The 65871-nt window shown below is 37.9% G+C and overlaps 2 protein-coding genes across 5 annotated transcripts; one reads left to right on the forward strand and one right to left on the reverse strand.

Moving 5' to 3' along the window:
* Window positions 1-2396: 2396 nt before the first annotated feature.
* Window positions 2397-34999, forward strand: LOC115917979 (sodium/potassium-transporting ATPase subunit alpha-3-like). Of its 3 annotated transcripts, none has more exons than XM_030978476.1 (20): window positions 2398-2526; window positions 15354-15491; window positions 17604-17663; window positions 18619-18822; window positions 19548-19661; window positions 20997-21131; window positions 22094-22211; window positions 22572-22840; window positions 23592-23790; window positions 24064-24175; window positions 24329-24461; window positions 24831-25017; window positions 26813-26988; window positions 27918-28054; window positions 28997-29316; window positions 30130-30284; window positions 31023-31146; window positions 31727-31872; window positions 32406-32536; window positions 33531-34999. In XM_030978476.1, the coding sequence occupies exons 1-20, from the start codon at window positions 2422-2424 to the stop codon at window positions 33751-33753; spliced, it is 3186 nt and encodes a 1061-aa protein (XP_030834336.1). In that variant the 5' UTR covers window positions 2398-2421; the 3' UTR covers window positions 33754-34999. The 3 variants fall into 3 exon arrangements, with proteins under 3 accessions (XP_030834338.1, XP_030834336.1, XP_030834337.1); XM_030978477.1 differs by lacking the exon at window positions 2398-2526 and adding an exon at window positions 8976-9103; XM_030978478.1 differs by lacking the exons at window positions 32406-32536; window positions 33531-34999 and having other exon boundaries at window positions 2397-2526; window positions 31658-31767.
* Window positions 35000-38060: 3061 nt separating this feature from the next.
* Window positions 38061-60476, reverse strand: LOC100890149 (tubulin-specific chaperone cofactor E-like protein). Of its 2 annotated transcripts, XM_030978480.1 has the most exons (6): window positions 60388-60476; window positions 49536-49687; window positions 48007-48155; window positions 46641-46840; window positions 40815-41315; window positions 38061-39238 (listed from the first exon to the last, which is right to left on the reverse strand). In XM_030978480.1, exons 2-6 carry the CDS (start codon window positions 49675-49677, stop codon window positions 38920-38922), a joined length of 1311 nt encoding a protein of 436 aa, XP_030834340.1. In that variant the 5' UTR covers window positions 49678-49687; window positions 60388-60476; the 3' UTR covers window positions 38061-38919. The 2 variants fall into 2 exon arrangements, with proteins under 2 accessions (XP_030834340.1, XP_030834339.1); XM_030978479.1 differs by lacking the exons at window positions 49536-49687; window positions 60388-60476 and adding an exon at window positions 48653-48799.
* Window positions 60477-65871: the final 5395 nt, after the last annotated feature.

Consider the following 65871-nt stretch of genomic DNA (forward strand, 5'->3'; position numbering starts at 1 on the left):
TTTTTACCTTTTTTGTGCTCACTACCCCCCCCCCCCCCCTCTTCGAGTTAAGACGATAATTTAAGAGCTTCATCTCTTCAGCTCTAAATTTGTTTCCTGTACATCACTTACAATCACAAGTACATCTCACGTGAATCATTTCTACATTTCAATTCGGAGCTCTTTCACCCCCGGCCCCCTCCCCACTCCGTGATCGGAGGGATAACATGCGTGTTGCCAAAATGTCCGGTAAAAGGGGGACTTTTCACGCACCAAGGTCCGGCTCGTAGTACACAAAAGCCCGTTTTACACACCGGACTTAGGGGGTGTTTTCAAAAGGAGGGAACATACATATGCGTACCCTAAATAACACTGGGTGGGGGGGGGGGCGGGCGGGCTTTCACCTCACCTGGGTAATATCTTCATACATATTAAACATAATTTCTCTGCTATTTACCCAGGGAACACTCCAAAATCTCGCTTGTGCTAGCTGAGTAACTTCTCGCCAGGTACCTTAAAAGGGTCATTTACCAGAGATGAAAAGGGGCACTTATGAGAATAAAAAGCGACACTTTTCATAGGTGAAAAGAGGCATTTGTGAGAAGGGGAAGGGACTATTTTTTTAATGGGGGCACTTATCATAAGGAAAAGGGGCACATGTGAAAATAAAATGTGCGCTTTTCCGAGTTAAAAAGGGGTAGTTATTATTATTTTTCTAAATTTTGTCCAGGTAGTCGAATCTGTTAAACACCTTTTTGTTCTTTAAAAAAAAAAAAAAAAATTAACGAGACAAAAACAAAAACAAATCGAACTGAAGCATGCATTGGACATATAGATGGATAGACAGTGACTAATTTCCCTTATAATTTAATTTGACTCTTACGTGAATGGGGAAAAAACAGTTGATACAAATTGGAAACCAGTAGAAATGCTGGTAAATCAACTGGTATTACCATCTACTGGTTTTCAGCTGGTAACGCAAATGGTAAATCAACTGGTAATATCAACCGGTCTCAGATGTCAACTGGTATTTCTACTGGTTTCCAAATGGTATCAACTGGAATTTCGACTTGGGGAAGCACATAAACAAGCGCGTAGCCAGGATTTTATTTTAGGAGGGGGGGGGGGGGGGGGGGGGGGTAGTGAGCACGTGAAGCGTGCGAATCACATACAGAGCGTGCTCCCTAGGGGTGGGTGCAGGGAAGGGGGGATTTCCCCCTCCCCGCGAAGCGCGGAAGCTTTGACGTTTCATTAAATTATTAGAGAAAGAAGACGATTCGTTGTACCGTTCTCGACCCTTATTCCTTGTCTGAATTCAGTCCCCCCCCCCTCCCGCGCGTAGAGCGTCAGAATCTCAGAATGGTGTCCAGACATCGCTTAGAAGCAATAACGTCTAGATCGAGAGGCTTTTCAAGAAGCATTGACGCGATTATTAGATACATTATTAGAGAAAGAAGACGATACGTTGTGACGTTCTCGACCCTTAATCCTTGGTCTGAATTCATTCCCCCCCGCTCCCCTCCTGCGCGAAGCGCGGAAGCTCGGACGTTTCATTAAATTGTAAGAGAAAGAAGACGATTGGCATACCCTTCTCGAGTCTTAATCTTCCTACCGCGCGAAGCGCGGAAGCTTTGACGCTTCATTAAATTATTGGAGAAGATGACGATTCGTTGTACCTCTTCCTCTTCCTTTTTTCTCTTCTCTTTTGTTTTGTTTTTTGGTCGGCGTTTGTTTTTCTTCGGGGCGACCGCCCCCACCGCCCCCCTGGCTACGCGCCTGCACATAATTGACCATTTGCGAACTACGAAATGGTCTATTGAAATACAATTATTCGTAATCTGTAACGAGGCACTTCACAAAGATTTGCATAACAATTGATTAGGCCCTCAAGGCTCGAGCTGGCTTCACTGGCCGCGCCATGCGCATGCGCCAGGCCGTGGGCTACCGCCGATCCGATCTCAAGTCGAGTTACGTCATGGCGCGGAAAATTCCATGACGGCTGCGCTGAGCGTCGATCTTGATCTAGTCTTTGTATTCATGCCGTTTTGATACTTATAGATTGCAGCTGCATGTCACGTGTTAGACAACACAAGGCTTTATGATTAAAAAACTCTTGCTCATTTTGTATAAAGCATTTAATTGGAATAATATGAAGATATTAAAATATTTGAAAAGATATGGCTGCGAGTTAGAGGTGTACTCCCATTTTCCCCAAATATCTGAGTTGTGATGATCTTCCATAATTCAATGCAAAGCCTAACAACTGCATTTTGATGATAAGTATGCATAATTGTCAATTCATATTTAAGTTTGAGATATATTAGTGGTTTTGTAGGAAATTTAATGTGTTCATAAATTCTTGATTTCCTCATAAAAGTGCTGTAATAACAAAAATAACGACTGCAAATCTAAACTATATATCACCTGACCTAATGAATATTCATGAACCTTCACAATTTTAGTACGCGTGCATATATAGTAGGAGGAAATTTTGTGTGCACTTTATTGATGATCACGATGGCTGCCCGTGTGGAGAAAAGCGGAGAGGTAACATGTTATTCGATTTATTTCACTTCTGCTTAATTAATTGATTTGAAAATGAGACATGTGAATAGTGTGATATATTGCGGTTGCGCTTAAATAACTGCCATTAAATATTCTCATGTTCTTCTAAGCAAATTTTGATGATGCCGGGTGTCATTGTGAATGTAATTTGCGTGAGTGTGTGCAAATGGTTTCGCGTGGCCTTGCGTGGTATGTAACTTCGGCAGACTCACAGTGCCGACGATCTCCGACCTGAGCGGAGGAAGGATACAAGAGAGAGGTGCAGTGCAGTGATGTGCGTGCATAGTGCAGTGTGGTGGTAAAGAGGAGGATGGCCGATGGTGGTGGGCATGGATGGATGTGAGAAATGGTGAAAATCAAATTGCAGATGATAGTTATGTGTAATGTTGTCCAATATGATCGCAATTAATCCGTTGCCTCAACCTTGCTTCACTCACTATGGAGCAGACTGCATGACTGCAAGTTTAAACTTAAGATTTGAAGGCAGAAGTCAGCTTTTTTTTGGGGGGGGGGGGGGGGGGGGGGAGGGCAGGGCGCTTTGCTCCACCATTTGCTAAGTCTGATGATTAATCCCCCCCCCCCCCTTGAAGTTGTGCTAAAGAAGTCTCCACCTCTTCTGCCCATGTTCAACATATTTCACTCTGACTCTCGTAGTGGTACATGTATTTTATAAATGCTTTGTCTTTGAAGTACAAAACAAAAGTACTAGACCTAGTAGATCTAGACCTAGATGATCTAGGTCTATCTAACTCTAGATAGATCTATACAGGTAGGCCTAGACCTACTTGTTATTTTAAGACCCTATTCAATGAAAAATCAACTTTATAAAAGTGGAAAACTGAATGAATGTAGAATACAAATATAAAGGAATAACAAGTATTTTCCCTTTCAGTATTGCCCAAAAGCAAATCAAAACCTCATTTTCAGCACCCCTCCAAACTACAAGTCAATAGGGGTCCAATTTTTCGCAGTTACAGTGACGACATAACATGTGCACTCGATCGGCTCACCAATATAGCTGAGGCAATGAGCCGTGCTTAATTAATGCAAAGTCATTGTGAATATGCATACTCCACATAAGAAGATGTCAACAATTCGATAGCTAGCTTTTAGGTCAACAACTCCCGATTTTCAAAGCTTTGGATTTTGAGATTTCAGAGAGCGGTTATTCCTCTGACAGTCAATACTCACTAAAAGTAGCATATAATTGGTTTTATTGTAATATTATCTATGGCTCGTAAACTTTCCTTTTTAAATTCATCTACTTCATATTTCACTTTGGATAGGGTCCTCAAATAACAGACAGAGAATGATATTTTTTCTAATGTGATAGTGATACTAGCTAGAGTAAAATGCTGTATCATGTCCATCCTTGAAATGAACAGTATATACTTGTACCATAGTTGTTATAAAAACAGGAAATGTGAGCTTATTATATTAGTGCCCTGTGAGCAATGCACCTAAGTACATGTAGTCTCCAGACCAGATAATTAACACTACATGGAAGGTTTGGAGTTTCATTTTCCATGAATCGGGCACATGTTGTACTTGTAGTAAACCGTCTTGTACTAAGGTTGTGTAGAGATCAACATGGAGTTCTACACTGACATCCATTGGCAGTGAACATAAAACCCATTGGAACTGGATGAAACCGGATGAAACTGGGTGAAACCGGATGAAACTGGGTGATAGAACATCCAGTAGTCAATGGGTTAAGGATAAAGAAATATTCAATTTAAAAATCGCTCCAAAAAAAATATAGAGATCAGTCAAATGAATGTCTCTAATATATTCTTTACAATTACATTAATTACATTTCAATCAAATTCAATAGAGCAAAACAATTTTGAGAATTTTTTATTGCACAAAAAATTGAATGAATAGGAAATGGAACAGAGCAAAACTAAAGCTCTTGAGATAAAGTTCATGTATATTGCTGCTGAAATAATGGTACTATTCACTACTATTGAACCACTGTAATTTCCTACACTTTGATTTTAGGTTCTTGTTGTGTTTTTTTGGGGGGGGGGGGGTGGGGGAGGGGGTTAAAATGTTAATGAACTGACATGTGTTTTACCTTTATATTGATATTGTGTGTTCTTTGTTAAGAATCCCTCGATAGAGAGAGAGAGAGGTAGAGATAGATAGAGATGGATGGAGAAAAGGGGGAGCAGGGAGAGAAGGGCCGAGGGTGGGGGGGGGGGGGGGTTAGAGAGAGAGAGAGAGAGAGATTAGCACTTACTGTAATGTAATGTAAGACCTCATGCAATACTCTTCCTTTGAAAAACTGCAGAAGGAGTGGTTGTACTTACCCTATTTTGAAAATCACTTGGAATTCCATCAATTAATTTATATACAGTAATCCCCCAAACTGGACCCCCATTTTTGTTCGTTTATTTGACCAAAATTATTTAAGGGACATTCCAAGTGGTTACTGTAGTGTAACAATTGAAATGAAGCATTCAATAGCTTCCTGACCAAGGCATAGAGCCACCTACATGTATGTACAGTCCTACATTGGTTTCATGCGAAGCACTCCCTTTGCTTCGACTACACACATAATGCTGGTACATGTAGTAAACACTGTGAAGCGGTATTGTGTTCAGTGTGTGTGTGTGTATATATAGTGGAATCTACATGTAGAAGATTGCAATGCTGTGTGTCTTGACATTAGCATAGCTTGACATTTAGGTTTGTTTTCTACATGCAGGCCTGGCCTGGTAGGCTTTCGTTATAATCCATTCCATCTCCCTAGTATAAATAATATCATCGTACTGACATCTAGGTTTGATCTCTACATGCAGGCCAGGCCTGGTAGGCTTTCGGTATAATACATTGACAAGTACCGGACACTCAACAACACAAAAATGCATGGATAAACGATTTACATCTTTCAATTCATCAAATTATCCATAAATCATGAAGGAAAATTGTGGATTGTTGTCCAAAAAGCAAGGAAACACAAAGTTAATGGTGTGTTGACCCCTGTCTAAATTTTTGCAATCTCTTGTCACTTCGGAAACAAAAAGGGTGCAAATACTGCAATTAATACTAATTTTGGTTGCTCATGGAGTTATTTGTTATATGATGTTGTTTTCAGTTTTGACATGTACATTACGGCATGTCTACTCTCCCACACAGTAGTTACTTCTACATCCTGTTTCTTTTGTGTACCAGGTTCTACATTCACTGCTGCAAATTTAAGAAAGAGAAACCAAATTTCCATGGTCTTATATCTTTGATAAAAATTAAGTTTAAATCTGCATATGTAATTGCAGCCAAATATGGCAAGTTAAGCCTCCATTTTAAAAAGTTTATATTTGAGTTGTAGTGGAATATATGATGTTTTGTCATTTCACATTCCTGTACATGATTGTAATTAGCCAGTTGGCTTTCATGTTATTTTTGAGTACCCAATAAAAAAAAATTATAAAAAAAAAGAAAAAAAGAAAAAAAAGAAGGGTAAAAAAAAAAAAAAAAAAAACCTACATCCTGTTTTTGTAATAAAGAGGAGTTTTTGTGTGGTTATGTTGACTCAGTATTGCGCATTCAAGTGTAGAGGAATCACTTCTCAGTGCTTTATATAGATAGCAATGTAATGTTTCCTCCCTAATGGTGTTAATGCATTAATGGAAAAATACTGTGGGAAGAAAACTGTCTACTGTTATTCATAAACCAGAATTATTTAATAAAGGTACATGTACATGACAACATTGACTTTTTAACACTTAATACTAGGAGATACCAGTACATTGGATTTCTGTGTCTCTTTTTTCAGAGAGAGAGATTGTATACAGCTACATTGACTTTAGCAGAACTTTAAGGAATAAGTGTAGTTTGAATTCAATTGTAGAATTTCTGTCATATAATCTCCTCTATAGTAATGGTAACCATTTAAAACAAAGTTAAAGTTTACCAGTTTCTGGCTATCTTAATACAATTGGAGATGTTTTTTCTTCATACCAAACTCCATTGATCATTATTAACCCACTACAGTTCCTTAATCTTGGTTTTATTATAGGCACAGGTGAAGTACAGTACATGTAGGTACCTCATATTTGAACAATGATTACAATGGGGTTATTTATCAGTCAGTATCAGATAACAAATTGACAAATAATGAGATGAAAGGGTTTTAGTTTAAAGTTTACCAATTAGAAGCTCTATCAATAACCTACATGTGTGATAACTTACATGTACTATCCAGATAGATTTAAAGGTAAAGACCAGTTATGGTCATGCAATTGCATTGTGAAAGAAACGTTGCGGAATCGATCAGAAAAGGTTGATCATCTAGCATCTAGCATCTGCAAGGTTCTGGAATCATCAAAATGATAAGAAATTTGGCCCATTCTTTGTAAAGTTACAAGCACTATACACAGAAAGTTGTATATGGGACTACCCTATATCTCTCACAGTCAAATAGATATAATAATTTACCAAATATATCTATTAGTAGGCGGTTTCCCAGCAAATTTGTTATCATGTATTAGTCAAAACATATTCTTTCACATGATTGATAATGAGAGCTTCCATTTCATTTTTTTTTAAATTGGGGCGTTTCCAATACTGGTCTTTACCTTTAAATGGAAAGGATGTGATCTGCAAGAAGATTTTCTTGTGAGCTGTGCAAGAAAATACTGAATGTTTGTATTCTACTTGATTCTTAAACCATGCGATGGGTCTCGGTGATAAGATGCATTTTCATTTTAGACACCAGCATTGAAACGATTTGTATCCAATCTGACTTGTACAGGCCAACGCCAGATAATTGAGAAAGGAATTAGATGTGAGTAGGTTCTTTATTGAATGTGTTTAAAATGTTAAGCCATAGTGAACAAAGAAACCTAATTAATTGCGCTGTTAATCCTTAGTCAATAGGGCTCTTGGATGCTTATTCCTTGATTAAGCTTGTAATCCTGAGTGTCTGCTGGAAATTAATAGGTTTCATTGAATGTCCTTATTCTGTACAAGTCCTGTATTCAGTCAGTTAATCTCTAATCTTTGTCATTGCATGGAATCTGTCTCCCCATGGCCTATGTGGAAGGCTTTGTACTCTCTCTCTCTCAGACAAGGCATTTGATATGAACTACAGAGCTCTTGTCATCCCCTTAGAGTTGGAATTTAAAGGTTCTAAGGTGAATTTTTTCAAAGGGTGTCTGCAACTCTGCATGCATGATTGCATCTCAACTTATCCTTTTGAAATGTCATAACATAATGGAGAGAATTTCAATGAAGGCTTTTTGCTTCGATATGCAGTTTGGTTCAACCTATTCAAGCTGCTATTTTGGTTTGACATTAAATATTTGATGATTCCTCACTTTTCTGACATCCCTTTGTATTCCAAGCCCTTAGCTCACCAAATCTTTACATTTGGTGTTTTGTTCAGAGTATTATTGTATGGGTCTATGGGATGTTAGATGTAGGGCCTAGTGATGAGTCTGAATTACGTAGTACCCGCCTTCACCTTTTGCATAATTGCAGACTGCTTTTAACTGATACGTTTTGGCTGGGGGAGGGGGTAGTGGAATTTTGTTCTCTCCTTCTAGCATGGTGAAGTACAATAGTGGCTGTCTGTTCATATTTAACTGCTTGAGGGAGGCACTGATCGATAACAGGATAGACGGTAGCATGTGATATGACCTGAAGAAAAAGCCTGTTCACACTGACTCACTAGAATCATTCCTGTGTGTTTCCAATGCTGCTCTAGCTGCCAATCCTTTCCTCTGCCATACAATGCACATATCTGTGATTTTGTAGTCATTTTATGTTGGTTTCATTAATTTTACTCTTACATGATGAACCCTATGAGCACTCCATCACAAGTTGTGATCTACATATATCACTCTGACTGCTCTTTTTCTTCCCCAAGCCACTTTTTTTTCCTTTTGATTCACTCCATTTGAAACATATTTGAAACAATAGACTAGATTATTTGAATTATGGGAGTCTGGTGATGGAGAGTTAGCACTAGGCTAAATATAAATATTTCAAATTACACCTGTTTCATGTATACATGTACATGTAGTTCTGTTGGAATAAAACAGGGACAAAAATAATAATAAAAGAATTAAGAGAATAGAAAAATTGTGTTATCTGTAACCTGAGTATGGGATGGTGTTGATTCATCAAAATGAGAATGTAGGTTATGTAGCTCATGATTTTGTGCACCCCCCCCCCCCCCGATTTAGAGTGGAATAGTTAGAGCAAAGATGGAGCAAAGTGTGAACCGGTATCCATGACCTGTCTATGACTCCAATGACTCAAAATCTCCCTTCTCCGGTGCTAACAACTGCCTCTAACAACCGACCAATCACGGTCTTTCCCTCTTCCCTTGCTAATTACTGCCTCCTGTAACCAACCAATCACAAGCCATGATCAATAGGAAGTTTAATTAAAGCTTTCAATGAGTAAGCAAACCCCTACCCTTGTGAAGAAAAGGTACTGAGCTGTGCCTTACTTTCTATTGAGGGGTGCAGTGTGTAGGGAGGTGCTTGCAAGGGTTCTTCTTCTTGCTCAAGATAACTATTCAAGCTCAAGTATGAGCTCCAAGGAAAAAGTAAGTAAATTTAATTAGCTTACAGGAGCATAAGATAAATTGTATATTAAAAATTAGCCAAACTAGACTTGATTTTAGGATGGGCAATGTTATTTTGTTGTACAGTTGCGGCAGAACATTATGTTCTTACGCATCTATTTTCTTTTCTTGATTTTCTGTATTAAATTCAGGTTGGTTTAAAATATGACATTTATGACAAAATACATGTACATGTATGTGTTTTGTAATATAAATCTCTTGCGCCCTTCACTTGCTTTTTAGAGAATTGTCTCCAGTTTTTTATTCAATTTACAAAATCATTCTCAATGCATTGTGAGATTTGTATTAAACATCACTTTTCCATTCTAAGCATTCATGTAGAAAACCAAAACTGTTCCATAACTTTTATAATCAAAATGATTAGCCATCATAAACTTTTATTTGCCATTAATTCTTTTACTAGTGCTAGTATCCCTGAGCTTATCAAACATAGACTTTATCAAGAAAAGATATCTTCCACGAACAAATATGGACCTGGTAGTTGCTAAGATTTGTGTGTGTGATGACTACCTGCTACAGACAGTGGAAGCATATTATACAAGTTACACTGTAAACGCTGTTATTTTCGCCCTAAGCGACCCCAAAACATATTTGCGGGTTCAGTTGGTGTTGCACTCAATTCAGCCCATTCATACTGTAGCTGGCAGAAAAAGTCATGCTTATAATTTCACGAGTTCTAAAATTTGCGCTTGCCGATTTAGTGCGAAATCCACAGAAATGAATGTACTGCGAAGGTTTCTACTTTTACAGTATTTTATACAGTAGGCTTACGGTTGCACCATGTGAGGGAGGGGGCAGGATTGGGGAGTCCTGAAAAGGAATCTCTGTAATCTTTCTTTCCTGAGAGTGTGTGTAGTCCGGAAAGAAAGATTACCGACAGTCCTTTTCAGGACTCCCCAATCCTCCCCCCTCCCTCACATGGTTCAACTGTAAGCCTACTGTATGTCTACATCACCATGCAAGCAGATGCTTATATAAGCAGCATCTAAGTTATATTTTAATACTATGATTTGTGTTACATGTAAATGTACACCTCATTATTTCATGGTTTATCTGTCACCAAGGCATTACAAGTAGACTTCCACACCTAGGCTTGTGCTTGAAGGATTTTGTCCATTTAATATTCAGTGAATTAGTCATTGAGCTAGACACTATGAATATGACGGACAAAGAAAGTGGACAAATGATACAGTTCCTCAGGTAGACAAAAGAACATCCCTTCACTGCTATTATGTAAAGAGTGAATATGCATGTGACACCTGTTCTACACATTTTTACATAATAGCAGTGAAGGGATGTTCCTTTGTCTACCTAAGGAACTGTATATTTTGTCCGCTTTCTTTGTCAGTCATATTCATAGTGAGAGATGCCTTGGATTATTAAAATGTTGTCCATTCATTTCAGTACAAGCAGGACTGCATACCGGTAGATTATAGATTTCTATAGAGATTCTTCTCATTCATTCTGAGGCAAACTTGCTAGTGTAGTGTAAAAGTATGACCACTATTCTGAAGCCACATGGCTTGAGGTATACGCCCACTTACTAACCCAGGCCCTGTTTGCCCTCTATTCACTAGGGCCTCTATTATCTCACTTCCTATTGTTAAGTAGTCTGACTTCAAGTCAAAAGATGCTCATTCTACAAAACTTAATTGATTTTGCTTTTGTATTTTATCACTTTCTTTTTTCACAACCACATACATTAATACATTAATACATTAATAGCGATAATGTGCCCTTAATTATTGATAATGATAATTATTTTATATACATTCCTATAGCGCTTGATAAAAAGTTTGTAAGCTTGGATTGCCTTGGAGTAAGGCTATTTGTTTTGCACTGAACAAATAGTATGGCATGCAGTGCAAGGTTCAACCCATTGTTATACATGTAACCCCTCTCTATGGTGAGCTTATCTGCCTTCTGATCAATAAGCTGTGTGGAAGAAGGTATGTTTTTATTTAATTTATTTATTTCACATCTTTAAAAAGGGTAGCCCGATCAGCATGAGCTGGTTTTCATCAGGGCCCTTTACAACATACATGGTTCAATAATAATGTCAATCAAAACAACAATAAATGCACATTATAATATGAGAGATAATTCGGACATGCAATAAAAAGGCGATACAGTACATTTCATAGTATACGAAGTTCAAAATAAGATAAGGTATGCTATAGATATTTATAAAATTGTTGCGAATATTTCAATGTTAAAAAAAGTTTACCGTCACCATTAAGTATTTATAAAATGTATACAATTAAATACTTTCCCAGTTTATAATTAAAACTATTGTAAACAAACAACAACAAAAACCCACAATTAAAATATATATACATGTAGTTGACATTTGTACGCAATAACACATAGTATTAGGTTAAAGTTAAAACAAAGTATGGTATAAATATCAAAACAAATTATTGCAATATATTTTAATGATAAAAAAGTTTGCCGTCACCATTACGTTATACCATATATACTATTAATACTTTCCCATTTAATAATTTAAACTATTAATTATAAAAACAAATAGTTGACATATTATGCACATAAATATAATAACATGCATATGTTAGTATCATAATCAATTCATAACATGGTATTGCTTAAGTACATGAAATACAATTTCAAAGATTCCTTAATTGAGGTTTAAAAAAAAAAACATCAATGATAATGTTGTTTAGCATATTGATAAAATAAGTAAGCAAGATTCATTATTGGCGTGTGCTAATTAAAATAAAATGTTAAAGGAGATTGCAGCATTCATATTGCACGGCAATGAACAAGAGCGTTCCAGACTCAGTGTGATAAATTGCTTTTGAATACGTTCAGATTGGGGGAGAACCTGGTTTCTATGGGTAGATTATTCCAGAGTGTTATTGCAGAGTTTACAAAGGAGCGCTTAAAAAATTCTGTATTGCACCTATTGGATTCCAGCTTAAGTTGATGGGAATTACGTGTCATGCGTTGTGCTACATCATCATGTAAAATAAATTTGTTTGCCAATAAGGCAGGTGCAAGATGGTGAACACATTTAAATGCCATAATCCCCATTGCTCTTGAATACAATGCCTCAAGTGTTGACCAATTAAGTTGTAATAAAACCTCGTGTGAAGGAGTTGACCACGAACATCCAGATATAATATATGCTGCTCGTTTATGTAATTTATTTATAGTTTCATAATTATGCAGGGATCTATTTGTCCACACAGTGCAGCAGTACATAGCATGAGGTAGAATATAGCCCCAGTATATCATACTCAGATAATGTTTATTGAACGTGCCTTTGAGTCTTCTTAGAATACCTAATTTCTGTTTCATTTGTAAAGCTACTTTTTCGACATGCTTCGAAAATAAGAGATTGCTGTCTACTATAACACCGAGGCATTTGTACTGTGTCACACATTCAATCGGTGTTGTCTTTATACGCACATTTAATTTATTTTCGTTTAGCGTCTGTAACTTTTGCTTCGACCCAATAACCATTACCTTTGTTTTAGTAGTATTCAATAGAAGTTTATTTTTTGCGTCCACGAATACACTTCATCTAAAGCAAGATTTAGTTTCGTTTGGATCTCAGATAATGTTTTGCCTTGTACCGACATGGTCGCGTCATCTGCAAATAAAAACATGTCCGCACTATGAATACTAGTGGGCAAGTCATTAATAAATATCGAGAATAACAATGGCGCTAAGACAGAACCTTGGGGTACACCGTAATTAATTGTTCTCGTTGATGACTTTTTACCTTTAATAGACACAAACTGGCTCCTGCCTCCTAGATAGGACCGAAACCATTTTATGGCTCTATCCGTGCAACCAACGTTTTTTAACTTCATTAATAGAGTTGAGTGATTCACTGCATCGAATGCCTTCCTCATATCAATATACGCAACACCGTTTAAGTTGCCTTTGTCCACGTTTTGGGCCCATAAATCTACCATACAAAGCAGGGCAGTTTCGCATGAATGGTTGGGGCGGAAGCCAAACTGCCTTTCTGTTAATATCTTATTTACTTTTAAATATTCTTGAAATTCCGTGTTCACAGCTTTTTCCAGTATTTTGGATGGTATGGACAATAACGAAACTGGTCTATAATTTTCAACGCTGAGTTTACTTCCAGCTTTATAAATAGGTTGGACTCGTGCGATCTTCCATTCATCAAAAAAAATTCCCTGATCCAAAGATGAATTAAGTATATAAGTAAGGCTTTGTATTACATTTTGAGAATTGCATGCAAATTTTAGTAATTTTATTGAAACATCGTCTGGGCCGGTGGCTTTTTTAATTGGGATACGTTCGATTTCCTTCATAACAAATTCATCTGTTATAACTGGGAGATCAAACGAATTGACTGGAGGAACGGTATCAACAGTATCGCTGTGTACAGATGGTTCACTAGCTCTATCAATGGTGGAGTTGTTAACATCATTTTCAAAGTTAAGAGGATTAAACATAGTATCAACTGCGTCCACAAAGTAATTGTTAAAGTGATTGGCTATCTTCTCGGCATCAATTACTTCTTCACCATCTACTTCCAGTTTAAGGTTACTCTCTTTTTTAGATGATGATATGAGTTTCAAAGTTTTCCACATGGCGTTAGGAGTTCCGCCGTTCTCATGGAGTAGAGCATTTATATAATCATTTTTGGCATTTCTGATCATACACGTAATTTCGTTTCTTAATGACTTGTATTCTGACCAAAATTCAGAGCTATCGGGATTGCTAGGCTTAGTTGCCATTGTGTAAAGCCAATCACGCCTATTCATGGCCTCTATTAAATCGCCAGTAATCCACGGGCACAACTTGGATCTAATACGTTTACTCTTTACTGGTGCGTGCTTGTTGACGGCACTTATGAGCAAGTCAACCCAACATTGCCAAGCATGATTTGGATCCTTATCATTTAAAGTCTCGTTGAAAGGCAAGTTCTGTAACATGGTGACAAAATTATCATTAGAAAAATGTCTAAAGCATCGATACTCAATAATATTATCATCATTTTTTTGCTTGGCCCTTGCATATCCAAAAACAGTGAATATTAGATAATGATCACTTATATGAGTCTTCACCACTCCCGTGTGCTTACCATGCTCAGAGTGAACTTATGGATATATCAGTCTGTGTGGAATGGATAAGAATTGAAGGCTTATTGTCTCGTTATAGTTGGCCCCAGGGGCCGTGATGGGGAATAAATGAAACCAAAGTTGATTTTCAATATTTGTCATTATTCAATGGTTTTGCCCTATCAGCATAATCACAAATTTATGAATTAGTAAAAGAGTATTCATTTTGGAGGAATAGCTTAGTTGCTTGAAAGGGGTGCACTACATATTTCATTCTGTAGCTAGACTGTCAATTCAGCATAAAATAGTATTTACAAATGAGGTTGTAAATATTTTATTTTTCCTGTATTGAATGTCTATTTTGATGCACACTGGCAATTGTCCTGGTCAGACTTTTTTTTTTTGGGGGGGGGGGGGGTAGTGTGTAAACTGATTTATCTAGCCAAATGAAAAATGGTTGAGGCACAGTTCAGTGTTATTGTAATTGCATGCATTGCTGTTGCTAGTATTAGAAATGATTTTTGATACCTGCAAGCTCACATGCAGGTGAAATCCTTGTGTAAATGTGACTCTGAATATCTAACAAGCTCAAATGATAATGATTGGTGGTGGTATACTGGTAAAAAGTGGTACTGATGAATGATGATGGTGGTGATTGCTTCATATACTCACATATTCATTGGAATGAAAGTAACTTTTTTATTTCGCTTTCCCAGTCATCATGGGTCCTTCTGAGTTTTAAACAGCATTATACTCGAACAATTCCACCTCAAACAATTGAAGAAATGAGTTTGTTTTTTATATTGATGGCAAATAACTATTTTGAATTTGAATTTAACTTATTCACCACTTTGATAAAAACATACAAAGGCAAAGAATACAATGAAATATTTCTTGCAAACATAATGTAGATAAACCAAAAACTTAGTAATACACTAAAGGAAATTACGAAGTGGTTGGTTGATCAAAAAAGTTACAGAAACTTATGGGTAGATGATCCTAAAAATGTACACACGAAAAACAAAAATACAATAATACAATGGTAATTACACACATTCAAAATTGCGGTCGTCAGATTCAAATTTTTTGCTTCAGGTGAAGTTTTAGATTATGCTTAAAATTGATTTCTTATTTTGTGTTGACAGGGCCGTGGCGAAAGCTACCGTGTTGCAGTACAGACTGAGGTCCCTGATGATGGGCGCAATGCTGCTGGCAAACCCAAGAAGGGCAAGAGGAAAGACAAGAAGAGGGACTTGGAGGAGCTCAAGAAAGAAATGGAATTTGTAAGTAAAGATCTTATATACTTTCACTAAAGTGGGACTGCACTACCGTACTTGTAGCTAATTGCGCCCTCTACATAGAAAACAATGCCTAATCGGTGACCACTGGTCCCCCATGATCCTATTTTTCTTATGTTTATTGAGAGCTGATTTGATGAGATAACCACCTGTCAAGTGACCTTGCAGGGTGGTCTAATCCCCCTGTACATTAGTTCAGATGGGCTTTAATAGTGAACAAATTTATGCTTCAGAAGGCTTAGTTCTGGTAAAGGTGGAAAAAAATGATTTTGACTTCTCTCATTACTCCTACATGTATGTAGAAGAATATCATTTTTAACATTAATTCTTGCTTAAGAAATGCCCTCGTTAATAATCCAATAACTAGAATATCATAGTAACATATTAATGCTTGCTGTGGAAATGCCCTCTTAATCCAACCTATATTATACCCAAACCTGAGTTTGTTGATTTTCTGCATAGGCGAATTTTAGGAAGAGTGGGTTAATTAGTTATCATATTCAAGAGGGCATTTGAGGTATACAGTGTATTAATGAGTTGTAGAACAATCCAACCATTCATAGTTGGATAATTTGAAAATGTAGTTGTAAACCTTGAGATTAGCAATATTATAAATTATGTGTAGTAATACTACATGTAGCAATACTATACATTACACATACATGTAGTACTATACATTACATGTAGTAATACTATACATTACATGTAGTCTGGCTTTTCATATAAAGGAGACAGGAAAGCAGAAAAAGATTAATTTGGAAGAATTGAAAAAGGAAGTGATCATGGTAAGAAGACAAGTTCTCTCTGCAGTCATTTCAAAGTTCACAAATTCTACTTTCTGGTTAGAATCTATAGTTTTGAGAATTTGGGCACAGTATATCATGTTGTTATATTGATACTTGTCCGATTTGATTTATTTCATTTTTGTCTTATTTTGATATTGTTATATGGCTTTCACTGTTTCTTTTGACTAATCCTTTGTTCTAACTAATATAATTAGACTATCATCTTCACTGAAGTTTTTGCCAAGATAAATGTTTGTTTTGAAGTTAACTTGTTTACTTGCTAGACTTCACTGTTAGACACTTCTTCTTTGGTAATGACATACATAACATGAGCTGTAGAGGGTACCTGAGCATATTGTCTACATCAATAACCGTATTCTTGTAATGGCCAACATTAAACTGATTGAATCTTTGCACAGCATACGTACGACCATTCGGCATATGGTCTGAAAATCAGACTATTACTTACTGGCTCTATAGCTCTTAAGTCGATTTGATAACTAATAGTCATTATTTTCCCGCTTAAAGACATTTTCAAGCCCCCCCCCCCCCCTTTTTTTTTTTAGAGAAGTTCTAAATTAGTATTATATCTTTCATATGCCGTTGGAATTTAACCTTTTCATTTTTTGGCCTGCAAATGGGACATACACACCTGTAGTATCTTTAAAACATACAAAATGTACAAATCAAGAGTTATGAGTAGTTCATGAGTTAAATAAGATGCATGGATTAACAGGCCTGATAATTACCCGATTTAAATCAATTTTTTTTTCTTCTTCTTGATTTTACCCCTATTTTCCCCTATTTTTCTTATCTTTTCCAATTTTCTTACTCAAAAGGGGGGAATGTTGTTAGATGCATCTTCCCCAATCCCTTTTTAATTTGTTTTTATTGCTCACTATAACCCCTGATTAACCAATTTTATTTGAGTATTTTTTATTTAAATTCATTTTTAAAAATAAATATCTAGAATTAAGCAAATTATTTGAAGCATGATTTAATCATACATGTTATATCTGTTTGCCCCCCCCCCTTAGTTATTAAGTTAGACCTATTAGGATAATGTGTTAATTTGTATTCTAAAATACATATTTCAATAATTGTGCTGAGGTTTTGTCTGAATGATAAATGATCTAACCCACATGAAGATAGTTGTCAACTGATGTAGGAAGGGAGGATTCAAAACTACAGTATCCTTGCTCACACCCACACCCTCACCCTAAAACGATTGCCTTTTCTCTTTGTGTATGGAATGCCTTTTCTCTTTGTGTATGGATATTGCCTGTAACCTTATTTTGTTTTTCTTTCACAGGATGATCACAAGATCTCACTTGAAGATTTGGTTATTCGTCTGGATTCCAACATCACCACTGTAAGTCAATGTAACTTGGAGCTTACTGTACTGTGGGGGGGGGGGGGGGGGGGGCTCCTCCATATTTTCGAAGATTGGGCTGCATCAGCTTGAAATTTTAAATTGTCGCTTCGTGACTTTTTTCCCTCATGTCTTATGCACATTTTGATACCATTCTCGTCGAAATCGGATATTAATTAAGCTATAACATCAACAAATTGCATATTTGGAAAAAACTAATTTTACCATCTTGTTCCTTATGTGAATATCTACAAACATGGACATTTTTGTGTTCATCAGAAATTTCACGGCCGAGATCATAGGGGAGGGGGGCCTCCTAGCCCCCCCCCCCCCCCCCCCCCCAGTCACGGAGATGCTAAAAATAGCTCGGGTACAGTAAGGGTTAAAATAGCAATGTGCCTACAGGACCTTCATAGTTTTGAACCTTCAGTTTGTGAAACTTCAACATATCTTTAAACAGTGATCCACTAACAAAGCTGAGGATTCAGAAGGGACTGAAACAATTACCATTCAAAGTATTAGAATACAAGCCATGCAAGCAAGCAGTCCTTTTGAACTGAAACAATTACCATTCAAAGTATTAGAATACAAGCCATGCAAGCAAGCAGTCCTTTCGAACTGAAACAATTACCATTCAAAGTATTAGAATACAAGCTATGCAAGCAAGCAGTCCTTTTGAACTTCAAGCCAGCATAACCTCAAAGTTTGTTAGCACTCTGTTCGCATGGCACAGAGTTTGGAGAAGGGGGTACAAGAACAGAGAAATCATTTGAATGCTTCTCAGCCTTATGGTAGTTCCAAGCCGGGGTAATAATAAATGCGCCTCGGAAAAGAATTATCTAGATCGACGGGGCTATAGAAATGCCTATTATTATTATTATAAATGTTTGGATTATATAAATAGATATATTAGAAAGCTGGTTCAATATCAGATATTTATTTTTGTGTTTTGCAGGGTTTGACTGTCCAGCAAGCAGCTCATGTGCTTGCCCGAGATGGACCCAACTCCTTGACCCCACCCCCTAAGACACCGGAGTGGGTCAAGTTCTGCCAGCAATTGTTTGGTGGATTTGCCACCCTGTTGTGGATTGGATCTATCCTCTGTTTCCTAGCCTATGCTATCGAGGCTGCCACAAAGGATGAACCGAGCAGTGACAACGTGAGTAACAGGGAGAAAAATACATCGGGGCTCGGGGCGAGTTAGCCCCCAAAATGACCAAAGAGTCCCCTCGTACAAGAGCCCCCAAAATGTGCATATAGTCCGATGCAAAACAACTTAAAGAGTGTTATTTTCATGCAAGCAAGCTTGAAAACTAGCTCCTGAAATCTTTAATGTATTTTTCCACCTGGTAAGTAATCATCTAGCCACTCTTTTTTTACTCCAGGGGGGAGGTTTCACAAATATCCCAAGTTGAACTTAAAGCCACATTGTCCTACTTGTAGCTATTTGCTCCCTCTATATAGAAAACTTCCATAATCAGTGCCTGTTGGTCCCCCATGATCCTCTTTTTCTTATGTTAATTGAGAGCTGAGTTGATGAGATAACCACCTGTCAGTGACCTCGCTGTGTTATACCTAATCCCTTCTGGCTGAACTAGGACAGATGGCCTTTAACAATTATGGAAAGCCGTTAGCACCTTTGAAAATATTGTATATGTAAAAGTTATTTTAAAGGCATAAACTGTTGATTCAAAGCATTCATATTTCCTGTATGAAGGAGATTTCATGCTCTTGATGTGGAATTTATGAAAAGTCTAAAATACTTGAATTTTTGCTTTTGAATATATTTTATTTTAAGGGGCTGAAACATGCCAGAGTCCTTCCCCGTCGTCCTTTGGATGAGTCCATCCCTGAATGACATTAAGTATTTTGTTTGTCTTTCAGTTGTACCTGGGTATTGTGCTTGCTAGTGTTGTTATCATCACTGGATGTTTCTCATACTACCAAGAAGCCAAGAGTTCTAAGATCATGGAATCTTTCAAGAACATGGTTCCTCAGGTAAGTTCTTCTCTTCATCTACTGCTCCTGCTCATTCAGGCCTGATAAAAACCTGATTTAAATCGGTTTTCTTGTTTTTTTTGTTTGTTTTTTTGTGTGGATTTTTTCCTGATTTTCTCTATTCTACCCTATTTTCCCCTATTATTTCTCAATTTATCTTACTCAAAAGGGGGGAGGGGGATGTTTTTAGATGCCATTTTCCTCCCGAATTAACTCTAAGGGGACATGGTTGAGGGAGGAAAAACAAATTTATTCATCACTTTACTCCCTATTTGAAATGTCAAATCAAAACCTGTTTCAAAATAATAATGGCCGCTTACATGTATGCAGCGCTCGCATCAGGCACACATCGACTCTCATGGCGCTTAGATATTATTACCCTGGTTATAGCTCAGCCACCAAAGTAACTATCGCCCAAGTGGTACCCATAACCTGAGGTGAAGAGAGGCAAATGTAACACCGGTGTGTTGGCTCAGTCAGTAGAGCGTCCCCCTCACAACCGGAAGGTCGTGGGTTCGAACCCCGGCCGCGTCATACCAAAAGGCGTTAAAAGACGGGATTTGCTGCTACCTTGTTTGGCGATCAACAATAAGGGATAGAGCAACGTCGATCTGGCGCTGCTCAGTGGCTGCCGGGCTCACAATCAATTGGGCAAAACGAATTTCCATTTTCGGTTTAATAAAATGTGGAGTGGACTTTTTTATTATTATTATTATGTAGATTAACATTTTTGCCTAACATGTTAGTGCCATGGTGAAGTTTGAACCCTGTATCTTATGATCATCAGTCCAATGACGTGTCCACTAGACCCCATTACCTCTACTTACCTTGGAGAACCAGTAGAATACACCTTACTTAAAGAGGTCAATAAAGCTACAAACCAGTGAAGAAGTAAGGCATCTCTTCTTGAAAATTATCATGTAGGTCTGCGAAATTTTACACATTTTTCATGTAAATCTCATTCTTTTGTCATGTTCATTATATTTTGGCATTTGAAAACAGTATTATGGTATTATTATTAATATTACTAGTACCCACTAGCCCATTTACTGACATAATGCAGTGAATAAAGGGTTCCATAGTCTGTCATTGTTGCATAATTTAGCTTCATATTTTGTAAAATGGAATCTGATATTATCTCTATAACCACCCTATATACCTGGGCTCACTTATTTACTACATCATTTATTATGTATGTTTATCATACGTGTATGTTTATCACTGTCCTGTAATATTTATATTTCATTTATATATTTGTATTGTATTACTTTGTAACCAGTAGAAACCAAATTTCCTGAAATGACAGTCAATTATTATACTTCTACTAACTTACAGGAAGCTCTTGTGCTACGTGGCGGTGAATGGCACTCCATCAATGCTGTGAATGTCGTCCGTGGTGATGTCGTTGAGGTCAAAGGTGGCGACAGGATCCCGGCTGATGTCAGAGTGGTGGAATCTAAGTCATTCAAGGTATACATATCAATTCAATTTCAATTTATTGTCCAATATTTGAAATTTGTTTTGCTCACATTTTACAAACGTTCAAAGAATCACAATATGTTTACATATATAATACATCATATACTTTGACATAGAAATTCTTCAGAATATTGCTTTACAGAAAGTTTTCCTACGTTATTATAAAACAAAATAAATGAATTATTTTATATGTTTGAGTGAATGGGATGGCCCGGAAACGTTACAAAAATAACATTACAGAAATAAAGAAGAACGTAAAATTCAGGTAGCATTTTTATTGTATTTGCGGATCGAGAAAGGAACAAAGGAATTTAGAAAACGTTAGTTTGTACAAGTTGGCAAGATAAGTTTTATCTTCAATCTAATTTGAATCTCTATCTTTCTGATTGGCGAGTGCAAGACAAAAAACTTTAGTATACATACATGTATTTCTTGCTGTTCTTCGACTCTCTTTGTGAAATCTCAGTTAAGAAGGTCTGGGCCCTGTTTCATAAAACTTGTTATCAATAACAAGTTACAAGCTACTGTTATAAGCTACTGTAATCATGTATCTGAGAGCAAATTTGTCATAGTAATTTAGCAGTTGTTATAGACAAGTTTTATGAAACGGGCCCCTCATTCATCATTGAGTTCAAAGCCCTGAGCTCAGAATTTTGCACAAACATCTATGAGCGTTTTAAGAGTGTTGCTGCTTGATTTTCTTCGGACAAGAAAAAATAAAGAAAAACAAATCTTATTCATTTATTATTACTTTTGCAGATGCAGATATATATTTTTTTATATTTCTTGATATTTTGTTTTTAAATATTGAGGTAAGATAGTAAATCTTCCCCCCTCCCATTTCTCCCATTAATCTTGTTCATCATCAGTCTCATGTACTTTAGTTCAAATTATTGAGTATAAGTCCCACATGCTTGTATTCATGTCAACTTTTTAATAATCTTTGTACGTAGGTGGACAACTCATCTCTGACTGGAGAGTCTGAACCTCAGTCTCGCAGCCCAGAATTCACAAGTGATAACCCTCTGGAGACCAAGAACATCGCTTTCTTCTCTACCAATGCTTCGGAAGGTGAGCCCTTATTAAGCCCCCTTTCATCTCTCAAACATTTCAAGGCAATTTAGTGACAAAATAAAGAATCATAATTGCCTGTTTGAACGATCAATTATTATTATGAAGTATTTGGTGTCACCTGTGCCTGGGAGGCAAAAAGTGAACTGAATCACTGTAACCCTAGGGGTATCTCCTCCCGGTATAACTGATTGGGGTTTCCCCATACTCTTTTATGAATAGTGGCGTGGGTTTTTAACTTGCAAAGGTGGTGACTCTTCTCTACACAGAGTGTCCTATCCGAGGGACGGAGATGCAGGTGTGCCGTCCTGTTGAGGGCATGATTCCGTTAGTAAATCCCTAATTGTTTTATTCTAATAGGAACTATGCGTGGTATCGTCATCAGCACTGGTGATAACACCGTCATGGGACGTATTGCTGGTCTGGCCTCTGGATTGGACGTCGGTGACACACCCATCGCTAAGGAGATTGAGCATTTCATCCACATCATCACAGCTGTGGCTGTCTTCTTGGGTGTATCCTTCTTCTTCCTTTCTTTCCCTCTTGGATACAACTGGCTTGAAGCTTGTGTCTTCCTCATCGGAATCATCGTGGCTAATGTGCCTGAGGGTCTTCTAGCCACTGTCACTGTAAGTAGCTCAAGATTCATTTCTTAAACCCCAACTGCACTACTCGTAGCTACTTGCTCTCTCTATATAGAAAACAATGCCTAATCGGTGACCATTGGTCCCCCATGATCCCCTTTTTCTTATGTTAATTGAGAGCCGAGTTGATGAGATAGCCACCTGTCAATGACCTTGCATGGAGGTCTAATCCCTCCTGGCCAAACTAGTACAAACAGGCTTTAAGTGTGGGGCATGATACAGTGAGGAAGGCTCTTGATCCTTGTATGAGTGGTCCTGAGTTCAGTGCTTGCATCCTTAGACAAGGTGTTTCACCCACATTTCTTTCAAGGCCCATGTGTATTGATTGAGCGATTGTTTTAATTATTTATTTATTATCAGAAAGAATGACGTGTCGTAACAAAGACATCAAAAGTCTGCTGAGAGCAAGCAAGAAGGGCATTTACTATTACTTTGACATAGATTTAACATCTATCAATGAAAGGCTGGTTTGTTTCTGCTCTATCTTGATTCTGAAAGCCAAGAATATTCCCAGCAAGAGCTGAAACAAAGTTTGTTCATATATAATAATAATAATTCCACTTTTATATAGCGCTTAATACATCTATGATGTCTCTAAGCGCTTTACAGATATACTATTACCCTGGTCATTAAATTCAATACTTACCCGCACACACTGTGTGCACAATCTCCACTCCATGGGGAGCATTCCAGCCAGGCGTTACTTGATGCTAAAAAAACTTTTATCCCCCCACAGGTATGTCTGACCTTGACTGCTAAGCGTATGGCCCACAAGAACTGTCTTGTTAAGAACCTGGAAGCCGTCGAGACCCTTGGTAGTACCTCTACCATCTGCTCTGATAAGACTGGTACCCTAACTCAGAACAGGATGACCGTAGCTCACATGTGGTTTGATAACACCATCGTAGAGGCAGACACAACAGAGGATCAGAGTGGTAAGTCTCATTTTCAATTTCAATTTGATTCAATTTATTTTGCCAAGCAATAAAAGACAAACAGGGTAATGAAAAAAAAGCAGTATACAAAGTTTCACACAATAACAATTACTAAACATATATAATACAAGGGAAATTACTAAAGCTGGTAGCAGCCAGAAAGGAGGTGGTCCTTATATGCGACTGACCAAATAATCAAATATAAAAAATCTTACATTTTCTCTCATCGTGCAGTAAATCTAATCCAATGAGTTTTTGTAATTTAATCACCAGGTGGTCAATTTGACAAGTCTTCACCGACCTGGATGGCCTTAGCTCGTATTGCTTGTCTCTGCAACCGATCTGAATTCAAGGCTGGACAAGAGAATGTCCCCATTCTAAAGAGGTAAGTCAGTATTAAGATTTATCCACAGATCTACGGTTGTTGAACTTAAAGATAAAGTCGAGTACCTTGTGTGGGTAATTCTTACTAATGCCCTCGCTGATGTGTATTAATATGTATATTATTCTTATTACTCCTATTTTTATTTTATGACAGAGATACAACCGGAGATGCCTCTGAATCTGCCCTGGTAAAGTGCGTTGAACTTTGCATGTTCAATGTAACCGAGTACCGTAAGAAGAACAAGAAGGTCTGTGAGATCCCATTCAACTCCACCAACAAATACCAGGTAAGAACATTCACATCCTCTAGGGTATCTAGAGCATGTGTTTTCATGTAACTCTTAAAGCCCCACTGCACTACTTATAGCAAACAATGCCTAATCAGTGCCTGTTGGTCCCCCATGATCCTCTTTTTCTTATGTTAATTGAGAGCTGAGTTGATGAGATAACCACCTGTCACTGACAACCCTGGGTGGTCTTATCCCTTCTTCCTAAACAAGTACAGAAATTTTGATGGGTATTTGAATGTTGCATTATTCAAATATTATGCAAATTGAATATCAATATTCTTTGGAGTTGATCTTGCTCATAAATGTACATCAAACTTTGAGGGAAAGATACGTAATACCTTTTATAATTGTTTTGTTTGTTGCTAGGTTTCCATCCATGAGACCGAAGGAGATGATCGTAACCTGTTGGTCATGAAGGGTGCTCCTGAACGTATCTTGGACCGTTGCACAACCATCCTAATCAAGGGCAAGGAAATCGATATGAATGAAGAGATGCAGACTGCTTTCAACAATGCTTATCTTGAGCTCGGAGGTCTGGGAGAACGTGTGCTGGGTATGTTCATCTCTCTCTCTGTCTCTCTCTCTCTAAGCGCCATATCGTTTGACTTTGGCGATCATGCTGTTCCACAACCCTCGGCTCCTAGCCTTCTGTATTAGTACCACTCTCAGTTCTTTCACTCCTCTCTCTTCCAACAATTTCTGCAGACTGTCCATCCAAAGTATCCTCCTTCTTCCCCTACTCCTTCTTCCCACATTTTTCCCTGTCAAAGCAAGATTCTCTAGGCCTTCTTTACATGTAATGTGACCCATGAACTTCAACTGGCTTATCAACATCTCACGTATCATTTTCCTTTGCACTCCAGCTCTTGTAAGAATTACCTCCTTACTAACTTTGTCAGTACATTCAAACATCTACCAATCGTAGGAAACATTAATTCCCCTTGTGTGGTTCTAAGCCTATGAACATGTTTTGGGTATGTTCATACATCTACACATCGTAGGAAACATTAATTCCCTTTGTGTGGTTCTAAACCTATGAACATGTTTTGGGTATGTTCATACATCTACACATTGTAGGAAACATTAATTCCCCTTGTGTGGTTCTAAGCCTATGAACGTGTGCTGGGTATGTTCATACATCTACACATCGTAGGAAACATTAATTCCCTTTGTGTGGTTCTAAGCCTATGAACGTGTTCTGGGTATGTTCATACATCTACCAATCGTAGGAAACATTAATTCCCCTTATGGGTGCATTAATTGGTTTACTTTTTCATCAATATTTTTTGTCATTTGCTTATCTATTTTGTTATTTAGTGTTGTATTAGTGTTTATATATTCAAATTGTTATGATTGTACAAAACTGTAAAGCGCATGCAGAAATTTACAATTTATAATGCGCTACATAAATATACTCTATTATTATTATATTAAAGCCTATGAACGTGTTGTGGGTATGTTCATACATCTACCAATCGTGGGAAACATTCATTCTCCTTTCAGAGCTGCCAACCATTCTCAGAATTATTCTGTTTTTTCATCCAAATTACTTTTTTTTTCTTCACAAAGTATGTTTTAAAATAATTTTTATAATTTTTTCATTAATTCCCCTTTTGTGGTTCTAAGCCTATGAACTGCACATTTCAAGAGAATTTTGTATGAGTCTGTGACTGTGTATTAGGCATAAATTAGGCATACATTGGACATACAATGTATGTAGTAAGCAAATAATTACCATTGATGAAGGTGATGGGACAAACTATCACTTCCGAGGCGATCTGGATGTAGCTTTCTTTCAAAAGCGAAGCTGAAGAAAGATAGCGTATACATTCAGATCGCCGAGGAAGTGCCATGACCATGGCCAGAAACCAAAAGGTGATTATTTGCTTTATATTCCACATCGGAAACATTTTACTTCCGTCATTTTAGAGAAAAAAATTCTTAGTAAGAGGAATTTAAAAATGAATAATTATGAATTCAAACTCTAACACAAGGGTTATACTAAATGTTGTAGTGGATGTATGTGACCATATAACATGGCCAACCAAGCAACTGTCAGAGTAGTAAATCAATGCCATACCATGTAAACATTTTCTAAGTCTAACCCAACAGTTTACTTGTGGTATACAAAGACCGGGCTACAGTCAGTGGCTTATTGCTTGTATATAATACCCTGAAGGATGACTTGGTCATAGCTGGTAATGTCTTTTTCTTTTGGAAATATTGAAGGTACACTATACTTTACTCTTGAAGTCGCCTGATTATTTTCTTGTGAATCATATTCATTTCAGCAGAACCTAATTTATCGTCAGACTATAGTAATTAACAGTACTTAAATCTTTGTACAGGTTTCTGCCAGTGCTACCTGCCAGCTGATCAATTCCCTCTTGGCTTTGCATTTGATGCTGATGATGTGAACTTTCCTCTGGAGAAACTCTGCTTTGTTGGACTGATGTCCATGATAGATCCTCCTCGTGCTGCTGTACCTGATGCTGTAGGAAAGTGCCGCTCTGCTGGAATCAAGGTATCTATCATGTATTGTAGTTTTTGTATTTTGTATTTATGAAACTTCCTTGATGTACATCAATATTCTGTTTATAAACATATAAATCAATTTACAATGTAATGTAACAAATCAATATTCTGTTTGTAAATATATATATATCATGTAAATTAATTTACAATGCAGTGTATATAGCAAGACAGAGGGAAAATTATATCCAGCAGAAACCCTATTTTTTTTCTTTTTGTAATAACGTGACATAATGCATATAGTAAATAATAAAATGTACCATAATACATCCAAAGATTTAGATATATAAAACCTAAAAAAGCAATTTTTAAAATAAATTGTAATAAACTCATGCCATACAAAGTATACATAACATCTCACTCTGAAGAGATGCAATATGGTGGATTCTCAATCCATCACCCCATCTAATAATAATAATAAATTTATATAGCACAGCTTTTATACAAAATATATATCTAGCGACTCTAGTCCTTCCTATTCATTATAATATCCCAATTGATCATGTGTGCGTCCACAGGTATTTACCAAATGCATATCATGACATGACTGACAGATGGAATTAATGATAATAATAGCGCAACCTGTCCCAAAGAATGCTTAGAAGGATACAAAGAAAAAGCAAATGCTTTGATTCATGGACTGCTAAAAGTATGACTCCATTTTCAATTGAACTTTAAAAAAAAGTTATTGTTAACATATTATGCTACAAGTTATTAGAAGAATTTTTTCAGGACTTGTTATGATTTAAAAAAATGAGTTCTGCAAGATGTTGACTATTAAACAGAGTTTAAAGAAACAAACCACTCATAAAGGTAACAATGCATAACTGTAATCCTTGACCTTACAGGTGCAGCTGTAATTTTCGAGGATGTTTGTGGTGGTTAGCATGAAATTGATTTCTCTTTCTCATTCCATTGTAGGTAATCATGGTTACTGGTGACCATCCAATCACAGCCAAGGCTATCGCTAAGGGTGTCGGCATTATCTCTGAAGGTAATGAGACCCGTGATGACATTGCTCAACGTCTTGGAATCCCTATTGAACAAGTCAACCCCAAGTGAGTGCAGTCTATTTCATTTTTCAGGAATGCCAGTTCTCAGGCCAGTACCTGAATAAGCCAGTTCACGGTTGCAGTCTGAGCATGAGCAGATAAAGGTCATTGCAGAACAAATTTTGAAATGCACAAGAGACGAAATACAGGATACGTGCTCATGAAAGTTATGTAATCATTATTCATTTATGCACAAGCAGTGCACTCCACGATACACAGCTGGAAGTATACTTTGAAAAGGGGAAACGAAGGCTATGTATGTAGCACCTCCATCGCTGTAGGAGTGATTATTTCAAATTGTACAAAGTGGGACCTCTTCATGTTTGAAGATTTGTGGATCATCGGGGTCATTGCTTACTGTAAACTGGTCTATTGGAGGCCCTAGCAGTTTCTTTTTGTGTACGAATAAAGATAATTTATATCATTTGATTAGGTAGACCTAATTTTTACACAAAACAAACCTCGGATGTTTGTGGAGAATTTGTTGTAAATACTTGTTGATTTTAGATTTTTAATTATCACCTGATGAACTTGAAAAAGTATTCTGCAACAAAGTCAAAATTACATTGGCAGACCTGCATGAATATTCTGAGATAAAAATGGAATGCAAAATATGACTGATTATTAATAATGAAACTTCTCTGTGTATGTGAAGACATGTCTTCATTTTTTTTTCTCCCGGGGATGGGGATGGGGGACTTTCCACCTTTTGTTTGTGTTTGTATGTAATATACCATCTGTGTCGTGCTGTTCATAACACTTGTAGATTATGCTTGTTCAAATAGATACTAGTCTGTGCATCAGTATATAATATAGGGGATTGGCATGTTGAAGTAGTATAATATGAGATTCTAGAGACTTACAAGGAGAGTGAATTTGAGAAGAAAAGAAAAATAGAATAAAGAGTAAAGAAAATAATTTTAAATTTTGCTTGTGTCTTCTCTTCAGGGATGCTAAAGCGATTGTTGTCCACGGTACTGAGCTGAAAGACATATCCCGTGAAGATCTCGACGCCATCTTGGCTGACCATCCTGAGATCGTCTTTGCTCGTACTTCACCTCAGCAGAAGTTGATCATTGTTGAAGGTTGTCAGCGTGCTGGTGCCATCGTAGCTGTGACTGGTGATGGTGTCAATGATTCTCCTGCTCTCAAGAAGGCTGATATTGGTGTTGCTATGGGTATCGCTGGGAGTGATGTCTCCAAACAAGCAGCTGATATGATCTTGCTCGATGATAACTTTGCCTCTATTGTTACCGGTGTTGAAGAAGGTATTTCTAATCAATATAGTATACAAATTATACACAGCAGTGAGGGCATTAGTAAGAATTACCCACACAAGGTACCTTTGGAACAGTCTAACACGCTGAGGGTGTTTGGACTGTTTTGAAGGCACCGAGTGGGGGTAATTTTAATAATGCCCGAACAAAATGATGTGTATTATTTGTTTTATAAGATTACGTTTCATTTGTTTCATAAAATGATGTTTTATAACGTGATTTTACTTACTGGTCATAAGAATTGTTTAATGACCGGTCATTATCCAATTATGCAATGTACGCTTTCAACCAATCATTTGATTGATCCACGTCATCTTATATTCATCAATAATCTGAATAACCGACAATATCCAATGAGTATAGACTTTGTCTGAAATTCTGTTCTTAAGCCCATCTGCACTAGTTAGTTTAGCCAGGGGGATTACACCTCTCTGCATGGTCACTGACAGGTGGTTATCTCATCAAATAAGCTCTCAACTAACATAACATGATTATCAAGATATTTATTGGAATTAGAAGTGTCAAAGAGTGTTCGCCAAACGGTTTTGAACAGTTTTTGATAACACTACTGTTGGGGAAATGAGTATGGTAAAACCGGTCACTCAAAGATTTTTTCTTTTTTGAAGCATTTCATGATCATTTTGAAGCACAGTTTTTTAGGGCTTCAATATTAAACCATATCACAGACACTGATAACATGTAGGGCCATGCATCTCAGATTTTTGTAAAACTGGAAACATTGTTAAACGATCCCTTTAAGAAATGAAATGCTAATCTTCTGTTTCTTCAATCTATCCTTGACAGGTCGTCTGATCTTTGACAACTTGAAGAAATCGATTGCATACACTCTAACCAGTAACATCCCTGAAATCAGTCCTTTCCTTATCTTCATCTTGGCTTCTATTCCTCTACCATTGGGTGTCGTCACCATCCTCTGTATTGATCTGGGTACTGATCTGGTAAGTACAAACCCAGTAAACATTACAGACAGTATATTGGGTGCAGACCTTCAACATGGCCTGGTTTATCACAATGAATCCATATATTTGGTCAGAATGATTCTACCCAGCACCAACCTTTAAATGGTTTACTTCTGTAATGGCCCCAATCTGGTTCATTTCATTTTATGTTGATTTCCTCATATTCTTCTTCAATACATTTAAAAGTAGTGCCCAAACTACTGGGCTTATTTTCATTTTCTTGTTATAGTCTACTTCAAAACGTTTTGGTGTAGATCCGAATTTGGTGGTCTCATTTTTGTAAATTTTCTTATAATGGTATACTTGAAGACAATCTTGCAGGGAGTATCCCACAAAATGAGTAGTACTTTCATAACAGTCAAACCTAAATATAGCGACCACCCAAGGTAAACACAAAAAGTGGTCTTTGTAGACAGGTTCCTTTAGTACATGTTTCAATGAGAAACATTTTCAAGGGAAACAAACAAAAAATGTGGTCTTTGTAGACAGGTGGTCACTAAAGTAGAGGTTTGACTGTTTGACTGTATTTCAGGTGAGACATGCATTAATTTGTGTCACTCCTGGTTATTGTTATCTTTACTCTTAGACTCAATTATCTATGTTACACTTTAACTTCAAAATTTGTTATCCAATGTACACAACTTGAGAATGATCTGTTTGGATTGAAATCAATAAAATTTAAATTTGAATATATTGTGTCTATCTTGCTGCATACAGGTACCTGCCATCTCCCTTGCCTATGAAGAGGCTGAGTCTGATATCATGAAACGTCGACCTCGTGATCCTCAGAATGACAAGCTTGTCAACGAACGTCTCATCAGTGTTTCCTACGGACAAATTGGTGAGCAAAACATTCATAACATAGCACTAATGTCGTTTGGCAAGACATTGATCTACATTTGCCACACTCAACCCAGGTGATGTAAATAGGTACCTGGCAGGAATTAATTCCTTGAAATGCGAGACCACCGCAGTGGCTGCCTTGCTAAAGCCAGGGTAATAATCGGGCCAGTGCCAGGATCGTCACAATGTGACGGACATGTGTGCTGTATAAGAACTTATTATTATAACACGTTCCATAGATGTAATGGGAAATAATAACACCACATACACCACTAACCCTAACCCTATCCATCCTGGGGGGGGGGGGGGGGGGGGATCAAAACACATTTACAAAAAAAATTAAAATATTGTATCACGAAAAATTCTCTGTATATCCATCATGATATTTATTATATGAAATGCATGAAAATTCTTCACATAGGAACGGTGCATGTTACAGAAATCTTTATGAAATATAAAATTAAAGAAGGTAAAGCTAACTGAATGTTCTCTAAATGTTTGTTTTCTAGGTATGATCCAAGCTTCAGCTGGTTTGAGAAGTTAAAGCTAACTGAATGTTGTAAATGTTTGTTTTCTAGGTATGATCCAAGCTTCCGCTGGTTTCTTTGCCTACTTTGTGATCATGGGTGAGAATGGATTCCTACCCAATGATCTCATCATGTTGCGTAGCAAGTGGGACGACAAGGCAGTTCTGAATGTGGAGGATTCCTATGGACAACAATGGGTAAGTTACGTTTAACATTACAATTAGAGATGCCAATTTTTATGCAATATAGCCTGAATTCAGGCCCTGGCAAGTTGTTTCCAGTCCATAATTTAGGCTTTTTTAATGTACAAAAAGCTCATTCTAGGTGATTTTCAATTTCAATTCTAGCTGGCATCCCTGATTCATAGTAATACTCTATGAACAAATGTGTATCAGAAAGTATTCAATGTCTATCATTTCATTAAAATACTACAGATTTGCCACATACATTTGAATACATTTGATACCAGAGCAAAAAAATAACACTGAGTTCCTATAGGAAACATATTCATTCAGATAGGCTTATCTCGGCCAATACCTAACATATTCAATTGGTTTTCGACATTTGGACATTATTTTTGATGCTCGTTGGAAAAGGAAGAAAAAAATTGGGAAATTCTAAATTATGATGTCACAGCTTCGGTACTCTATACTAGCCCATTAAAGCAGTATCTAAACCTTGCATTACCATGTATCTAATATCTGTATCATTTCTATTGATTTGTTGACAGGGCTTCTACCAGCGTAAGCAGCTTGAATACACCTGTCACACTGCTTTCTTTGCCTCTATCGTGGTTGTACAATGGGCTGATGTCATCATCTGTAAGACACGACGTAACTCACTCATCCATCAAGGAATGAAGTAAGTCAGAATGCAACCCTCATACTAAAAAAAATGACCCTCTGTATTGGTGTAATTTGGTAATTGGTGACAGACTGTCCTCAAGAGGGTGACATGCATTGATTAAAAATATATTCATTTCACCAGCTGGTTAATATAACACTGGAATTGATATCACGTGACGAGCTATGGACCAATCACATCTCGGTATCTGTCTGAGCTATCTAACATTATCAGAAACTAACTAGCAAGAGTCAGACTTGTGGATTATTTTTCTTTCGTTTCATGAAAATATACCTTTATTATTCATGTACCCAAAGTAATAAGTTGCTATTTCAGTCCAGACTTTCCTTGAGTTTTGGCTGCCTGTGGCATGTAAGGGGTTAATATATGGACTGTGCCCCATTTATGATGAATGAAGTTGCAGTACAAAGATTGAGTACATTTCAGTTGGCGGAACTGTGCAGGCATTGGAGAATTAGGATATGTATAAATACACTTCATGTCATTCTAAGTTCCAAGTTAGAGCATGTATTATGAAGTAACTTCAGTTCAGATATCATACTGCCTGTGTAATGACTTTGTAATGACTATTTTTAACATTACCATTGCTATACCATGTGTGTTTATGATGATGTGTTTGATACATCTTGGAAGAGAAGGTTAAGTTCTGGGAAGAGGTGAACAATAATTTGTTCCCTGAAAAGCATGGCTCTTCAAATGCCTTAATATTCTAAATATGGCAAGTAACATATTCTTGTAGTCCCATATACATCTTTTTGTGAACAGTGCTTTACCAAGACAAGGCCAATTTCTTATCATTTTGTTGATTCCAGAACCTTGCAGTACACACCAATACCTATATGCTAGATCAATTTTCTGATCGATTCCATAACTTTTTTTCACAATGCAATCGCATGACCAGAACTGGTCTACACCTTTAACATCACCATTGATGCCATGTGTGTTTATGATGCCATTGTGTTTGATACATGTTAATGTTTGTTCTTTACAGCAACTGGGTGTTGAACTTTGGTCTGTTCTTTGAGACTGCTCTTGCTGCGTTCCTGTCCTACTGCCCTGGCCTAGAGAATGGTCTTCGTATGTACCCACTCAGGATCGGATGGTGGTTTGTTGCTTTCCCATTCTCTCTTCTCATCTTTGTCTATGATGAGTGTCGTCGCTTCATCCTCCGTCATAACCCTGGTGGATGGGTTGAGCTGGAGACATACTACTGACTCCTTCAATCCCAATGCTTCTACCCCGTACCAGAGACCACCACACCCTCTCCGACCCCTCCTCCTCCTCCCTCCTCATCTGAACCAATCAGGATGACTCAATCATCCAGCCATCCACTCAACTTCCACCCTTACACAGCCAGTCAACGGTCATACCTTCGGGCACACCGCCCCGCCCCATCCCCTATCACGACAGCTATCCTCAAATCTCTCCCTCCTCCTGAGCTCCTAACCCCTAAACCAGATCTTCCCTCTCGTCCCATCAAGGAAGATCGATTGGAGATGCCAGCAGCCCAAGCTCTCATTCTCAAGTTCGCTGATAACCTGTGCAAGCAAACTAAACATTGCCCAGGAAAAACATTCTCTCGGATTCTTCACGGAACTCTTGCTTTTTTAAGATACCCATACTTCATCACGATATGAATTTCAAACAAACTCAAATTTTTATTCATAATACATTTGATTTTTATTCTGTCATGGTACTATTTTAATACTTGAAATTTCCATTGTAAAGCTTTATAAATGACTGAAAATAGAAAACTTATTGAAAAGTATTCTTTAAGAAACTCAATTGATTCAAACATCATTCTATTCAAACTCTTATTGATGTTTAAGTATGCAGATATATTGTTAGTATTGAATTTACAGGTGACAACTTTGTGTGAATGAAATATTGTTGATGTTAATGCAAGGTTATCAATGAGCTTGAGAGAGAAGAAGGCTTCTACGGGGTAGTAGCATTGGTGTCGTCATGATTGTAATCAAACTATTAATTGGTGAATTATATTGTGAATTTGGTGATATAGAAGCATTTCATATAAGAAAATGCAAGTTTAGTAAGCATTGATGTTATCACAAATTATTCAGAGTTCATTAACAAAAATGAGGTACAGGATACCATTTTCGGCTAGTTAAGATTATCTTTTTGGTGAATTGTTTGGAAATAAGAAATTTATTTAGAGAGTTATGTCAGTTGATGTGTAGACTATGGTTGAAGGCATAGCTCATCAATGCACATTAGTATGCACTATACTTTGTTTGGTGTAGAGATAAACATCAACTAACATATATCTTGTACCTCTCTTCTCTGTCCCCAAGCAAAATATCAGAATTTTTTTAAATGACCAACTGTTCTAGGGCAGTTGATTTTAATAAACATTAAACATTTTAGAATTTGTGATTAAAAAGTAATAAATGTGTTCTGGTTGTCCTTGAATAATAAATTGTTTTTAACGTTCCCCTGAAACACTTTGTTTACTGTTTGTTTTGTTCAGTTTATTTGAATGATGGCTCATGGTAGATGATGTCCCGACGCCACACTAATGTCCTTTGGCAAGACATTGATCTACATTTGCCACACTCCACCCAGGTGAAGTAAATGGGTACCGGGTAGGAATTTATTCCTTGAAATGCTAGAGCTGACATGAGCGCTATACAAGAACCCATTATTATTATTATTATTATATAGATAGATAGATAGAAGGGATTGTATTACGAGTTGTAGTGAGCATTGCACTGGATATTTGAACAAAGTAATAATTTAAATCCATGCTCGGGGGAGTATATTCATATCTGAATAAACTTCCTGATTTTGTTGATTTTTTAGCGGGTTAGGGGTTAGAGTAATGCCTCGTTGACACTTGCCCGCATTTTGGTCCCGCCCTGCCCCGCTCTGTGGCGTGCCAATTAGTGACACGCAGCGGCACGAAGAGTCACGTCTAATTTACGAATAGTTCATGCAATGCGTAACCACTAGGACACGCATTCGTAGACTATGCGCATGGCATGCGAAAACTGCCCGGGAAGTATGCGCAGCCAATGCGTAAATTATGCGCAAATTAGTCGTTAACTAGTCGTGAATATGCGTGCCACTAGGCCATCGGACACGCATCGGTGCGCACTGGCACGACTAGGCAGCGCATAGGGTGCGCATAGTTCACGAACGTTGCCAAACAAAATTGTCGTGCCAAATTTTTGAACATTTTGAAAATTCTGTCACGCATTTCACGCACGGCCCGCGTCCGCCCGCATCCTCCTGCATTGGCACGCAAGAGTATGTGTCTATGCGCAAAGCAAAATGCGGGCAAGTGTCACCGGGGCATTAGAGAACAGTGATCTGCATGTAGGCCTACAGATAACAGGAGATGCAATGACTTTCGTTGAATGTGAGACAGTGTGGCCCAAATTCACAAAGGAGGTTTAAATTCAACCCATGGTTTAAATCTTCATTTTCATAACCCATGGTCTAGAATTAGCCCAAAATAAGTGAAACACACAGTCAGAGGTCCAATATTAGACGTGTGCAAGGCAGGGTATACTTAATCTTAAACCATGAGTCATGTACATGAGGGTTTAAATCTCCTTTGTGAAATCGGTGAAAGACACTATGTGATGGGTGAGGTTATAATGTTTGAATAAGATGAGACGGATGTACCAGAGGGAGAGAGAGTGGCAAATTGTGATATTTTCCCAATGCATGTATTTAAATCTAGGAAGGTGTGAATCAAATTTGATTGCTGCTGTTATCACAAATAATCTCCATTTGGTTTCAATTGATCCATAGTAATTTTACAGCAACTGGCAGGAGTTGAGGGGGATTTACCTAAAGATGGAATACGTGTTTGACATGCACCATATCTTTCCCTTCTTTCATACTGAAGAAGAAAAAAAATCCACTTACACCAACACCTCTCCAGGTCTCATTTTAGAGTTGATTATCATCAACCATCCCCAAATAGAATAGAATATCCAGGCTTTCCCCCCAACTGCAAGAAGTTAACTTGTTTAAAATGTTTTTACTTATTCCCGTTTAGCTGGGAGCCCTGCATCAATCCCCATCCCCATCCCCACATCGTCCTATCAATATCTGTACACAAAACAAAAATAATGAACACACTAAGAGAGGAAAAAGTGAATTCGAAAATAGAATTTCATTTAATTTAATTGAAAAATACATAATTAACAAAATTCCAGGTAATAAAACTTTGTAAAGTACAACCGTTTTTTGAAGCACACACATTAATGCATAAGAATGTGCATTTTCACACATCACATTTGCACATACACACATGTAACAATGAATCAGTGTTTGTTATTCCTCTGTCTCAATGCAGACAATGAGATGGAAGAACAAATCAAAAGCTGTTAGTAAGTTCTTTGAACTGATCTTAACAGTTCTATTCTATATGATGGTTTCTTCTGAATTAAAGGGGGTGTAAACTGACGAATAACAGGGAAACACCATCTACGTCTCCTTTTGGACAAATGCACGTAAATGAATGGACTTGATTAACAGTAGTCAGCGACTTAATCTCTACATGGATCAGTTCTCCTCACGCTTTGGTTTTGCGTATGTCGCACACATGTGATTGCTGCGGTCGCGCCTGTAGTTGTATTATACCAGATTTGCTCCGAGTCAGGCTAAGGGAAAAACATGTAATGTCGTCAGTTCACACCCCCTTTACTATTTGGATATAACGGATACAGATTGACTTTTAACTGGAAATGATTATCACTTTAAAAGAGACAACAAAATCAAAATTTTTTGATTGGTTTGTGAACAATTATAATAAATGTTTTTTGTGCTGAAGTGAAGTTACAAAAGGTCATGTGACTTCGCAAAGGTACATCCAATTTTCAAAAGTTTAGCAGGCTAATAAAAAGATGGAGAAGATTAAAGAGAAAATAAGCCACATAAGAACGCTGCTTATTTTATAAGTAGGGTATTTAAAGTGATCAAGATATTTCCAAAGGGGGAGCTGCTATAAAGCCCCCCCCCCCCCTCCCCCTTTAGTTTAAAAGCTTTATGTATATCACAAATACATGTATGTATCCAAGACAACGTTTTCACACCTTTGCCTATTACAGGGATCCCATTTTCTTCCCTTGCAAACAGAGTAGCAATACAAATACAAATTAGTGTCTTGCCAAATGACTTATTGAGTTAATAACAACCTATATCACCGGAGTGTTGGCACAGTCAGTAGAGCGTCCGCCTCACAGCCGGGAGGTCGTGGGTTCGAACCCCGGCCGCGTCATACCAAAAGACGTTAAAAGATGGGAGTTGTTGCTACCTTATTTGGCGTTCAACAATAAGGGATAGAGCAACGTCGATCTGGCGCTGCTCAGTGGCTGCCGGGCTCACGATCAATTGGGCAAAAAGAATTTCCGTTTCGGTTTAATAAAATTTGGAGTGGACTATTAGGCTATTATTATTATTATTATTATTATTATTATTATATACATCAACACCACATAAACAATGCATTCATCAATTGTAAAACAAACACATTATTGGAAATAGTCAGTGAGCTTATACACAATTTAATATATATTAATTTTCATAAATGCAAGTCAATTATTGCACATCAAATGGACAGATATATCGTTTCAAAAGTTTCAAAACATGTTTAAAATTCATACATCTGAAATAATTATTTCTTCTCTTCTCAGCTCATTCTATCTTGGTAGCACCATTAGCTGAAAAAAAGATTTTGATTTAAATGTATGGCAGTCAAGGGTAACAGGGTATTATGGTCCAATGGTCATAAAATCACAAGCTGAGACAGAAACAACAACAAGGCATTTGTGATAGTAACCCCAAGCTTACTCTCTATCGTGCTTCATAATGCTTCATAGTCGAGATGTTAATTCTCTTGCATACAAGCTTGCTCTGATACCATATGCTTGGAATAAGACCTTTCTCATGACCCATCTCTTCAAGGAATCTGTCACTTTATTAGGAGACATTCCTAAATGAACCCAACCATCACGTACATCAATTGGATGATCCCTTTATTAGGCCGAGGAAAAAGAGAAAATTCAGTAATCAATGCGATGAGTACTCCAATATCAGCTGAAATTACCCCTCTGTAAGCACAACAATGAACAACTCATGTACCGTAAACATACAAATGAAAAGTTAAATTCATAGCTATCTAGCTCTAGATTTCAAGGCTCCATAACACAAAGCTTAGCAATTGATCACTATGTGCGACCAATCGCAAAAATCAATCGCAAAAATCAATCGAGAAATCAATTGTACGATCAATTCCTAAGCTTTGTGTTACAGAGCCTTGAACTTGACAAAATAACTCATGCTATAAATTTAACCTGTGACAGCTTCTAGTAGTAGCCAGTATCCAGATCTTCAATTAAAAAGTTTCTCTATGCAGGGCCAATATCAAAAGTATCACCATCACCAATCTTGTAATTATGCAAGAAACGATTTGGGTAGCGAAGCCACTCGTTATTATTCAAGTGTGTTGGATCGGTAGAAATAAAATATGTGCGGAATTTGTTTGTTGGTAGACCGACGATGGCTCTGATTTGCTTGTTGAGCTGCTTAACATTATCCTTCACATTGACGATGATGTCATAGGATGTATCATCATAAGTGATCTTACAGTTGAATGTAGTTCGTGGAGTTAAATCGACCTTGGCAAGCTCTTGAATGTGTCCATGTTTAGCAATCAGCTCATCATACCTGTTGCAGAAAAAAAGAATATAAAAATGATGGTTATACTAGCTCTTACTCAATCTCTCATTAAAGGGGAAGTCCACCCTGAAATTAAGTTAGTTTTAATAGGAGTAAAAAAATGAGAGAAACAAGTCAGTGAAAGTTTGAGCAAATTCCGATTAAAAATAAGGAAGTTAGGATTTTTGAAGTTGTGATCAATCAAACACAAATTGGCAACTCTATGACGTATCATGCGAGCTCAACTTCCATTTGTTCAGTACTAAAAAAATCTAAAATTTTCATTTTCCCTCAAGAATTTCAACCATACATGCACCCTAAATATAATAATTGCAAATATGTTTCTATACTGCCCCTGCAAGGAACAAATATATATTCCGTCATCAATAACGAAGAAAACATGATTTTATGGAATATTATGCACAAAGCAAATGAAGGAGAGCTCGTATGATAAGTCACAGAGTTGCCAATTTGTATTTGATTGATCACAACTTCAATAATTCATAATTTTCTTATTTTCATTCAGAATTTGCTAAAACTTTCACTCACCTGATTTTCTTATTATTCTGCCTCTATCGAAACAAACTTATTTTGGGGGTGGACTTTCCCTTTAACATGTAAATTCATCTGGCAATGTCTTAATCAAGTATGCCACTAACTGCCATTGATGCTCCCACACTCCTAAGCTTCAAACAAAAACTATCCAACCTTGGTTTTTAAATGGGTCCCATGGGACCCCCCTTAACCCTGCCACACCATACTATCTATGGGATCTTCATCACCACAATGGCGAGGTGTGGCCTTCAAGGTATATGCTTTAGAATGAGAAAGGATGGAGACTGGGAACCCGGTTTTCCACAATGAATGCAGCTACAGTACATGTATATTTCGTCACCTGGGTGGCAGAAGGGCGTTAGCTTAAATTTCAGGTCAATAATGAAACTATAAGCAGAAGGGCGTTAGCACTAAATCACCTCATTTTATAAAACTGACTTATTTCCGAAAACAAATTGAGGCCGTGTTCTACTACAACATCTCTATTAGTCTTTTATGTTTTAAACCAATTTTCGGGACGGAAAGCAGTTTAAATATAAAACAAATCTTTAAATGCAAATAATTTGAAAAGAAGTTTTTGAGTCGCTCGCACGCTAACGCCCTTCTGCCAGCCGGCCGACGATTTCAGCATTGAATTTTGGAAAATTCCCCATAGAAAAGGTACAGTGTATTCATACCCGAAATCCCAGTAAGTGGGTAACCAGACCCCCCCCCCCCCACCCCCATGTCTACAACTTCAGTAACAAAGGATTATAAATAACATTAATACAAATTTTCACAAGATGATTAGAATCATGTCTTAAACATGTTATTTCTTTCCTCTGAAAAGCTACACTTGTTTTACTAGCCTAAAATAAACCAGGGGCCTGTTTCATAAAACTTGTTATCTATACAAATTGTATATTTCTAAGACAAATTTGCTCTCAGCCAATCAGATGCCATGATTTCAGTAGCTTATAACAGTAGCTTGTAACTTGTTATTGATATCAAGTTTTATGAAGCAGGGCCCAGACCATCTACAAGGACTTACCTAGTAGGTCTGACATCACTATGTCTGAACTGTCTAATAAACAGTCTCTCTGCTTGCTCCCTCTCTGGCTCTGTAATAACACTTCTATTGAGACTCTCCAGCTTGCCTAACCTAGCAACAGCCAGCTGTCTGATCTGCTTCTCTGCTTTATCCCCCTTCCCTGTTACACATAGCAAGGGAATTCCTTTCACCAGGGCTTCTTTCAGAGATGGGAATTCATTCAACTTGTCTAGTTCATCCCATGACTCTACCAATGTCTCGCTCAGACACACCACCTTCAGATTAGGGAACGCCTCTCCAGGACGAGCTCCTAGTCTCGTGATAGGGTTCGCCATGAGTATGAGTGTTTCTAGGCCAGGGAACATTGCACCAAGCTTCTTCACATCTTCCCACTCCTTCACTTGATTATTATTGAATTGAAGTAGCTTGAGATTGGTATGAGTGCAGTCGCCTGATGAAACACTGCTAAACTCATTCAGACTGAGATGAAGCTCCTTCAACCTAAACAAAATTGAAAAAGAAAGATTTCTGTAAAATAATTGCTTCATGGCTTAAAGCTTATCTGCACTAGTTTGTCCAGGAGGGATTAGACCACACAGCAAGGTCACTGACAGTTTGCTATCTCATCAACTCAGCTCTCAAATGACATAAGAAATAGGGATCATGGGGGACCAACAGGCACCAATTGGGGAAGTTTTCTATATAGAGGGAGCAAGTAGCTACAAGTAGGACAGTGGGGCTTTAATACTGCAGGCAAGTTTGAAAAGAGGTGAAAAGAATGTTATTATTCTACATAGTTTAGTGTCGTATCAAGGCAATCTACAAAATCACTCCTTATATGGTATTATATTCATATCAATCAATCAAAAAGTTTATAAGAAATATGTGATCATGTTAATGATGAGTAACAGGATAGAAATACAAGCATTTTCAAGCGAGTATAAAAGAGAGGTTGAATGGTCAGTTCTTGACTGATTGCCATTACAAAAAAACAAAAAACAAAACTGGAATAGATCTAATCTACCTAAATGTTGACATGCTTGAAGAAATAACAAATTTAAGCAAAATTATCAATGTCAAGTGCGTTGAATTCTATTACCGGTATGCTTTTACATAAAGGTTTATGTGTTCACTAAAGAGGCCCAAATTACTTACAAATTGCATTTTAAGGAATATTTCCTTTGGCATTTTCAATCTGCTGACATATTTCCCACACAGGTAAAATTGCATAATTGAAAGCAGTAGTTTCTTCAGGAGTGACAGTGAGCAATCTAAAAAAAATTTTTTTTTTTTCTTTTTTTCCTTCAAAGATCAGGGAAAAAAAGAAGAAGTCAGAAAACAGATTTAAACTGGGGATTATCAGGCCTGTTTCTTGCTATAAAACAACATTCTCATACAAAAAAGATGGTGATTAGGGTTAAGGTTAAGGCTACCTTTGCATAACTGTAAGCAGACCGTGTATGGACTCCCAGTGTAGTTTGGTTAGGGTTAGGGTTATAACCTGCTACGTACCTTTGCATGACTGTAAGCAGACTGTGTATGGACTCCCAGTGTAGCTTGGTTAGGGTTAGGGTTATAACCTGCTACGTACCTTTGCATGACTGTAAGAAGACTGTGTATGGACTCCCAGTGTAGTTTGGTTAGGGTTAGGGTTATAACCTGCTACATACCTTTGCATGACTGTAAGAAGACTGTGTATGGACTCCCAGTGTAGTTTGGTTAGGGTTAGGGTAGGAACCTGCTACATACCTTTGCATGACTGTAAGCAGACTGTGTATGGACTCCCAGTGTAGTTTGGTATTGTTTAGGGTTAGGGTTAGGGTAGGAACCTGCTACGTACCTTTGCATGACTGTAAGCAGACTGTGTATGGACTCCCAGTGTAGCTTGGTTAGGGTTAGGGTTATAACCTGCTACGTACCTTTGCATGACTGTAAGAAGACTGTGTATGGACTCCCAGTGTAGTTTGGTTAGGGTTAGGGTTATAACCTGCTACGTACCTTTGCATGACTGTAAGAAGACTGTGTATGGACTCCCAGTGTAGTTTGGTTAGGGTTAGGGTTATAACCTGCTACATACCTTTGCATGACTGTAAGAAGACTGTGTATGGACTCCCAGTGTAGTTTGGTTAGGGTTAGGGTAGGAACCTGCTACGTACCTTTGCATGACTGTAAGCAGACTGTGTATGGACTCCCAGTGTAGTTTGGTTAGGGTTAGGGTAGGAACCTGCTACATACCTTTGCATGACTGTAAGCAGACTGTGTATGGACTCCCAGTGTAGTTTGGTTAGGGTTAGGGTTATAACCTGCTACGTACCTTTGCATGACTGTAAGAAGACTGTGTATGGACTCCCAGTGTAGTTTGGTTAGGGTTAGGGTAGGAACCTGCTACATACCTTTGCATGACTGTAAGAAGACTGTGTATGGACTCCCAGTGTAGCTTGGTTAGGGTTAGGGTAGGAACCTGCTACATACCTTTGCATGACTGTAAGCAGACTGTGTATGGACTCCCAGTGTAGTTTGGTTAGGGTTAGGGTAGGAACCTGCTACGTACCTTTGCATGACTGTAAGAAGACTGTGTATGGACTCCCAGTGTAGCTTGGTTAGGGTTAGGGTAGGAACCTGCTACGTACCTTTGCATGACTGTAAGAAGACTGTGTATGGACTCCCAGTGTAGTTTGGTATTGTTTAGGGTTAGGGTTAGGGTAGGAACCTGCTACGTACCTTTGCATGACTGTAAGAAGACTGTGTATGGACTCCCAGTGTAGCTTGGTTAGGGTTAGGGTAGGAACCTGCTACATACCTTTGCATGACTGTAAGAAGACTGTGTATGGACTCCCAGTGTAGTTTGGTTAGGGTTAGGGTAGGAACCTGCTACGTACCTTTGCATGACTGTAAGCAGACTGTGTATGGACTCCCAGTGTAGCTTGGTTAGGGTTAGGGTTATAACCTGCTACGTACCTTTGCATGACTGTAAGCAGACTGTGTATGGACTCCCAGTGTAGCTTGGTTAGGGTTAGGGTTATAACCTGCTACGTACCTTTGCATGACTGTAAGAAGACTGTGTATGGACTCCCAGTGTAGCTTGGTTAGGGTTAGGGTTATAACCTGCTACGTACCTTTGCATGACTGTAAGCAGACTGTGTATGGACTCCCAGTGAAGCTTGGTTAGGGTTAGGGTTATAACCTGCTACGTACCTTTGCATGACTGTAAGAAGACTGTGTATGGACTCCCAGTGAAGCTTGGTTAGGGTTAGGGTTATAACCTGCTACGTACCTTTGCATGACTGTAAGCAGACTGTGTATGGACTCCCAGTGTAGCTTGGTTAGGGTTAGGGTTATAACCTGCTACGTACCTTTGCATGACTGTAAGCAGACTGTGTATGGACTCCCAGTGTAGCTTGGTTAGGGTTAGGGTTATAACCTGCTACGTACCTTTGCATGACTGTAAGAAGACTGTGTATGGACTCCCAGTGTAGCTTGGTTAGGGTAAGGGTTATAACCTGCTACGTACCTTTGCATGACTGTAAGAAGACTGTGTATGGACTCCCAGTGTAGTTTGGTTAGGGTAAGGGTTATAACCTGCTACGTACCTTTGCATGACTGTAAGAAGACTGTGTATGGACTCCCAGTGTAGCTTGGTTAGGGTTAGGGTTATAACCTGCTACGTACCTTTGCATGACTGTAAGCAGACTGTGTATGGACTCCCAGTGTAGTTTGGTTAGGGTTAGGGTTATAACCTGCTACGTACCTTTGCATGACTGTAAGAAGACTGTGTATGGACTCCCAGTGTAGTTTGGTTAGGGTAAGGGTTATAACCTGCTACGTACCTTTGCATGACTGTAAGAAGACTGTGTATGGACTCCCAGTGTAGTTTGGTATTGTTTAGGGTTAGGGTTAGGGTAGGAACCTGCTACGTACCTTTGCATGACTGTAAGCAGACTGTGTATGGACTCCCAGTGTAGCTTGGTTAGGGTTAGGGTTATAACCTGCTACGTACCTTTGCATGACTGTAAGAAGACTGTGTATGGACTCCCAGTGTAGTTTGGTTAGGGTTAGGGTTATAACCTGCTACGTACCTTTGCATGACTGTAAGAAGACTGTGTATGGACTCCCAGTGTAGTTTGGTTAGGGTTAGGGTTATAACCTGCTACGTACCTTTGCATGACTGTAAGAAGACTGTGTATGGACTCCCAGTGTAGTTTGGTATTGTTTAGGGTTAGGGTTAGGGTAGGAACCTGCTACGTACCTTTGCATGACTGTAAGCAGACTGTGTATGGACTCCCAGTGTAGCTTGGTTAGGGTAAGGGTTATAACCTGCTACGTACCTTTGCATGACTGTAAGAAGACTGTGTATGGACTCCCAGTGTAGTTTGGTTAGGGTTAGGGTTATAACCTGCTACGTACCTTTGCATGACTGTAAGCAGACTGTGTATGGACTCCCAGTGTAGCTTGGTTAGGGTTAGGGTTATAACCTGCTACGTACCTTTGCATGACTGTAAGAAGACTGTGTATGGACTCCCAGTGTAGCTTGGTTAGGGTTAGGGTTATAACCTGCTACGTACCTTTGCATGACTGTAAGCAGACTGTGTATGGACTCCCAGTGTAGCTTGGTTAGGGTTAGGGTTATAACCTGCTACGTACCTTTGCATGACTGTAAGAAGACTGTGTATGGACTCCCAGTGTAGCTTGGTTAGGGTTAGGGTTATAACCTGCTACGTACCTTTGCATGACTGTAAGAAGACTGTGTATGGACTCCCAGTGTAGTTTGGTTAGGGTTAGGGTTATAACCTGCTACGTACCTTTGCATGACTGTAAGCAGACTGTGTATGGACTCCCAGTGTAGCTTGGTTAGGGTAAGGGTTATAACCTGCTACATACCTTTGCATGACTGTAAGAAGACTGTGTATGGACTCCCAGTGTAGCTTGGTTAGGGTTAGGGTTATAACCTGCTACGTACCTTTGCATGACTGTAAGCAGACTGTGTATGGACTCCCAGTGTAGTTTGGTTAGGGTTAGGGTTATAACCTGCTACGTACCTTTGCATGACTGTAAGAAGACTGTGTATGGACTCCCAGTGTAGCTTGGTTAGGGTTAGGGTAGGAACCTGCTACGTACCTTTGCATGACTGTAAGAAGACTGTGTATGGACTCCCAGTGTAGTTTGGTTAGGGTTAGGGTTATAACCTGCTACGTACCTTTGCATGACTGTAAGAAGACTGTGTATGGACTCCCAGTGTAGCTTGGTTAGGGTAAGGGTTATAACCTGCTACGTACCTTTGCATGACTGTAAGAAGACTGTGTATGGACTCCCAGTGTAGCTTGGTTAGGGTAAGGGTTATAACCTGCTACGTACCTTTGCATGACTGTAAGCAGACTGTGTATGGACTCCCAGTGTAGCTTGGTTAGGGTTAGGGTTATAACCTGCTACATACCTTTGCATGACTGTAAGAAGACTGTGTATGGACTCCCAGTGTAGCTTGGTTAGGGTTAGGGTTATAACCTGCTACGTACCTTTGCATGACTGTAAGCAGACTGTGTATGGACTCCCAGTGTAGCTTGGTTAGGGTTAGGGTTATAACCTGCTACGTACCTTTGCATGACTGTAAGAAGACTGTGTATGGACTCCCAGTGTAGTTTGGTTAGGGTTAGGGTTATAACCTGCTACGTACTTTTGCATGACTGTAAGAAGACTGTGTATGGACTCCCAGTGTAGCTTGGTTAGGGTAAGGGTTATAACCTGCTACGTACCTTTGCATGACTGTAAGAAGACTGTGTATGGACTCCCAGTGTAGCTTGGTTAGGGTTAGGGTTATAACCTGCTACGTACCTTTGCATGACTGTAAGCAGACTGTGTATGGACTCCCAGTGTAGTTTGGTATTGTTTAACACCAATCTCTGTATATTCTCCATGTTGACAAGACTACTGGTGGTTGCTAAGGGTGTTGCTAAGGGTGTGGCTAGGTGTAATGGATTTGAGCTGAGGTTGAAGAATTCTAAGCTTGGAAGCTGACCGGCAATTTTCAGGATCTATGAAGATAATTAGAAAAACAAAAACAATCAAAGCATGCTAAAGTTATTGCAATAACATAAATTATAGAAAACGATGTTTCAACTTTATAAGGTTAACTAATAAAATTGCACTTTTAAAGGTACTATGTCCAATTTGCAGGCCTCCCAAAATGAAAAGGTTAAATTCTAACGGCATTTGCAAGATAATACTAATTTAGAACTTCCCTAAAAAAGGTGGGGCTTGAAAATGTCCTCAAGTGGGAAAATAACGACTATTAGTTGTCAAATCGACTTAGGAGCTATAGAGCCAATAAAAAACAGTCTTGATTTTCAGTCCATTGTACAGAATGGTCATACGTTTTTGCGGCGCAAAGATTCACTCAGTTTAATTTTGGGCATCACAAGAAGTGGGTTATTGATGTAGACAAATGCTCATGTACCCTTTACAGCTCATTTTATATATGTTATTACCAAAGAAGAAAAAAAGCCAGTCAGTCACTCGATAGTGTCTGACAGTGGAGTCTAGCAAGTAAACGGGTTTCCTTGCATAATTTGAATATTAGGACACTGCTAACATTTAAATTTCACAGATAGGACATACATGACATATCCATAATTCCTGCAAAGTTTCACAGAATTTGAGGTTGGCTGCAAATGGGACAAAGTACCTTTAAGGAGAAAGTACATTCTCGTGATTATGACTTTTAAAATGTTCATATGAAGTATCACTCTTTACAGCATTTTCCTCAAACATTTTGCTTTTAAATAACCCAAACTCATTTTCAGGGTGGACACACTTCCCCGTCTACCTCTCCCCATGTTTCTCTCTCTCTTTCAGCACCATCCAAACATTTGATCTGTTTTCCATCAGAAGTCCATACTTTTGTTCTTCAAATGTATATTATCATTACTATCACCCCAGCATGAAACACAAAGGCCCACAGTGCTGTAGACAGGTGGTATATTATCATTACTATCACCCCAGCATCAAACACAAAGGCCCACAGTGCTGTAGACAGGTGGTCACCAAAGCAGGTTTGAGTATATCAATCTAGGAGAGTTATCTTTTCTGATGTACACTGCTCATAAAAAGATCAATTCAACCTTAAGTCTACAAGTCCCATACAATAATAAACACATCAGCTTTCTTCATGCAATGACAATCATATGTCTATCTATCTCACCTCTTTCCAGTTATCTAAAGCATTCTCAGCCAAGTCCAGCTCTGTAACACATTTACAGAGCTCAGCTAATCTTTCTTCATTTCCAGCATTTCTGATCTTGTATCGATTCAGGACCAAGATTCTGGGAAGTTTGAGATCCATCGTGTCATCTGAAGAGAAGAGGGCAAAACAAATGCTTTGTCACCATACAAATTAAGACAACTTAGATCGAATGGTCAAACTATTCAAATTCACGATCTTCCCAAACACAACGTTTGACATTTTTGATGATTTCTACCCATGTTATAAATGTTTTATTGGAAATATGTAGCAAAAGGTGTAACATTGCTAGAGACAAAAGTGGGCCAAAGAATGGATGATATCATTGATGGTTTCATACACACCTTATAAAACATATTTGCAATTAATATACACTCTAAATTACCAGGTAAAGTGCATACTGTAGAGACTTCATCAATTAATCAATGTGCTGTATAAATGAATTATCATTATTTTAACTTGTTTAGCCTCATGATTTCTTAGCTGTGACAGATGATTTGATACATACCTTGTGATGATTGTATTTTCTTGGCTGAGACAGATGATTTGATACATACCTTGTGATGATTGTATTTTCCTTGGCTGAGACAGATGATTTGATACATACCTTTTGATGATTGTATTTTCTTGGCTGAGACAGATGATTTGATACATACCTTGTGATGATTGTATTTTCTTGGCTGAGACATATGATTTGATACATACCTTTTGATGATTGTATTTTCTTGGCTGAGACAGATGAGTTGATACATACCTTGTGATGATTGTATTTTCCTTGGCTGAGACAGATAATTTGATACATACCTTTTGATGATTGTATTTTCTTGGCTGAGACAGATGATTTGATACATACCTTGTGATGATTGTATTTTCTTGGCTGAGACAGATTATTTGATATATACCTTGGGATGATTGTATTTTCTTGGCTGAGACAGATTATTTGATACATACCTTGTGATGATTGTATTTTCTTGGCTGAGACAGATGATTTGATACATACCTTGTGATGATTGTATTTTCTTGGCTGAGACAGATGAGTTGATACATACCTTGTGATGATTGTATTTTCTTGGCTGAGACAGATTATTTGATATATACCTTGGGATGATTGTATTTTCTTGGCTGAGACAGATTATTTGATACATACCTTGTGATGATTGTATTTTCTTGGCTGAGACAGATGATTTGATACATACCTTGTGATGATTGTATTTTCTTGGCTGAGACAGATTATTTGATACATACCTTGTGATGATTGTATTTTCTTGGCTGAGACAGATGATTTGATACATACCTTGTGATGATTGTATTTTCTTGGCTGAGACAGATGATTTGATACATACCTTGTGATGATTGTATTTTCTTTGGTGAGACAGATGATTTGATACATACCTTGTGATGATTGTATTTTCTTTGGTGAGACAGATGATTTGATACATACCTTGTGATGATTGTATTTACTTTGGTGAGACAAATGATTTGATCCATACCTTTTGATGATTGTATTTTCTTGGCTGGAGCACTGAAATAGACTTGAACTTTTCCCATGTCATGAAGACCTGATTCCATGTTTCCATACTTGGTTAAGATGGCATCAGTCAATGAGTTATCCTCTTCTTTCTTCTCAGCCATTGTTACTGATCTAATACAAGACAAATATGCCAAAAACAAAGGTGTTAGCCCTCAATTAAAAGTTCAGTAAAAGCCATACATTGCAACAGTCCTGTTTTCATTACGATTAGTGTGCAAGTTATTGGGGTGGGGTGGGGGGGGGGGGACCCCTCTAACATCCTTCCAATGAATCAAGTGGAACGTAAGGTGAGAGCTCTGTACAATGCCTACTTTTATATTCTAAATAAACACACACATCTCAACCTGATTGCAATGTGTCAAATTTCTCTCTAAATCAAGCTTCAACAACCCATTAATATAATACCTGTATAAAATTGAGAATTCAAAAGAAATGTCTAAAAGGGTGCATTATACTGTATAAATATAATAAATATCTGTATAAATTGATCCTGATAATTTTGTTTATGTTAAATTATTTTAGTCCGCGGTTCGAGTCCCGCCGCGGCACTAATGTCCTTTGGCAAGACATTGATCTACATTTGCCACTCTCCACCCAGGTGTTAAATGGGTACCGGTAAGAAGGAATTCCTTAAAATGCTGTGAGCGTCGAAATCGGCAGCCTAGCATAGCCGGGTAATGTTGGAGCGCCTTGAGGACCTTGCAAGGTCGATATGTGCGCTATATAAGAATCCAATATTATTATTATTATTATTAATTCTACTTGTGGACTGCCTATTCCATTCAAAGAAAAGGGCTCAGCCCCCTGGACCCAACGCCAATTATATGACTTGTCAGTGTCACAAATAAGGTATCAAAATTATCTTATCTGACTGTAATGGAATGCCTGAAACCACTGGGCTTCGGGGGGCTCTGCCCCTGCACCCCACGACAATTTATGCTCCACTCGACCGCTTTGCTCGATTGCTACGCTCTTTACCTGATTAATAATAATAATATGGATATTTATATAGCGCCTGTATCCGCCAGGCTCTGACGCTCATGGCGCTGTACATACATGTATTACTATCACAAAAATATAACTTTCTTAACTAAAATAAAGTAAACTAAAACAACACAAATTATTATGCTACATTGACATGATTAAATAGCACTGTTTAGAAAAAGATGGGTTTTTAGAGCAACTTTGAAGTCATGAAGGGCAGTTAAATTATGAATACTAAGAGGCAGCTTATTCCAAAGGGACGGACCAGAATGAGAAAATGCTCTATCTCCCCAGGAACTGCGCATCTTAGGGACAGCTAATAAGGAGGATTGAGATGAACGAAGATGTCTTGTAGGCTTATACTTAACAATCAACTTGATATTGTAGGAAGGAGCAGTCATACAAGGAATTGAAAACCAGCAACAACAACTTAAAAATAATTCGGTCACAAACCGGGAGCCAGTGAAGAGTTTTGAGAATGGGGGTGATGTGGGTTCTACAAGAAGAAAGTGTGACAATACGTGCAGCAGTATTTTGCAGTTCCTGGAGTCAAGAAAGTTTTGTGTTAGGGAGTAGATAGAGAATAGAATTACAGAAATCTAAGCGTGATGAAATAAGAGCATGTACAAGTTTCTCTGTGGTTGAACGACTTAAGTATTTCCTAATAAAACCTAGATTTCTCAGTTGATATCTGACTGACTTACAAATACTAGAAACATGAGTTGACAATGACATAGACGAGTTTAACATGACACCAAGGTTACGACATTGCGAGGAAGGACTAATTACAGAATCTGATATGGATATATTGAACGACTGTATCTTAGCAAGATTAGATTTCAAACCCAATAAAATTAGTTTAGTTTTACTATCATTCAGTTTGAGTGAGTTCGAGTTCATCTAAGTTTGCACATCTTTGACGCAAGCTTCGAGTAGTTTGACAGTCCGTCTTGCGTCATTTTGATTGGGAAGGAACGATGCGTAGATCTGGATGTCATCTGCATAGCAGTGATACTTGACATCATGCTGCTGTAAAACTTGCTTGAGCCTAGTGATGTACAAGGAAAACAGCAAAACGGCCCCCCGACTGACCCCTGCGGGACGCTACAACTGAGCTTGACAGGATCAGATCTTTCATGATTTACACATACCAATTGCTGCCGTCCATCCAAATAGGACATGAACCATTCAAGTGCGTGGTCACGAATTCCAATGGATGACAATACATTGACAAGGATACGATGGTCCACAGTATCAAATGCTGCCGACAGGTCTAATAACACGACTGCTGTGATCCTACCAACATCCATTTCTGTCAGGATGTTTTTGGACAGGTTGACGAGCAGGGTCTCAACACTGTGATTTGCATGGTAAGCTGACTGGTGATTGTCGAGTAGATCATTCTCCTGTAGGTAATCATACAATCTAGAGAAGACTACACGCTCCAAAAGTTTTGACAAGTAAGGTAGATTCGAGACTGGACGATAGTTCTGGAGACATTCTGGATCTAATGAAGGCTTCTTCAGTAGTGGATGAATATGAGCGATCTTTAAGGCTTTCGGAACTTTTCCACTCTGCAGACTCAGATTGCATGACCACATCGGCAATGTAAGGAAATACATGTATGATAGTGGCACTAGTTGGAATCGGATCAAGCTCACATGATTTCACAGGGTTGTTGCGGATAAGCGACTCAATTTCCTCTGAAGTAGTATCTGCAAGTGTTGCAAGTCCAATACAAGACAGTGGTGGAAGTGGAGCAACATCAGTACAGAGGTGCCTTCGAATACTGTCAATCTTGGAGGTTTGTGGAGATGTATACTGCACAAAATTGCAGAATGGTCCGAAATACCTGGAGTTATCCGAAGGTCTGAGAACACCTTGTTATCCGATTGTCGAGATATAAAGCTGATTGTTAATACTCCACTTTAAAAAAAATTTATGCGGGCCTGCATGTAACATGTAAGAGTGGTAGTGATGCAGATTTTTCTTCTGCCCCCCCCCCCCCTTAAAAAAAAAAGTTTTTGCTCATTATGCCACTGCCCCTGAAAGGTGAGCTGAAAGGCGGTATTCTGAACATTGTTGCAAGTTTTGTGTTATATTTTGTTGTATCGCCCAGAGATAACACAGCGCTAATATTGTTGTAAGTTGGTATTCTGAACATTGTTTTATCCGCCTCTATCTTATCTTTGACCGCTGTTGACACGCCCATTTGTATGGACCCTACCAATCAAAATCTGTTTCATAAGCATGATAAGTAGGTCAACCAATAGGAATACTTTATGTCAGATCTGAAGATGCGCCTAGCGCAGACTAATCTTGGGCGTAATTAGATATTTGAGCGCTTATTACGCGCGTCATCATGCGCTGTGGCATGTGAATCATGAAGACAAGTCACGCTTTCACTACATTGGTATTTGAGAGTACTAAAATCGTCATATCTTAGCATGTAATTCTTAGAAAGTTCTCATCTGTGATGTTTCCGGTCAACACACAATATTCTTGTAACTCGTCTTTTGGCACAAAGTTGGTTCTGGGCAAGAAATATTGCTGCCATTATATCATCACAAAAGATACAACAACCCCCTACCTGTTTTAAATATTGTTGTAAATACCACGCAAGATAAGATAAGATAAAAGATACAACAATTTTCAGAATACCAATTATCTTTTCAAATCATCTCTCGTGCGCATATGCAAATGAGGATTTAGCACCATTTTATTACTTACAAGCACAGTTACAGAGCTACCGCGCCGAGTCATGAAAATGTCACGCATTGGTAATCTTTGAACGTGGCGTCTCTGCAGTTACCAGCGCACAAAACAAAAGTTTGAACGCAGGCGCCTCCAAACAGATGAGAGAAAAGATACAACAAAAGTTACAACGTTCAGAATACGGCCCCTGGAAATGAATGTTTGCCCCATTAACCCCACAATCCATAACTGCTTCTGGCGCGCCTGAGCATGACCACATCGCCCCAAACAGGAATAGACTCTAGATTAGTGGCAGATCCAGGATTTGCCGATAGGGGGGGGGCCTAAAATTTGAAAATCGCGCTGACGATTGTTTTTTTGAGAGAAAATTTCGCAACGTCTCAGCCAGTCGCTGAATGCTTATTCAGCGACTGGGGGGTGGGGGGGGGGTAGATCTAGTCTAGTGAGCATTATTTTTTTATCTCCATGATTGCTACCGGGAATTCGAAAATTGCGCTGATCATTTTTCACTCAGTGGTAGGGGGAGGGGGGGGGGGGTAGTGTGAGCAGCACTTACTACAACTTTTTATATCTACATGTATATTTTTTATATATTTAAAAAAAAACAAAAAAACAATTAGACCTAGATCAGTCTAGATAGACCTAAATCTAAACAAAAAAAAAGTCAGGGGGGGGGGGGGGCCCGGGTCCTAATAGCCTACGACACCACCTGATAAATCCATGGAACGCCTCCTTCTCGGTTTTTCACAAATTCCACACAAACACCCTTAAACTAAACCTCGTAACTTTAACCCCCTTTAACAAGAAAAGCTTATTCCTTTTCCCATTAGTTAGGGAAGAGTTGCTTACTATTGTGAATTCGCTTAAGGCTGGGAAAAGTCCTGGTTACGATGGTGTCAATAATGACATAATTAAACAGGTTATCTTAGCGATTATTCAACCCCTTATTCATGTTTTTAATTCATCAATGTTAAATGGAATAGTCCCCGAAAACATGAAAATTGCAAAAGTCGTACCCGTTTTTAAAAAGGGTGATCCTCAATCTTTTTCAAATTACCGTCCTATTTCACTTCTAACCTCCTTCTCAAAGATCCTTGAGAAAGTGATTTATGTTAGAACTTTAGAATTTTTCAACAAAAGTAAAATATTCTCAAATTTTCAGTTTGGGTTCCGAGAGAAACATACTACCTCTCATGCCTTGCTGCACTTTATAGATAAGATTTCACAAGCAATAGACAAAAAGATGCACACAATCGGTATATTCCTTGATTATTCCAAGGCATTTGATACTATAGATCATGAAATTTTGCTAGGGAAATTATCGCATTATGGTGTCAAGGGCACAGCTCTGGACTGGTTTAAGAGCTACTTAGCTGACAGGAAACAATTTGTTTCTTTAAACGGTTTTGATTCAGGGTTACAGAATGTCACATGCGGCGTTCCTCAGGGATCTCTCCTTGGTCCGCTCTTGTTTATTGTATATATTAATGACTTTCATTTCTCATCTGATATTTTGTCATTCATTTTATTTGCTGATGATTCCAGCTTAATAATAATAATAATACATATGATTTATAAGGCGCCAAATCCACTTGACAGTCAAATGCTCAAAGCTTGTACTATTCACACAAAAATTCACAAACTCTGTTAGAAATGTCAGAATGTCACATGCGGCGTTCCTCAGGGATCTCTCCTTGGTCCGCTCTTGTTTATTGTATATATTAATGACTTTCATTTCTCATCTGATATTTTGTCATTCATTTTATTTGCTGATGATTCCAGCTTAATAATAATAATAATACATATGATTTATAAGGCGCCAAATCCACTTGACAGTCAAATGCTCAAAGCTTGTACTATTCACACAAAAATTCACAAACTCTGTTAGAAACGGTTAATTTCGAACTAAGTAAAGTTACTTTGTGGATTCAAGCAAATAAATTGTCTTTAAATCTGCAAAAGACAAATTATATGTTTTTTAGTAATACAATCAAAGTGCTTCCAGGAGATGTATCATTTAATAATGTATTGATAGATAGGGTATCATCAACAAAATTCCTTGGTTTGCACATTGATGAGCAAATGAGTTGGAAAATTCATGTACATGTAAATCATCTCTATAAGACATTGTCAAGAAACAGTGGCGTAATTCATAAATTGAAATCAATTTTACCTAAAGGCATCCTTTTATTAATGTACTCAACATTAATCCTCCCCTATCTTAATTATGGTGTTCTTGCTTGGGGTAACTCTCTTAAAACTAACCTTGAAAAGTTATATTTGATTCAAAAGAGGGTCTTAAGAATTATTTGTAACGTTAGCTTTCGTACGCACACTAATCCGCTTTTTTATACGCATAGAATTTTAAAGGTGCAAGATATTTATCACCTTCAACTGGGTTCTTTAATGTACAACTTCGATTCTGGTGTCCTTCCACAGGCTCTAGTCAGCATTTTTAAGAAAAATAGTCAAGTTCATGACCATGCTACACGAAATGCCTCTGCGTTTCACTTACCCCAAGTAAGGACAAAGTTAACTTTTAATACTTTGGTTTTTACTGGACCTAAATTTTGGAACTCTCTAGGCTCTAGCGTTAAGCAATCTGTTAGTCTCTCTTCATTTAAGTGTAAACTTAAGGTTTATCTTCTCGATAAATACTGTGACTCATAGAGTAGTTCATTTTTGTAGTTATTATGGTGCCAAGATATATTATGTATTACTATAAATGTAAATTTTCTTCTTGATATTAATATGTGTCTAACTGAATATTTTCAGATTGTCAACCTCTTATTCCCTCCCCCTGTTGTCTTGTGCCCGTTGTGTGCTGTGCCTATTGTCGATGTGCTGTATTCTTCTATTATTTCTCATATTTTCTCTTTTCTCCCGTCTTGTCTAGTCTAGTCTCTCTTTTTGTTGTTGTTGTTGTGTGTGTGTACACTTCTTGTTTTGTTATACCCCCTTTTCCCTATTGTATTCTTAGGTAGTCACAAATATCTATTCATCATGTTTTATCCGGCTCAGAGGGGACCCTAATAATTACAAGCTCTGCTTTTACCAGGGTCTCCTCGTCTTTCTTTTAGTTAGCTATGTTTTTTTATCATTATCATAATTTGTTATTTTGCTTTGTAAATGTGTTATGATCCAATGTTATGCTCTGTATGTCATTTGAAAGAAAGACGAATAAAATCTTATCTTATCTTATCTTATCTTATCTTATCTTTGAAGCTGCACTAACAAAACCTCGTAACTTAAGGTACGTCATTCATTTTCCTTGTAACTCACACACGGCCTAACAGTACCGAAGTTAGTGTATTCAAATCCTCGTAACTCAATCAGAGTTGAAAGTAAGAACTCGTATCTCAATTTGAATACAAACTAAAAACTCGTATCTCAATGTAGATCTAGATAAAAGCAAAAACCTTGTAACTCACTTTCAAATATAAAAACAATTATTTTACTGTATTTCAACAATGACATTACAAATTGAATAAATATTCCAGTTTTAAAAAGAAAGGACGGTACGTGTCACACTCACAGCACTAAATTCGTTGAGACAGGACAATTTTTTCGCTCTGCTGAAAATTCATGATTTTTGAGATACGAGGTTTTGTCACCCCACCGACGATATATCGGGCAAACCCGGACTTTAGTGCCCAGCTGAAAATCTCAGTTTATTATGGATTTAATATCAATAATATTAATTATGCTAATATATGCAAATATAAACATACCAAAACTTGATGATTTTTAATCATTTGACGTCATAAAAAGCAATTTTAAGCCAAAAATAGCAGCGAAGTAGGGGATCTCCTCTTTGCTTGATGCGAGATACTAGCGAACTGAAATAACCGAATAAAAACTATGGTGAACTAAAAAAAGAAAAGAAAAAATCAAACCACCTCTGAAATTACCTTTGAAATGTTTATTAATTTTTTCTTCCGATATGCGCACATGATAGGGGCAGGTTGGGATGGGATGGGGGGGGGGGGGGGGTGCTCAATAGTCGCCAAATTTGGGGTAAAAGGGCAACTGGCCTTGGGGGGGGGGGCTAAATTTATTATTTACTTATTTTTCTTTGTAATCATTTTTCTAATTTTTTTCCGGGGTGGCTCTTTTCTTTATTCTGCTTCTTCTTTCTTTCTCACCAGATATGCACGAAACATTGGGGGTTTGAAGAGATGATGACACCCCCCCCCCCTTCCTGATGGGGGCGCCAAATTTAAGGGTTATTTTAATCTTTCTTTCTTTTTCTCTGCCCCCCCCCCCCCCGTCCCTTTCTCCCTTTCTCTTTAATAGGCATGCACGCATCGAGGGGGCGAGTGGGATGGGATGGGGGTGCTGAAAACTCGCCAAATTTGGGGTAAAAGGGCAACTGGCCTGGGGGGGGGGGGGCTAAATTTATTATTTACTTTTATTTCTTTGTAATCATTTTTCTAACTTTTTTTCCGGGGGGGGGGCTCTTTTAGTTATTCTGCTTCTTCTTTCTTTCTCACCAGATTTGCACGAAATATTGGGGGCTTGACGAAATGACAACCCCTTTCCTGATGGGGGCGCCAAATTCAAGGGTTATTTTTTTTATTAATCTTTCTTTCTTTCTTTTCTCTGCCGCCCCCCTTTTCTCGCTTTCTCTTGAATAGACATGCACGCATCGAGGGGCGGGTGGGAGTCGGATGGGTGGTTTCTGGGAGCTTGATAGTTGCCAAATTTTGGGTAAAAGGGCGCACAATTGGTAATTATCCATTTTTTTAATTTGTTTATTCTCACATTTATTTATTTATTTTATTTGTTGGGGCGGGGGTATCGTTTCTTTGCCGTTTAATTCTGCTTCATCTCTCTCTCTCTCTCTCTCTCTTGAGACATGCCTGCAACATTTGGGGCCTAAGGAGATGAATCCTTCCCCCAGCCCCCCCCCCTGCCCCCTCCCTCGGCAGGAGCGCCAAGTTTTAGGTAAAAAGGGCGCAAACTTGGTGACTGGGGTGCCAATCTTGATGGTTTTCTTCCCTTCTTTCTCTTGTCTTTATAAATTCAAGACTTAGGGGAATCCCCCCCCCCCCCCTGTCAGGAGTAGGGGTGCTGAATTATTGGTGAAAGGGCTGCATACTTGGAAGCCAAATTTGAGGATTATTTTTTTTTATTGTAATTGCTGATCTCTTTCATTCTTTCTCTTTCATATGCAGAGAAACGTGGGACTATTATAGGGATTGCCCCCCCATGTATCAAATATGGAGCTCGAGACAAGTGCCCCCCCCCCCCTCTTCACCACAACGCTTCCGTTAATAAAGGGGGGGGGGTTTTGCTCCGAGGGAGGGGGCAGGGGGGGGGCTGGGGGGAAGGATTCATCTCCTTAGGCCCCAAATGTTGCAGGCATGTCTCAAGAGAGAGAGAGAGAGAGAGAGATGAAGCAGAATTAAACGGCAAAGAAACGATACCCCCGCCCCAACAAATAAAATAAATAAATAAATGTGAGAATAAACAAATTAAAAAAATGGATAATTACCAATTGTGCGCCCTTTTACCCAAAATTTGGCAACTATCAAGCTCCCAGAAACCACCCATCCGACTCCCACCCGCCCCTCGATGCGTGCATGTCTATTCAAGAGAAAGCGAGAAAAGGGGGGCGGCAGAGAAAAGAAAGAAAGAAAGATTAATAAAAAAAATAACCCTTGAATTTGGCGCCCCCATCAGGAAAGGGGGTTGTCATTTCGTCAAGCCCCCAATATTTCGTGCAAATCTGGTGAGAAAGAAAGAAGAAGCAGAATAACTAAAAGAGCCCCCCCCCCCCCCGGAAAAAAAGTTAGAAAAATGATTACAAAGAAATAAAAGTAAATAATAAATTTAGCCCCCCCCCCCCCAGGCCAGTTGCCCTTTTACCCCAAATTTGGCGAGTTTTCAGCACCCCCATCCCATCCCACTCGCCCCCTCGATGCGTGCATGCCTATTAAAGAGAAAGGGAGAAAGGGACGGGGGGGGGGGGGGGGGGGCAGAGAAAAAGAAAGAAAGATTAAAATAACCCTTAAATTTGGCGCCCCCATCAGGAAGGGGGGGGGGGGGTGTCATCTCTTCAAACCCCAATGTTTCGTGCATATCTGGTGAGAAAGAAAGAAGAAGCAGAATAAAGAAAAGAGCCACCCCGGAAAAAAATTAGAAAAATGATTACAAAGAAAAATAAGTAAATAATAAATTTAGCCCCCCCCCCAAGGCCAGTTGCCCTTTTACCCCAAATTTGGCGACTATTGAGCACCCCCCCCCCCCCCCCATCCCATCCCAACCTGCCCCTATCATGTGCGCATATCGGAAGAAAAAATTAATAAACATTTCAAAGGTAATTTCAGAGGTGGTTTGATTTTTTCTTTTCTTTTTTTAGTTCACCATAGTTTTTATTCGGTTATTTCAATTCAGTTCGCTAGTATCTCGCATCAAGCAAAGAGGAGATCCCCTACTTCGCTGCTATTTTTGGCTTAAAATTGCTTTTTATGACGTCAAATGATTAAAAATCATCAAGTTTTGGTATGTTTATATTTGCATATATTAGCATAATTAATATTATTGATATTAAATCCATAATAAACTGAGATTTTCAGCTGGGCACTAAAGTCCGGGTTTGCCCAAAAGCCAGCCGACAAAAACGTCAGATTTTCGGGAAATGTAAAAGCAAGACTGCGCCTCCTAGACCGAAATTAGCTTCAGTCTCTATAATATCGTCGGTTGTTCCACTGAGACTACGTCTGGCTCCACTAGACCTCCGGATATATATATATATGAGGTCTAGTGGAGCCAGACGTATAGTCTCAGTGGAACAACCGACGATATAGATTATAGAGACTGACGCTTTCGGTCTAGACTGCGCCAACTTTTTATATTGAACACAGCGTAAATCCATGAAGCTACACCCCAAAGGTTTGGGCATCAACTACTGCCAGCGCTCCGCTAGAGCACGACCGCACTTTATCGCTTGATCGAAGACAATGTTAGCCTCTTTATCATTATCATTATCAAGCACATAAATCATCATTAGAGTAACCAGATTCTAGAGCATATGAACACAGGATCATGAGGATGGGTAGGCGAAGGTAAATGGATTCGATTAAACAATAAAATTGATCAAAACTTACCATTCATAGCCTATTCTGAGCTCTGTACCGAGTCTAGTCGAGTCTAGTCGAGTAGCGATCTTCGAGGTCGACCAGGGTCGCGCATATGCAAAATAAACATTTACGTCACAATGTTTACGTTACACGTGGAAGGATGGATGATGTCATTGTAAACAAGTTGCGACGTGGAGTCTCATTGCATGGGTGCATGAAAATAGAGAATTACGAAATAAAGAAAGCAAAATGCAAAGAAACAAAGGAATACAAATATGTAAAGCAACTAACTGAAGTGCAACGATGGGAGTGATAAAAAGATTGCGACAAGTAAGAATAAAGAATATAATTAAAGCCAGAAGTAAATTCACTGCAGCGACAGAAAGAAGAACGGGATGTAACGAATGAAAGGTAGAAAGCATATGCTGTCGTTATTACTAATGCTTTCAATATTTGGTTAAATATTTACGCAAAGTGCCGCTTTCCTTGATCTAATTCAATCACAAAAGAAAGTTTTTAAAATGAATATATATGCATATACTCGATCAGCAAATACAAAGCTGAACAAAAATATAATATCTTAATATTACTCCTCTTTCTAATTGCGCTCCCTTCGATCCTCTCATTTTCTTCTTCTTCTTCTCTCTTCTGAGAATCATACCATCTCTCACTTTCAATTTTTCTGATATTTATCTTGTTCTATTAATTCTCCTTCTTTGGCATATATCCTCTGTCAATTAAAATCTGTTTCGTTTGACTATGAAAGTTAAAAAAAATAAGCGAATCAGATCAGTGAACTAATAATATTGTAACCTCTAACCCGCCAAAAGTCAAGCCCGGCCATAATCGATGTATACTTAATAGTATTATTATCTCTATGAGCCCGGCCCAACTTTTTTCTGTGACAACTAACAAATCTGAATCATGCCAATTTAGTGCAGTACTATACAGTGCGAGTCAAAAGAAAGTTTACACCTAGACAATTGCTAATTATTTTTAAAATCGTCTATGAACAGTAAATTATTATTCATCTTATGAAAGAGTGTTTTATCCGAAATCTTTCAGTATCATTTTTGTGTGGTATGTGTTCACGCTTGGATGAACAGGAGGCATTGTTTTCGAGAGTGCAAAATTCGACTTGCGCCAAAGTTGCTTATTATGTGATGTTTAAATAAAACAATTGGGATTTGGGTATTAAATCGGTTTTTGCAGATCCAAATAACATCCCTAACAAAATTAATCATGCCACACATAGGCTAACGAATACCAAACATCAACGAACATTTGTGTGCGCGTGTGTGTGTGTGACTTTGCTTCTGCAAAAAGCATAGTTATGCAATGCATCTATGATATTATTTTGATACATTATTTTCATTCTCCCACTCTCGCAAACAATGCCTCCATGCAGGGGGTATTTCTTTAAAAAATTATGTCTAGACATAAAACCCAAAAGTCTCTGTTAAGTGTCTTAGTTATGAGAGGCTTTAGTTCTTATGGTCAACTTATTTCTATCTTTAAATATCTCTTTCAAGAGAAAGATATTGATAAGTTTCATAGAAGTACTCGCTTAAATATAGCACATGTCATCATGACATGATAATCGGGATATAGAATGAAAGTCATTTTCATTTTTGAAGGTGTTTTTTTTTAAATGATTTCCTACTTTAAAGATACTATGTCCCTTTTGCAGCCAGCCTCAAATTCTGTAGAACTTTGCAGGAATTATGAATATGTCATGTATGTCCTATCTGTGAAATTTAAACATTAACAGTGTCCTAATATTCAAATTATGCAAGGAAACCCGTTTACTTGCTAGACTCCACTGTCAGACACTATTGTCAGTATTGAGTGACTGACTGGCTTTTTTCTTCTACATAAAATGAGCCTTTGTAAAGGATTTGTCTACATCAATAACCCACTTCTTGTAATGGCCAAAATTAAACTGATTGAATCTTTGCGCAGCATAAAACGTACGACCATGCGGTACAATGGTCTGAAAATCAAGACTATTACTTATTGGCTCTATAGCTCCTAAGTCGATTTGACAACGAATAGTCGTTATTTTCCCACTTAAAGACGTTTTCAAGCCCCCTTTTTTTAAGGGGAGTTCTAAAATAGCATTATCTTTCAAATGCCATTGGAATTTAACATTTTCATTTTTGACCTGCAAAAGGGACATAATGTAGTACCTTTAATGTCATTGTGTATCCAATGTTTTGACTAACTTGAAGCTGATGGAAAACATTCCAAAATGTCCTGAAAACGTTTGAAAATACCGTCAATTTTACTTAATACTATTTGACAGGGGATAATATAAGGGATACTTAAAGTCTTAGATGTGTTGTGTTGTAACCTAAGTTACTTTGAAGGCGTCATATCCAACTTCATGCTTGCATTCATTTAGATAATATTAAAGCCTGTCATTCCTTGAAGTATAACTGCATATAATCCGAGTCTGATGTGATGTTTTTTTAGTAAGATTCAGTAGCGCCGCCGGGAAAAGGGGAGGGGTGTGCCCCATAGGTGCCACAAGTCTATTTCGGAAAACAATCTGCCTACAACATATTCCAACATTCTAAGTTTCAAGTTCATTGAAACAAATCCACAAGGTCATCAGACACGAACAAAATACAATTAATACATTAGGACAAAAAATACATACATTAGTACTAATTTGGTACAGGGTTGTAAGTAAATTGAAGGAAATCTAAGGTACATTACTATAAGTCTTAATGAAGTGTGACAACCAAAAAGAGGGGGAAATTTTTCATTTTTGCAATTCAATTTAATTTATTTTGCCAAGCAATAAAAAAAACATGCAGGGTAAAAAAAAAGCAGCAATATAAAAGTATCACACAATTACTAACATAGATAACCACAGGAAAACACAGAATCAATTTTGAAAACAATGAATACAAATCGTTAAAAACAGATCGCTTAGCTAGGCTGGTAGCAGTCAGAATGTAGATGGTCCTTATGCGGCTGACCAAATATAAACAGCCTTATAATTTAATTTAAGCTGTAATTAAAAGTAAAACAAATAATGGCATGTACAATATCATAATGAATTTAACAACCATTGAAGTCTTTAGAACACATCAATATAGGTCCATCAAATTCTTTTAGCATTTACTTTTAAAAGTGTTAACAAAATTCAATTCACATATTTCACAATTAAGGTATGGTACTCCATAAGCAAGGTTCATTATACTGTACGTTTATATGAAGTTGTATGTACATTTGGCAACAATAATCAGCATTTATAGTTATGAAATTTGAAATCTTTAGAAAGCATATATAGTTCAATAAAATACTTTTAGTATTTACTTTTAAAAGTGTTAACAAAATTCAATTCACATATTTCACGAGTTATAGTACTCCATTAGCAAGGTCCATTATATACATTACTGTACGTTTATATGAAGTTGTATGTACATTTGGCAAGTGAACTTATCAGCAGTTCTAGTACTAAATTTCTACCTCCTTTTCCCCCACTTTTTTGGTCGGGGATGGGGGGAGGGTGGGCAGTGGCGGATCCATTCGGCGGCAAGAGGGGGGGGGGGGGGGGAGGGGGGGGGGGCAATCCGTGAGAAAATATTTAGTTGCGAGCCCCCCCTTATTCACCAGCCAGCCGGTGAATAAGGGGGGGGGGGGTGTAAGAGGCACTTTTTTGGGGGGGGGGTCCAATTTTTATTTGTATATCGCTGTGACTGAAAGGATTATCCACATTAAATAATCTATTCTCTCTCTACATATATATCTGGGAGAGGTATTCCTTTCTGATGTACACTGCTCATGTTACCATAGCATTAGGCCGGTATAGAGACCTACATGTACATCCCTTCTAATTGCTATGAAAATTCAATCTCTTTTAGTTAGGCATTGCACGGCCGAGGAATCAATAATGTTTATCACTCGAGAGCAAGAGGATTCCATTTTTTTCTTCAAGCATATTTATTTCAATTATCCATTTTCCTGAAAAGATATAAATACACACGGCATGCAACTATAAAGCCCTTCAGATCAGCGAAGGTTATTTATAACAGTACATTAAGGCCACATTGTACTAGAAGCACTACTGCAAAATTCTAAACAATTCTTGTTTACATCCAGCGTACACGTTATCAGTTTCAATATTTCAGATTGTAGTATATATAAGCAAACTATAACTATATGTACATTACTCTATAACCTGATCTAAAATATAAGAATGTGACATAGCTAGAATACAATCTTTTTTAATGAAGTAACTTTCATAGGCCAGCTTTAAACCCCACCTGAGTCCCCACTCATAGTAAAATATAATGAATATAATAATAATAATATTTCAATAATAAAGCCCCTTTTCATTAGATACAAAGTGCATAAACAAGAAAATAAAACAAACACAAAAACAAAATCATACGAAGCTGACATTAATTACAAATAGAGAGGAATATAACAACAAATTCGAAAAGATGTGTTTTCAAACACTTCTTGAAAACTGTGAGAGTATGGCAATTCTTAAGTACAGGAGGTAAGGATTTCCAGGTTTTGGGGGCAATAGCGGGAAAAGCAACTATCTGTTTACGGGTTTGAGGGACATTAAGTGTTTTACTACTAGCTGATCGTGTAACTGTGTATGGATGTGTGCGAATGGAGTAGAACACTAGGCATGCTGGAGCCTGATTATAACTTGTAGGTGAAGATCTTGTTTATGAACGATTATTAAAGCGAAGCCATCGGAGATCAGTGATGAGCAGGGAGACATACACAAATTTGGTTTATAAAGAATGCTGCTTTATTTTAGATGAGTTGAGGGAGTTTAGATCTTTAACCCTATCTAGCCCAGGGGGGGGGGGGGGGGATGTTAGAAGCCCCCCATTCTAGATTTTTCGCATTAATTTTTCAACGCCAAAGAATCTTGCGCTGAAATTTGATGACTTTTTTCTTTCCGAGTCTTGCGCATCTTTTGAAATAATTTTGTTGAATAATTGGACCTACCTTTGCGGCAGAGTCACGTGACCTTTTGTCTTTGCAAGTCAGCCCCAAAATCGCTAATTTTAGTGATTTATGTACAAAACTTATGGAAATCTCATTTTTCCAAAAAAGAGATAAAACATTGGATTTTTTTGGTCTTTTTTTAGTTAAGGTGTTTATTTTGCGGTTCAAAATAGTTGAATTATAGTTAGAATTAAAATTTTAAAAAAATACATAAGAAATTATCAAATCAATAGAAAACATAAGGAATAACCTTGCTCTTCCGATATCCCTTGTTGTATTATTATCCCAAATGGTCTAAAGAATATATGTAGTGAAAACTAATGTTTAAATATGAAGAATAAATGATTTATGGGTAAAAATGTGAATTTTATTACCTTATTTGCATAAAGTACCATAAACATGCAAATGAGTGAATTTAAAGAATAAAAAAAAATTACCATAGTAATCTATACACTTGACATGCATGCAAGTTTTTATATTTCTTATTTCTTTGATCAGCCATTGGCATAATTTTTTTTTTAATTTAAA

Source organism: Strongylocentrotus purpuratus, unplaced genomic scaffold (genome assembly GCF_000002235.5).
Source record: "Strongylocentrotus purpuratus isolate Spur 01 unplaced genomic scaffold, Spur_5.0 spur5_scaffold_1, whole genome shotgun sequence".
Classification (NCBI taxonomy): Eukaryota; Metazoa; Echinodermata; class Echinoidea; order Camarodonta; family Strongylocentrotidae; genus Strongylocentrotus; species Strongylocentrotus purpuratus.

Coding starts and splice junctions, on each gene's coding strand:
- LOC115917979 (XM_030978476.1), top strand. CDS start 2,422: ATGAACCTTCACAATTTTAGTACGCGTGCATATATAGTAGGAGGAAAT. Junction 21,132..22,093: donor TGGAATCTAAGTCATTCAAG/GTATACATATCA, acceptor CTTTGTACGTAG/GTGGACAACTCATCTCTGAC. Junction 29,317..30,129: donor TGTTACCGGTGTTGAAGAAG/GTATTTCTAATC, acceptor TATCCTTGACAG/GTCGTCTGATCTTTGACAAC.
- LOC100890149 (XM_030978479.1), bottom strand. CDS start 48,797: ATGTATCAACTCATCTGTCTCAGCCAAGAAAATACAATCATCAAAAGG. Junction 48,156..48,652: donor GAAAATACAATCATCAAAAG/GTATGTATCAAA, acceptor TCTTCTCTTCAG/ATGACACGATGGATCTCAAA. Junction 46,841..48,006: donor CTTTAGATAACTGGAAAGAG/GTGAGATAGATA, acceptor TTATCTTCATAG/ATCCTGAAAATTGCCGGTCA.